The sequence below is a fragment of the Phoenix dactylifera genome, chromosome 8 (assembly GCF_051530095.1).
Source record: "Phoenix dactylifera cultivar Ajwa chromosome 8, Ajwa_hap1_PhDact_Kaust_v1.1, whole genome shotgun sequence".
NCBI classification, from domain to species: Eukaryota; Viridiplantae; Streptophyta; class Magnoliopsida; order Arecales; family Arecaceae; genus Phoenix; species Phoenix dactylifera.
The window spans coordinates 10,730,247-10,802,335 of NC_143197.1; the positions used below are offsets into that span (position 1 = coordinate 10,730,247).

General features: G+C 38.9%; 3 protein-coding genes and 1 long non-coding RNA gene across 9 annotated transcripts in view; all 4 read left to right on the plus strand.

The window, feature by feature from the left end:
- LOC103716059 (potassium transporter 5-like) overlaps positions 1-2,336 on the plus strand; it is a 7,185-nt gene extending 4,849 nt beyond the window's left edge. The window contains exons 7-8 of the mRNA XM_008803907.6: positions 298-552; positions 1,196-2,336. Of these exons, the coding sequence (XP_008802129.4) occupies positions 298-552; positions 1,196-2,115 (1,175 nt within the window). The 3' untranslated portion in view covers positions 2,116-2,336. The remainder of the gene's footprint in view (positions 1-297; positions 553-1,195) is intronic.
- A 2,829-nt stretch (positions 2,337-5,165) lies between these two features.
- On the plus strand, positions 5,166-36,949 carry LOC148702660 (uncharacterized). 3 transcript variants are annotated; one of them, XR_016396147.1, is made up of 4 exons: positions 35,163-35,556; positions 35,639-35,725; positions 36,107-36,193; positions 36,344-36,949. It is a non-coding gene; the product is annotated as an uncharacterized LOC148702660 (long non-coding RNA). The 3 variants fall into 3 exon arrangements; XR_016396148.1 differs by having other exon boundaries at positions 36,107-36,160; XR_016396149.1 differs by lacking the exons at positions 35,163-35,556; positions 35,639-35,725; positions 36,107-36,193 and adding exons at positions 5,166-5,361; positions 5,479-5,572.
- LOC149752965 (cullin-1-like) lies at positions 21,237-23,087 on the plus strand. Its single transcript, XM_088702768.2, has 3 exons — positions 21,237-22,541; positions 22,676-22,723; positions 22,812-23,087. The coding sequence occupies exons 1-3, from the start codon at positions 22,371-22,373 to the stop codon at positions 23,070-23,072; spliced, it is 480 nt and encodes a 159-aa protein (XP_088558894.2). The 5' UTR covers positions 21,237-22,370; the 3' UTR covers positions 23,073-23,087.
- A 3,096-nt stretch (positions 36,950-40,045) lies between the features above and the next one.
- LOC103716049 (cullin-1) lies at positions 40,046-57,759 on the plus strand. Of its 4 annotated transcripts, none has more exons than XM_008803897.5 (20): positions 40,046-42,634; positions 42,892-43,076; positions 43,173-43,272; positions 45,714-45,899; positions 46,104-46,151; positions 46,230-46,433; positions 46,512-46,589; positions 46,777-46,866; positions 46,969-47,049; positions 47,138-47,200; positions 54,825-54,860; positions 54,938-55,024; positions 55,098-55,247; positions 55,357-55,412; positions 55,540-55,660; positions 55,741-55,902; positions 56,117-56,260; positions 56,344-56,562; positions 56,647-56,814; positions 57,147-57,759. In XM_008803897.5, exons 2-20 carry the CDS (start codon positions 42,937-42,939, stop codon positions 57,246-57,248), a joined length of 2,235 nt encoding a protein of 744 aa, XP_008802119.1. In that variant the 5' UTR covers positions 40,046-42,634; positions 42,892-42,936; the 3' UTR covers positions 57,249-57,759. The 4 variants fall into 4 exon arrangements, with proteins under 4 accessions (XP_008802119.1, XP_088558897.1, XP_088558895.1 ...); XM_088702771.1 differs by having other exon boundaries at positions 42,409-42,634; positions 42,900-43,076; XM_088702769.1 differs by having other exon boundaries at positions 42,492-42,634; positions 42,892-43,272.
- Positions 57,760-72,089: the final 14,330 nt, after the last annotated feature.

The following is a 72,089-nucleotide window of genomic DNA, read 5'->3' on the forward strand; positions in this document are numbered from 1 at the left end:
ACACCTCGATAAGGGACTCGTACCGACTCGAAATTAAATTTTATATCGATTTTCTTTCGGTACAGTACAGTGCACTCCATACTGGACAGTACGGAGCGATACAGCAGATCATGAACAAGATGTATAAATATTTGTCTTAGATTCTTTGTTATTTTTATTCTTAAATATTATATTTTGGACTACAAATGTTTCATAGCCTGAATACTTTGGAACGACAACCATGTGCCTATGATTACAAAAGCTTCAAGAGTTTGCGGCGTTTATTAATTTTATGGGTGGTGATCAATTTGTGTTTAGGTGGACTCTACTGGCCTATGTTTGTGGTGGCAATCCTAGCTGCTGTCATCGCCAGCCAGGCTATGATCTCCGGCACCTTCTCTATCATCCAACAATCCCTCTCACTTGGCTGCTTTCCACGTGTGAAAGTAGTCCACACCTCAGCTAAGCACGAGGGGCAGGTGTACATCCCTGAAATAAACTATATTCTCATGCTTGCATGCGTTGCAGTGACCGCCAGCTTCAAAACCACTGAAAAGATCGGCAATGCCTATGGTATAACTCATCTTCCTCTTCCAAATCATAAACATCTGCATTTATTGTTCCTTTTATTACTTATCTTTTCCATTATACAAAGAGAACTTACTCATCTCTGTTTTTCTCCTTGTTAGTGTGTTTCCAATTTTTATCCAACACATTTTATACGCATAGTAACGATGTTGATCCATTGGGAAAAAAAAGGTTTTTGAAAAATTCTTGAGATTTTCCTTGATCCCATAATTTTCTCAATTATTTCTGCTCAACAAATTAATCAAGACTTGTTTAGTTGAAAGTGTTGATGTATTATCCATGACTAATTCAAAAAACCTTTACGAAGTTTTTTTTTTCCGGTAGTGGTCTTATATGTTAGTTTTTATTTGATTTTTCTGAACAATTGGTGATTTCTTTATTTCTTTTTCTTGAATCTTTACCTCAAGCCAAATTGTCCTTAAAAACCAGACTAGTGATTTTGTTTTTCCTCAGAATTTAATAGTTAATAAACGAAGTCCTTATTGGCCTTAGAAGAATATTGATAGTACCCTCAAATAAACTTTAAATCATATCCAACTTCTTTGGTTTAATATTTAGGCATTTGATTGACTAGATTTTTACATCTTAATATCTTGATGCTGAACTCTTTTTGCTACATGACATGCAGGAATTGCTGTTGTCTTCGTCATGACCCTTACTTCAGCTCTGCTAACACTCATCATGATAATGATTTGGAAGACTCACATCATCCTCATAATTCTATACGTAATTGTGATAGGATCGGTTGAGCTCGTCTACTTGAGTTCGGTGCTATACAAATTCGATCAAGGTGGTTACCTGCCATTGGCCTTCGCTGCCTTCTTAATCACAACAATGCTCGTGTGGAACTACGTCTACCGGAAAAGATATATGTATGAATTATCTCACAAGGTTCCGAGCGAGAAGGTGGAGGAGATAGTTTTGAATTCTGGTGTTCGGCGCATCCCGGGAATTGCCTTCTTCTACTCAGAGCTTGTGCAAGGGGTTCCTCCAATATTTGAGCATTATGTTGCAAATGTGCCCGCTTTGCACTCTGTTCTTGTCTTTGTTTCCATTAAGTCACTACCAATCAGCCGAGTTCCGGCGGAGGAGCGATTTTTATTCCGTCGAATGGGGTCTCATGATTGCTACGTGTTTCGGTGTGTTGCGAGGTATGGCTACAAGGATGCAAGAAGCGAACAAGAGCCCTTTGATGCAACGCTGGTGCAGAGGTTGAAGGAGTTCATGGAGGAATCATGGAAGGCAAGGATACTTGGGAATGGTAGTGATGAAGGTGCAGCAAGAGTGGTGGATGGTGGTGAGAAGAGGGAGACGGAGGAAGTATTGCTGGGTAGGGAGTTGGAACTGGTGGAGAGGGAATGGAGGCATGGAGTCGTCCATTTGTTAGGAGAGAACGAGGTGGTTGCTGCAAAGGGGGCTGGCTTGTGGAAGAGGTTTGTGATAGACTATGCTTATGGCATCTTGAAAAGAAATATAAGGCAGCAAAATGAAGTGTTTACTATTCCTAGGGGGCAGCTACTGAAGGTTGGAATGACCATCGAGCTCTAAAGAGAGGAGTTTTAGATGGAATGTTATATAACAAGTACCCACCCCCATCTCAATGTCTTTTTTCTTTTTTTCTTTTTCTTTTCTTATCAAGGTTAAGTTTTATATCGCAATCCTTGTATTTCAAATAGCAATCTTAGTGATGGTTACTTTCTTTATTGCAATATTTTCTATGTTCACTATAATTTGTAAACCAAAACAGGTAGAATCTTACCTTTTTCTTTTGTCTCAGAGAAGCCATGTAATCACTAGTTGGAGTACGTGTTGCTTATCATAACAACTTGTGATACATAGATTGTATCACAGTTCGCTGGCTAAATAGATGGTCTTTTTTAGAACTAGTGTTCTTTAACATAGGTGGAGATATATCTGAAAGCATGCCCTCAATCTAAAATTTTGATGCTGTTAATTTTAGTAGAAACAAGAAAGCTGCATTGTTGTTGTGGGAAAGGTTATCATACGAAGGTTAAACTCTCGATGTGTTGGAAGCTTTCTAGAGGATGCTCAAGTCTTTGGAAAGATGTTGTAAACTATATTTTTGCTTTCTGGAATAGAGTCCAGCTCCAAATTGGAAATGGTTATGTGATGTGTCCCTCCATTTGGAAATGGTTATGTGATGTATTCCCCTCTCTCTATGCATGTAGCCCAAGTAAGAATGGTATAGTGGCAGATTTTTTTCAATTTGAGAACTATTTTTTGGAGAATCATGTTACCATCTCGCATGATGGTGTAGATCAAATCCCAACACAATCACCTCTCAGCTTTACTTGCCCTAGTCACTCTTAATAGAGAGGAGGGTCAGATTGTATGGCAGTTAAGTAGCAAGGGGAGTTTCACAACTGCCTCCTTATGGTGGTTTCTCAACATTAGGGGGATCAAGTATGGTTTGCTTCTCCACTTTGGGGTCTTTGTCTGCCACTGAAATTAAAATGCCTTCTTTGGCCATGCTGAAAGAAAAAGTTAAACACTCTGATGCCCTTTGTAGGAAGCTTAAGAAAAATCTTGGTGGATGCATCTTATATCAACAATCCTCTGAAATGGTGAACCATCTCTTTGTTGATTGTGTTGTCTTCACCTTATTATGGAAAACAGTCTGCTCTCTGCTTAGTATTCTATACTCTCACTCTTCCTTTGAAGGTTTATGCTTGACTGGAGAAGAAGGAATTTTGAGAAACCTACTCAGCCGTTTACCATCATTATGTTAATTTCAGCTATGGCTTGACCAACCTGGAAAAAACTTAACGCCTGAATCTATTCGAACAAATAATCTTCTATTTAATCTATTGCAGCTGTTGGTTTTCAATTATTCAACAACTGGTCTATACTCTGTAGCAGCAAGACCTGGTCTTTTTCTGCAAATTTCTTTCATTTTTTTTCTGAATTTCAAAGAGGACTCCAACTTTCTCTCTCCTTTCCATTTAATAAGCATAGATATCTAGATATTGAGATTGGATTAATTTAGCCACATGTTATTATCTCTTGAATTGCGGGTCTATAAAGATATTAAAGAGGTAAATGTGGAGTTGTGATAAGATGAAGAGAAGAAAGCAAGAAATATTTAACTCCATGTCAAACCTGTATTTTGTATTTGAGATTATTTAAGAATTTAAATTTTTTATTCAGTGATATATTTCAAATATTTTAACTTGTAATATTTTGGGCAAAAACATATAAAAAATTCAAACGGTGATATTTTGAGAGATGAACGACAAGGGGTTTGAGTTTTTTGACCTATGAATTTGTTTAGCAAGGATATCCTAAAAATAGCTAAAAATCTCAAAAGAAAATTTTTAAATGAGGACATTTGAATAATGAAAGTCTTCATATAATTATTTCCATGCTATATAATTTTTAAGATTCTGGCTACTCTTATAAAAGAATCATTACGGCTACTCTTATTTATTTATTTATTTATGGGAGAAAAAAGAAAAACCTACTTAATACCATAATAAGCTATATCCAAGCATTTGAACGATGCACCACCTGCGAGTCAAATCCAAAATGTTTGCTTGGTGAAGGCAACGCATCAAAGCATGCATGATAAAACCAAAAACTAGGTCGATATATGCACCCATACCTTCAATGTCATATTAGTATCATTCTCCAAATTATAAGAAAACTCTGAAATATTGACTCTCTAAATCATTCTCAAGGAACCAATTTGATTAAATGTGATACATTTTTTTGGAGAATGATTGATAGATTACTAATCTTCTTAATTTACTTTTTTGGTCATTATTTTGTTTTGATCATTAACCTGTTGTTCCTCAAAGGGCCATTTATGTGCCCAAAACTAGTCCAAGTTATGTGAGAGCCTACTCACCTTCCACCAACTTTCCCGCCATTACGGTTTTCCTTGTTTCACTCGAACTATATCACCAACAGGTCGCAATCTCAACCGTGGATCACCAGTGGGCCCCGCCATCCAAATTTTTATATATAAAGGGTCGATCACCGGAAGGGGAGGCCAAACGAAATACTATACCTAAAGCCACTCCCGCTCTCCCGTTCCCCTCGGAAAGGAGGGTTTCGAGAGGAGAGAGAGAGAGAGAGAGAGAGAGAGAGAGGTATAAAAGATTAAAAATCCTAGCCCCCGTTCTCAGAAATTTTCCCCTCTTCTATTCTTGAACTAAAAGATCGTAAAATGACTAGAATAATAGATCGAATGCTAGCTTTCTACCATGCGCCGCTCTGATATAATTTTCTTGTGTGTTAGTTCGTTGATTAATCGTCATATGCTTAGTTCCAGATGCCTGCTTCCTTTTTTTCGTAATTCTACTCGAGAAATAGGGTTTTTTTCTTTCTTTTTTGTTGCTATGATCACTCTGTTGAGATGTTAGTTGTGATTTTTTTTTTAATCATTTTTTCGTTCACTTTTTGAATCTTGGACGTTGGGATAGGGGTTGTTTCAGAGTTTTGAATCTTGATTATTGTAAGGTATGTAGATAAAGATGTGTTTTTTGGGCAATGCAGCATGGTTAAGGGTTTTCCATGGTAATCTTGATGGATAAACCATTGGGTCTCTTGGAATCTGATCCTGACCCACTGCTTTTTTACTTATATCTTTTTTGATAAAAAATACTATGACTTGTTGTGAAGTTTGAGGTGTTGCAAGATGAGCATCAGGAAGATTGCGTTTGAGGAAGGATGGCAGCACCTGGAAGAGGGGATTGCGAAGCTCACGAAGATATTGGAGGGACATGATAGCAGAAGCATACTAACAGCATCTGAAGTTATACATTTTTATGAGTATATTGTCTTCCCTTAAAGAAATTAGTCTTTTTTTCTTTTATGGTTTGAAGTTTTTGATTGTAAGATAGACAAGAAGTGCAACTAATCATGTAAAACATATGACACCTTCTCCAGTTGTGTCTACATGCTGTGCATGCAGAGGCCGGAACCCTGCGAAGAAGTTTATTGTAGGTTCAAGATGTCATTGGACCGAGCTACCTCATCGTTGGTAAGATTGCATTTAATGTTTATTCATATGCTTAGTATGAGATGTGATGTAAGGTGAAAGGTGCACTTGGGGTTCTTAGATTTTCTGTGAAGTGATTGATTAAAACCCTATTTGATTTTGATGAGCTCAAAGCATTAGAGTATATATGTTGTTTACTAATGAATTCAATTGAGTGTTTCAGTGAAAATCTTATCTAAGTGTCTCAAGACTTGGTTCATAATATTTTGGATAAGTTAAGAAGTCAGTAACCAAAGTCTGAGACTCGAGTCGACTCCAGAGTATTACGAGTCGACTCCAAGCGTATCAGGATCACTGGCACGGGCTCGAGTCGACTCCTGACCATTACGAGTCGACTCCAACTGAGAACAGACAGACAAACAGAAAGCATCAACTCAAAATCTGTCAGCGAGTCGACTCCTGAAGTGCGCGAGTCGACTCCGATGTTTACCGAGTCGACTCCGGAGAAGTATAAGTCGACTCCAAGGAGTTACAGGCAGAAAAGTCAGAGAGCAGTTTTCGACCCTGAGATTCGAGTCGACTCCTGTGGAACGCGAGTCGACTCCGATGGTTGGCAGGTCGACTTCAAAGATAGTGAGAGTCGACTCTCAGCAGTACACAAGGCAAAAGTCAGAGAGCGTTTTTCGGACTCTGAGATTCGAGTCGACTCCCGCATTGCACGAGTCGACTCCGAGACACCGCGACCCCAAAGAAGACAGAAGACCAATTTGCTGTCTCTGAGATTCGAGTCGACTCCCAGACAGCTCGAGTCGACTCCAAGGCAGCGCTTCACTAAAAACACAGAAGACTAAGTTTCGGAAACTGAGAGCCGAGTCGACTCCGGAACAGTTCGAGTCGGCTCCAAGACTGGACGAGCCAAAAGACAGTAGATCGAGAGTTCGGGCTCTGAGCGCCGAGTCGACTCCCAGGATTGTCGAGTCGACTCGAGTGGACCAAGTTCAAAAATAGATCCACGGACTCCATGGGATGAGCCGACTCCGAAAATGCCAAGTCAGCTCCAGAAGTTGGCGAGTCGACTCCAGGTCAAGTCGAGTCAACTCCCAGTCGAAGAGGCGACTTTAATTCAAATCCGGAACAGTTGCCGAGTCGACTCCAGAAAAGCATGAGTCGACTCCCGCTACAGCCGAGTCGACTCCTGATCGCACGAGTCGACTCCAACCCACCAACGGACATATTGTCAGGCTGTGCAGAGTGCAGAACGGGCAGAAAAAGGTCTCTAACGGCTAGTTTCCGTGGGGGATGGCTTAAATAGCCACAGAAGACTGTAGCAAGGCAGAGAACAACCATTCCACTCAAAGTAATCAAGCTTTCAATCTCTGCAACCTGGTTTTCAACGGAAAAGAGGGAAGAGCAACATTAACTGCATCCACCTACTTCTTCCCAACATTGAAAGAGATCTCCTCCTGCATTCAAGTCGACCAGACATTCAAGAGGAGACCCGAAGTTCAAGAAGCCCTACTCTACTCCAACTCAAACGTGTTTGAGGGCTTCTAACTTCTCTTTTGTTTATATTGTTATTTATCTGCTTTTGAGAAGCTCTGTTTTTTCTGTTACTCCTTTTTACTTCCATCTTGTCTTTGCTTGGTTCAATCGGGGGATTGAATCAAGGGTATTGAGGTTGGTTGGTGAGCCGAGTGTAAAACCAACGTGTAAGGGTTCGATTGTGATCCCGGAAAAACAATCGGGTTGGTTCTAGTCGGTGAGCCTGGAAAAACCGACCGAGTTCGTTGTGAGCTCGTAAAACAACAAGTTTGGTTGTGAGCTTGGAAAACAACCGGCTGTAATCCAAGGAGTTATAGTGAATTCCCAAGTGAGACTTGGGGAGTGGACGTAGGAGCAAGGGTTAGCTCCGAACCACTATAAAACATTGTGTTTGTGATTGTTTGTCTCTCTCTATCTCTCGCATTTCATTCACCGCACATAGAAACTAATTAATCATCTCGCAAAAGAATTAATTAGTTATCCACAAAAGTTTTAATAGCCAAATTATTTTAAAACCCAATTCACCCCCCCTCTTGGGTTGTCTATCTGGGCAACAAGTGGTATCAGAGCCTAAACTCTTCTACCCTAAGAGTCAAAGATCAAAATGACAACCCCATTTGGATCTTCCCACATTGAGGGTCAGTCCACCCAAAGACCCCCATTCTTTAATGGATCTGACTACTCATATTGAAAGGCTAGGATGAGAATATTCATCCAAGCCCAAGACTATGAGATGTGGACCATTGTAGCAAATGGGCCATACATCCCATCCATTTATGTAGAGGGGGTCACTGTACCCAAACTCGAAAAGGATTGGGATGAACACGACATGAGAAAGGCACAACTCAATTCTAAAGCAATGAATGTGCTTTACTGTGCACTAGATAGGAATGAATTCAATAGAGTCTCTACTTGCAATTCTGCAAAAGAGATTTGGGATAGACTTGAAGTGACCCGTGAGGGCACGAATCAAGTCAAAGAATCCAAAATAAATATATTGGTTCATAAGTATGAACTATTTAAAATGGATTCTAATGAAACAATCATTTGCATGTTCACTAGATTCACTGACATTGTCAATGGCCTAAAAAGCCTTGGCAAAAACTATACTAACAGTGAGCTTGTCAGGAAGATTCTTCGATGTCTACCAAGGTCATGGGAAGCCAAGGTGACGGCAATCCAAGAAGCTAAGGACTTGAACAAGCTTCCACTTGAAGAGCTCCTTGGATCCCTAATGACTCACGAGCTAACCATGAAGCAACACAGCGAAGAAGAGTCCTCACATAAGAAAAAGGTAATAGCTCTTAAATCCACATCATCTAACAAAGATTTGTCCTGCAGTAGCAGCAGTGAAGAAGAAGATCATGAGGGAGATGATGATGAGGCTCTTCTTGTGCGCAAGTTCAGAAAATTCATCAACCACAAGAAGTCCTATCATCAAAGGAGAGGCCCCTCAAATTTCTATCGCAAGGATAAAGGTAAGGAAAGAGAAAATGAGGGGATTGGATGCTATGAGTGCAAGAAGCCGGGACACATCAGAGCTGAGTGTCCCTTACTTAAGAAGGGCAGCAAGTACAAGAAGAAGAAAGCCCTTGTCACCACCTTATCGGACTCCGACGCATCATCTTCATCATCGGATGAGGAACAAGAAGAAAAGGCCAATTTCTGCTTCATGGCCAACGAAAATGAGGTAACATCCGAAACGCATCTAGATTTTACTTTTGATGAACTTTATGATGCATTTAATGAACTAATGATTGAATATAAGGCTATAAATATTAAGAATAAAGAGCTAAAACTAGCTAATCAAACTTACATACATAAATATGATAAACTAGTTAAGGATAAGGACTGTATCACCAAAGAAATTCTAGAACTTAAGACAAGCAACCAACTCTTAATTAAAAAAACTAACACCTTAAGTAAAGATAATGAAAAACTAACTAAGAAAATTTCAGAACTTAAAAATAATAAACAAATCTTAAACGAAAATCTCATAAAAGACTTGAATACTCTAAAAACAGAAAAACAAACTCTAACTAAAGAACTTGGAAAATACAAACCTTTGGTTGAGAAATTTACTTATAGTTCTGAAAAATTAAATATGATACTTAATAGTCAACGTGCAGTATTCAATAGAGCAGGTTTAGGATATAAACCTAAAAATAAGCAAAAACTTCTTAGTAACTTCTTTGTTAAAGCAGGAGAAAGTAAAACTAAGAAAATAACCTGTTTTTGTTGTGGAAAATTAGGACATAAGGCAAATGTGTGTAATTATAGAAAAGAAAAAACAAAAGGAAAAATTAAAAGGGTATGGGTTCCAAAAGGAACCAACATGACTAACCATGAAGGACCCAAGAAAACTTGGGTACCTAAGATTACATGATTTGCTTGTGTAGGAGTGTCTTGCAGCCAAGGTCAACAAAAATTGCTGGTACTTGGATAGTGGCTGCTCAAGACACATGACGGGTGACAAGGATCAATTCTTCACCCTTGAAGCTAAGAAGGGAGGTGCTGTGACTTTTGGAGACAATAACCAAGGTCGCATCATTGGTATAGGTAAAGTTCAAATTACCCCTTCTACTTTTATTGATAATGTTCGATATGTTGATGGTCTTAAGCATAATTTATTAAGCATTAGTCAATTATATGATAGAGGCTATAATGTTATGTTTAAACCATCACTATGCATCATAACAAACCCAAATGATAATAGTTTAGTTTTTAAAGGAATAAGACGTGGGAATGTGTATGTTGTAGATCTTGAGGATCTTGCCAAACACAACCCATGCTTAGTTGTTAATGAAACTAAGGACAATGATGCTAGTTGGTTATGGCACCGTAAGTTAGGTCATGCAAGCATGGACACAATATCTAAACTAGTTAAAAGAGATTCTGTGATAGGTTTGCCAAAACTAAGATTTGAAAAGAATAAAATATGTGAAGCTTGTCAATATGGCAAATAATCTAGGAACTCCTTTAAATCCATAAAATGTGTCTCTACCTCTAGACCTCTAGAATTATTACACATGGACCTATTCGGACCAACTAGAACAACAAGCCTAGGTGGAAATAAATATGGTCTGGTCATTGTAGATGATTATTCTAGATACACTTGGGTTATGTTCTTAGCACATAAAGATCAAGCTTTTTCAGTATTTAAAAAGTTTCATAAGGAAGTAACCAATGCTAGAGATACTACAGTAATAGCTATTAGAAGTGACCATGGTACCGAATTTGAAAATCATTTATTTGATGAATTTTGTAGTAAAAAGGGAATAACTCACAATTTTTCTGCACCTAGGACACCACAACAAAATGGAGTTGTGGAGAGGAAAAATAGAACTCTAGAGGAAATGGCTAGAACTATGTTATGTGAAAGTAACCTCCCTAAGTACTTTTGGGGAGAAGCCATTAATACTTCTTGTCATATATTAAATAGAGTTTTATTGAGACCCATTATAAAGAAAACACCTTATGAACTTTGGAAAAACAGAAAACCAAAGGTAAACTACTTTCATGTTTTTGGATGTAGGTGTTTTGTTCATAATAATGGGAAAGATAATCTAGGAAAATTTGACTCAAAATCTGATGAGGCTATATTCTTGGGGTACTCTACAACTAGCAAAGCCTATAGAGTCTTTAATAAAAGAACCCTAGTTATAGAAGAATCTATACATGTTGTATTTGATGATTCTAGTGACATCTCTTCTAGCAAGAGAGTTAATTTTGATGATGATGCTGAAATTCTTGAAGAAAAGATAGATGAGATGACATTACAAGATGATAATCAAAAATTAATTGAAGGTGCATCATCAAGCCAAGAGGCTATTGTGGATCATGGACTAACTAAAGCTTGGAGGTATGCTCACGGGCATCCTAAGGAATTAATTCTAGATGATCCATCTCAACCTAATAGGACTAGGGCATCCCTTAGGAACGTAAATAATCATCTAGTCTTTGTTTCTCATTTTGAGCCCAAACACATAGAAGAAGCTGAAAAAGATGTAAATTGGATAAATGCAATGCAAGAAGAATTAAACCAATTTACTAGAAACAAAGTATGGAATCTAGTTGAAAGACCTACTGAATATTCAATTATAGATACCAAATGGATTTATAAAAATAAACTTGATGAAAATGGTACTGTAATAAGGAATAAGGCTAGATTAGTAGCCAAGGGTTATAATCAAGAAGAAGGTATAGATTTTGATGAAACCTTTGCTCCGGTAGCTAGACTTGAAGCAATTAGACTTTTACTAGCTTTTGCATGCTCTAAGGACTTTAAGTTATTTCAAATGGATGTAAAAAGTACATTTTTAAATGGGTATATTAATGAGGAGGTATATGTAAAACAACCTCCTGGTTTTGAAAATCATCAATACCCTAATCATGTTTATAAATTGAACAAAGCACTTTATGGTTTAAAACAAGCACCTAGAGCATGGTATGAGAGGCTTAGCAAATTTCTATTAGAACATGAGTTCTCTAGAGGTAATGTAGATACTACATTGTTTCTAAAGAAGAAAAACAAAGATATGTTGTTAGTACAGATTTATGTTGATGATATTATTTTTGGTGCTACTAACAATCGTCTCTGCGAAGAATTTGCTAACTTGATGCAGAGTGAATTTGAGATGAGCATGATGGGAGAGCTGAATTACTTCCTTGGACTTCAAATCAAACAATCTGAAGGAGGCATCTTCATCAATCAAGCCAAATACATCAAGGAGATGCTCAAGAAGTTTGATATGGAGGGAAACAAATCAATCAGCACCCCCATGAGCTCATCATGCAAATTAGACCAAGATGAATCAGGTAAATCTGTAGATCAGAAACTATATAGAGGTATGATAGGTTCTTTATTGTATCTTACTGCAAGTAGACCTGATATCATGTTTAGTGTTTGCATGTGTGCTAGATATCAGGCTAATCCTAAGGAATCACATCTAATTGCAGTAAAGAGAATCTTTAAATACCTAATAGGAACAAAGAATATAGGGTTATGGTATTCTAAAGAATCTAGCCTGAACTTAATAGGTTATACAGATTCAGACTTTGCTGGATGTAAACTTGATAGAAAAAGCACCAGCGGGTCATGTCAATTCCTAGAAGAAAACTTAATATCATGGTTTAGCAAGAAACAAAATTCGGTTGCATTATCTACTGCTGAAGCTGAATATGTTGCAGCCGGGAGTTGTTGTGCTCAAATCTTATGGATCAAACAACAATTAGAAGATTATGGCATTAAACAAGATAAAATACCCATTAATTGTGATAATACAAGTGCCATTAATCTAACTAAAAATCCAATTCAGCATTCAAGAACTAAACATATTGAGATAAGACATCACTTCATAAGAGATCATGTACTGAATGGTGATGTGACACTCCAATTTGTTTGTACTGATGATAAATTAGCTGACATTTTTACAAAACCCCTAAGTGAAGAGAGATTTAGTGTGCTTAGGAGGGGATTAGGAGTGATTGATCCATCCTAGTGGTAGTTTCCACTAGATTCATTGATTTTGATGATTAGATTGTGGTTAAAATAGAGTTTCTTTTCAATGCTCATCAAATCAGATCATAATTTAGTGATTTTCCCTCATTCGGCACGAAAATAGCATGATTTTTAGGTGCGTGCCAAAGTTCGAGACGACTCGAGTAAGTTTCAGAGTCGGCTCGTAAGAGGGAGTCGACTCGCGCTTAGTCGGGAGTCGACTCGAGGTCGATGGCAGCAGAGGTGGAGTCGACTCGCATACAGTCGGGAGTCGACTCGCGCATAAGGAGAGTCGGGGTCAATAGGCGCATAAGGAGAGTCGACTCGCGCATACTTTGGAGTCGACTCGAGGTCGAGTCGACTCGCGACTCAGAGGAGTCGACTCGCAGTCGGGATCCGACTTTTTAACCCTAGCTCCATCGTTTTCAAAACATTTCTATTCTCCGCCGCCACTGTTTACAAGCCCTAGAGCCGACTCCTAGGTCGTCCCCGATCGTCCCCAAGCTTTTTCCGTCGACTTTTCACCGTCTATTAGGGCTTTTCCTCCCATTCTAGGTCACTATGCCTCGTAAAGCCGTCGTCCGGAAGAGGCCCCAACCCGAGGCCGGTCCCGAGAGGCGCTCCAAGGCTCGGCACGATCCCGCGAGGTCACAACCTCCGGCTCGTTCCCCGCCGAGGGCGGTTCCCGCGAGGCCCTGCGCCGGGAAGGCGGTCTCCACCGGGAGATACGTCGATTTCGACTATCTCTCCCGGGAGGGCTTCACCATAGGTGAGAGATTGCGTGTCCAGGGCTTAGAGTATTTCCTTACATTAGATCTCCCCACTTACCCTGGATTAGTTAGAGAGTTTTACGGTACCGTCCATCGGGGAGATGGGGGTATCGAGGGCACGGTAGCCGGTGTCCCTCTGTTCGTTACGGAGGATCTTATTGCCCACATCCTCCACCTTCCACAAGTAGGGGTGGCTCCCACACACCCCGAGGACAGGACTGAGGCCCTTACGGCCATACTAGGATATCCTCCTCAGTCCCCTTTAGACGAGGTATCCGCTAGCTCACTTCCTGTTGAGGTGCGATCCTCCTGAGTATTTTGTCTAGGTCCATTTTCCCGAAGACTGGCCGCTTCGATTTTGTGTCTGAGAGGGACCTCGCCCTTATGTTTTATATTCTTCAGGACACCCATATCAACTTCCCCAAACTCATTTATAGATATCTATGTGAGCCCCTAGATAGACCTAGGCTCACCCTCCCCTACGGTATGATGTTCACTCTGTTGTTTAGGGAGTACGAGATTCCCATTCCTGAGGGGGAACCCTCTAAGGCGTTGCGATGGACTGATCGCATGCGTCCGGGGACCCTACACAGGATGGGGTTTCGGAAGATAGAGGGAACATGGGTTAGGAAGTCATCCACCTCCACACATACCTCCAGACACTCTCCTAGCCCTGAGCCAGATTCTGACTATCCTGACTTTTCCTCCACTTCTGCTCCTACCACCTCAGCCGGACCTTCCTCCTCAGCTCCACCACCTATGGAGGTCCGGATCGCTCCTGAGCAGCTCCTGGAGTTGCGGCAGGAGATTGTTAGAGACCTGCGAGATGAGCTACTTCGGGAGCTCCGAGGTTCAGTGCCAGCTCCCACTCCTGCACCCACATCTTCTGAGTTGGTCCCTTCCTTGACAGCCGTGACTGACATGACGGCCCATGTACGGGAAGAGATCTACAACGTGAGGAGTTTGATTCAGGCTCAGTTCTCCAGTATGAGTGAGGTCACGGGCATCACTCGGAAGATGCGCGATGACATCCGGAAGGACATGAGCACCACTACCCAGGGGGCCGAGCGCTTGTCGAATGTGCTCATCGACAAGCTGGACGCACTGCAGAAGTCGGTCCTCGAGCTCGATACGACACAGAGCAGGGCCATTCAGGCCGTTATCCGACAGCTCGAGAACGTCACCAATGCGGTCCAAGCACTGGTTGAGCGCATGCCTCGGGGAGCCACATCCTCGAGAGGAGGAGATACATCCTCGAGAGGGGGAGCCACATCCTCGAGAGGAGGAGCTACATCCTCGAGGAGACCGTGGCTGCTTTTGTGTTTTATTTTGACATGTACTGTTTTGCTTTACTTATTGTATTCTCAAATGTATTCACATACACATCAATACAATGAGTAGACATCTTATCTTCATTTCTGTGCAATTTGATCTATGATTGATTGTGTGTTCTGCTTACCTCCTTTTTTTTGATACGATGACAAAAAGGGGGAGAAATATTGAATAGATATGTAAATGGAATCAACATAAAAAAAATCAAAATGAGAATCAAAAATTAAAACATAATTTGTTCTTAGTGGATTTGGTACCTCGAGGCTCATTATCTCTCTTTTGGGGCTCCTAATGGAGTAATCTCCAGAATCTATTCAAGGGATATTCGGAGATTAGCTGAATCCAACTCAAGAACAAATTGACAGATTTTTCCTCTAAATACCAAAATTTAAAATTCAAAAACTTCAATATACTAAAAGGAAATTCAGAGAATCAAAACATAGTAGAATGCATATGTTGAGGGAGAGAATCTGAATTTTTAAGAAAGCCAAATCATTAAATATATATAAGCCAAACAATTGATTGCATGATATGAAGGCTTATATAATTCCAAATGAAAGGGGGAGCTTTAACTCCAAAATTTATTGTTTCACACCTTTCAAGCTTGGATATATTAAATTACCAGACATATGAATTCATTTATGGATTTTATTTTCTTGTTTATTGAGCAATTCACTTTACATATACTCAAAGTTTTGTCATCATCAAAAAGGGAGAGATTGTGGAGTGATTGATTAAAACCCTATTTGATTTTGATGAGCTCAAAGCATTAGAGTATATATGTTGTTTACTAATGAATTCAATTGAGTGTTTCAGTGAAAATCTTGTCTAAGTGTCTCAAGACTTGGTTCATAATATTTTGGATAAGTTAAGAAGTCAGTTTGAACCAAAGTCTGAGACTCGAGTCGACTCCAGAGTATTACGAGTCGACTCCAAGCGTATCAGGATCACTGGCACGGGCTCGAGTCGACTCCTGACCATTACGAGTCGACTCCAACTGAGAACAGACAGACAAACAGAAAGCATCAACTCAAAATCTGTCAGCGAGTCGACTCCTGAAGTGCGCGAGTCGACTCCGATGTTTACCGAGTCGACTCCGGAGAAGTATGAGTCGACTCCAAGGAGTTACAGGCAGAAAAGTCAGAGCAGTTTTCGACCCTGAGATTCGAGTCGACTCCTGTGGAACGCGAGTCGACTCCGATGGTTGGCAGGTCGACTCCAAAGATAGTGAGAGTCGACTCTCAGCAGTACACAAGGCAAAAGTCAGAGAGCATTTTTCGGACTCTGAGATTCGAGTCGACTCCCGCATTGCACGAGTCGACTCCGAGACACCGCGACCCCAAAGAAGACAGAAGACCAATTTGCTGTCTCTGAGATTCGAGTCGACTCCAAGGCAGCGCTTCACTAAAAACACAGAAGACTAAGTTTCGGAAACTGAGAGCCGAGTCGACTCCGGAACAGTTCGAGTCGGCTCCAAGACTGGACGAGCCAAAAGACAGTAGATCGAGAGTTCGGGCTCTGAGCGCCGAGTCGACTCCCAGGATTGTCGAGTCGACTCGAGTGGACCAAGTTCAAAAATAGATCCACGGACTCCATAGGATGAGCCGACTCCGAAAATGCCAAGTCAGCTTCAGAAGTTGGCGAGTCGACTCCGGGTCTAGTCGAGTCGACTCCCAGTCGAAGAGGCGACTTTAATTCAAATCCGGAACAGTTGCCGAGTCGACTCCAGAAAAGCATGAGTCGACTCCCGCTACAGCCGAGTCGACTCCTGATCGCACGAGTCGACTCCAACCCACCAACGGACATATTGTCAGGCTGTGCAGAGTGTGCAGAACGGGCAGAAAAAGGTCTCTAACGGCTAGTTTTCGTGGGGGATGGCTTAAATAGCCACAGAAGACTATAGCAAGGCAGAGAACAACCATTCCACTCAAAGTAATCAAGCTTTCAATCTCTGCAACCTGGTTTTCAACGGAAAAGAGGGAAGAGCAACATTAACTGCATCCACCTACTTCTTCCCAACATTGAAAGAGATCTCCTCCTGCATTCAAGTCGACCAGACATTCAAGAGGAGACCCGAAGTTCAAGAAGCCCTACTCTACTCCAACTCAAACGTGTTTGAGGGCTTCTAACTTCTCTTTTGTTTATATTGTTATTTATCTGCTTTTGAGAAGCTCTGTTTTTTCTGTTACTCCTTTTTACTTCCATCTTGTCTTTGCTTGGTTCAATCGGGGGATTGAATCAAGGGTATTGAGGTTGGTTGGTGAGCCGAGTGTAAAACCAACGTGTAAGGGTTCGATTGTGATCCCGGGAAAACAATCGGGTTGGTTCTAGTCGGTGGGCCTGGAAAAACCGACCGAGTTCGTTGTGAGCTCGTAAAACAACAAGTTTGGTTGTGAGCTTGGAAAACAACCGGCTGTAATCCAAGGGGTTATAGTGAATTCTCAAGTGAGACTTGGGGAGTGGACGTAGGAGCAAGGGTTAGCTCCGAACCACTATAAAACATTGTGTTTGTGATTGTTTGTCTCTCTCTATCTCTCGCATTTCATTCACCGCACATAGAAACTAATTAATCATCTCGCAAAAGAATTAATTAGTTATCCACAAAAGTTTTAATAGCCAAATTATTTTAAAACCCAATTCACCCCCCCTCTTGGGTTGTCTATCTGGGCAACATTTTCCAAGGTAGATTTCAGTTTATTCATTGCATTTTGTGGTTACAGATGAAATCAACATGGCAGATAGCTAGGCTTTATACTTGCCATATTTGATAATCCCAGTTTTCTTTCTATTCCTCTTTCTTATCTGTTTAACTCAAAATATAAGTTTAGTAGATTGTTGAAGGGAAAACATATAAAGGAACTTAGTTTAAAGCCACAAAATTAATAATTACTTTAGGACGTGCACTTTGGAACGACTGTTCAAATATATGATGTGTCTAGGGTTTTTATCTCATGCTGAAAAGTTGGTAGCATTTATTGTTTCTTGTTGAAACTTGTTTAGAGGCATTAAATAGAACCTATTTGTATAATTTTTAGTTATGATTTCTGCTTTAACATACAATAGGTTTTGCTTTTGGCTTACATTACTAAGCCAAGCTCAGGGTGGGAGTGGTTGACCTAAACCTAGCCCAAAAGGAACTGTGGTCCATCATGACTTACCACAGTTAATATTCGTCTTCTTCTATAGTACCATACGATAAAATATAGGCTCATATTATATGCATTATCTAATTCAGTTTATAAATAGTCATCTTGCCCTGGTTTATGCTAGTTGACCGATGGGATGCCTTACATTTTCCAATTTTCACTGGCATAATGCTTATTCATGGCACTTGTTGTTAACCTCTATATTATTTCAAAATGCAAGCCTTTCTTTAATTGGCCTAGCATCTCAAAGCTAATTTCTGGGTTGCAGCTCATGTTATTCAACTTGTGTATCTAATTTTAAATCTTCTAGATAACTGTATCAACCATCAAGTCATCAAATTTTGTGTCTCATTTTGTTATGCACACTTTTTGTGTTATGAGCAATTTTAACAAAATCCATATGGTAAAACGGGATACAAATTGGAAACTTTCTTTTAAGACATTCCAATGAAAAGTATAGGCAGGATTTCAAGCATGATAGTTGCATCAAGAATTGAACTAATGCTATGTGGTTTAAGTACGTTTATGTGCTCAACTAGTTTTGCTTTCACCATGTTGTTGACAATTGTTTTCTATAGAAATGTTAGTCAGAATATTACAAGCACATAATAGGAGAAAAATTGTGGACCACTTGACAAAATCACTAGAGTGATCTTTAAAATATGTTTTATGGAGACCGAAGATAGTTTTCTGAAGATAATATGACAGATATAGAACAACATGGTCTCTTTGTTGACAATTGTTTCCTATAGAAATGTTAGTCAGAATATTACAAGCACATAATAGGAGAAAAATTGTAGACCACTTGACAAAATCACTAGAGTGATCTTTAAAATATGTTTTATGGAGACTGAAGATAGTTTTTTGAAGATAATATGACAGATATAGAACAACATGGTCTCTTTGTTGACAATTGTTTCCTATAGAAATGTTAGTCGGAATATTACAAGCACATAATAGGAGAAAAATTGTCGACCACTTGTCAAAATCACTAGAGTGATCTTTAAAATATGTTTTATGGAGACTGAAGATAGTTTTCTGAAGATAATATGACAGATATAGAATAACATGGTCTCTTAAAGCCATCTGACTTGAGTTCAGTCTTGTATATCCCCTTGATATTTTAATCTGTCAAGTTTTGATGTGGAGGAGGGATTTAATTTCTTGGTGTGCATTCATATCTCTCTCTCCCTTTTTTTTTCTTTTGCATAACGATGCAGAGTAATATTTAATGATAGAGCAATAACTGGAAGAAGAATATGGGAGAGTTGGGGTAAATACCGAAAACCTAGATCTTTCAGAAAAATAAAAAGGGTATTCAGAAAATACTGAAAGGACATGAAGTCATGCCTCCTTTTCAATACAAAAATTTGATGGCAGTTTAGCTGGCTTCATTGGGGTCCACATAAAATGACCAAAACAACCCTCTATATCTATCTAGTACTTTTCAATGCTATTCCGCATTTTGGACTAATCCTAGTCCAGCTATGTTCTGGAAGATCTTAACAGATCTGCAAAACAAGTACACAGATCTTACAACTGAACGATTAAAATAGACATCTAATAAGTAAACACAGCACAATTCTTGAAAATATCTTGTCTGTCTGTATAGTTCATCCAAAATGTTTCAAACTTGTAAAATAAGCAAAACAGGACTGCTTATTCAAATTCATGCTGTATTTGGATCTAACTTTGGTAATTAGGCTGTTGGTATAATGATTGATTGATATGAGGAAGTAAATGTTCCGGCCTCTTGAGATCTACAATCTTATAATTATGTCCTGCTGATATGATCTACAATCTTGAAATCCTATGTAAGAAAACTCATCTTACATAATCAGCATGCTGTGCTTGTGGTCCTTTGTCTACTTTCTCTTTCTGCAGAATTGGCCATGATGAAAACTTATGTTTGCTTGCTGCACAGCTCTGAAGTAAATCTTCTGGCCTTTAAAAATTTTAAAACTATATTAAATAAGCATGTTTATCCATTTCTTCATATACATACCATCCTTTAAATTGAGGTTTCGCAATACCGATTACGGTAATTGTACTGGCACCATGTTGGTACAGTATCGGTACGGATCAATTCAGCATATCTATACTTGGCACGCCCCCCATATCAAGTATTGGTTTGGTACCTGTATAGTACGGTATGCCCGGTATGGAACAATATGTGCCAGTACGGTGAACCTTGCTTTAAACTTCCATTTTCAACCTTCTCTACTTAGGTTGTACAAAAATTTAAATCATTGCAGTTGGTGTCTTCTTAACTCTCTCTTTGAGATTTGGATCTTCATACCTTAAGAACAATCTTTGATATTATTTAAGGATAAGCATGGAATGCTTCAACTTCTGGGGGGGAGGCCATCTTTGTTTTTATGTTTAGAAATACCTAGGAAAAGTAAATTTCCAACTTACCCCTTAAGTATGTCTCAGACTTTCAACAAATCTAATTCTTCACTATATGAAATTTCTTCATTTTCTTTAGTGATGTCATCTTGCTGATTCCATGCATTGCACGTTCTTCTCAGTTTCCCTCATTTCCTTGAAATGTTTTCTTTAACTATCATTTGAAATTGACTTCCAACCTCTTCCTCCTTGAAACACTTGATTTGCTCTGGAACTAAAAGGTTGTCGTGTGTTGTCCGGCATTTTGAAGATACCAATTTTCTAGCCGCCATTACCAACAAACTTACTGTGTATAGGAGTTAGACCAATTTGCATTTCATGTTGATTCCAGCCAAAATCACCTTGCAATTTTTATTCTTCTTCATATTTCTCTCTCTATATTTCCTCTCTTGGCATTCAGATGCTGAATATTCCTTGTGGCAGAGGTTTTGCTTGTTGACTGATTGCTTTCGACAAATTTGTTTCTAGGGGATAATTGATATAGTTTGTTCTTGATATTTTGATGTTACACAGTCCTTGTTTCACAATGAGCAAATGTTGAGTCGAGAACATCATCTCGATCCATTTACATTATTAACAAGGAAATAATTTTTTTTTGCTTGCATTGTAGTTGATTGCTACAAATTTTTCATATGTTATTTCAAAACCTACAGATATCGAAAGAGTATCTCTATAACAATTGTCCAGTTGACTTTTTTTGACTTAAATTCATTTAGTTTTATGCATCACCAATCTTGAAACAATACTTTCTAGGATGGTAATCTTGTTGTTGGATTGTTCATGTAAACCACCAAGATGTAGATGCGATTTCATCAGCCAGTGTTGTTGCACTGTTGCACCATAATGTTGATGTACTTGATTCCTCTTTAATTTTTCAACTAGATTGTGTAATGATAGTCTTCTTGTTACCATTTGGCAATTTATTGTTGCCTTGGGTCCTTATTCTTGTTTAAAAGGGTTACAGGGTACTCGTGCATGCCTGCATCAAATACTCTTTATATCTCCACTAGTTTGGGTTCTAAATTTATTCTGCAATAATGTGGAAACATCCTTCCATATCTCCCTAATAGTCAGAACTTACTCCTCATTTTGGAATAGCATTATTCCAATTGGAAACATAGCTGACAACCTTTGAGTTTCAGGTCTGTTACTCTTTGCAGCTAGCTGTTAGAACAGCAGATATTGAGATGAATGCTTGCATGGCACGAGCACAATAATGATTACAAAATCAATTTTATGCTGGAAATTGACTGATATTTTGAAAACTAGACCTACTGTAGCACTTGACATGTTAGTTTTGCAATTTTTTATCCATCTTTTGTTGATCTTATCCACCAGTTCCTTAATTAGGCTCTTAGGATAGTTAGGATTTAGAAATAAGGAATAATTGTGTTTTTGATTGTTAGGCTAATGTTTGTTGATTGATATGTGTGGAATTAAACTTTACTAGTTTGGATTAAGTTAGCTTATCCAATATCACTAAATTCTTAAAAGATGAAATTCCAGTCTCGTCTGAAAATGTAGAACCGTGGATGCGCTTTGGGATGGTGTTGATGTGGTCATCTGACAATGGAGGTGGAACAGGATAACTTGCTAACTGGGATGTTGTTTAATCAGTATAAGTGCGGATTGACAGGAGCATAGTAACAAATTGAAAATCTGTTATAATCTCGCTCAGGACAAATCCTTGAAATTCAGTAATATTATAAAAGATATTTTTGGAAAACATTAGATAGTAGAAAACAAGGAATAAAGAAACAGTCAAACAAAAATATCGGAAACATTCTAATGAACAGGCAAATTTATCATCTCTACTCTATCATAGAGCATTAACAGAAACCATGATATAACTGTAATTTTTGCTAAAACGTTGATAGAAGAATGATTTTTAATGGCAGAAACACCAAGTAACTGGAAAATCTTCAGTGAGTCCAAAAAATTTGTTACTAGGCCTAGGAGACTTTGCAGAAGATTTTGTTAGATATCCATAGGTTTCTTATCCATTATTTTCAATTTTTTTATCTTTCCATGATTTTATTTTTTACCCTGGCCATATACATCTTTGAGAAATTCTGGGTTCAACCCTTAAATTAACCTTGATTATGGTATTTTTCTTCCACCATTAAGTTTTGCCCTCTTTGATGGATAAAGATAATGAGGCTTTGTTGCAAGAGCTTGTTGGAATGTGGTCAAACTACCAAGTTATGGTTAGATTGCAGTCATTCATTTTTAGCTACCTTGAACGTTATTATACCACTCAGGCTGCAGTTCCTCCACTAAAGAATGTTGCTGCTAGTTGCTTCTGCAATCTGGTAATTCTTACACTTTAGGCTTGTTTTTGTTATCTATTATTGACTGTTAGATAAGGATAATGACTTTTGCATTTATTTAGTGAACTTAAATTTACTCATCTATGATCTGCATCATCTACATCATTGACTTTCAGGTCTGTCCAGCATTAAGTCGCAAAATAAGAAATGCTGTAATTTCTATGGTATGCTGCTAGCTGCATTTATGTCTCTAATTTGTGAATATAAGCTATTCCTATTTGGTTATATTGTTGAGTAATTCTTGTATTTCAGATTCGTCAAGAACGTGAAGGACAGAAGATTGATGTTGATCTATTACAAAATTTTATGGGTTTCATAATGGATGCTGGAATGGCAGTTCAAGGTTTTTATAAGGAATTTGAAAAAGGCATTTTTGAATGTACTCAGACTTATCATGCTCAAAAGGCTTCTGAATGGATCTGTGAGGACCCGTGCGGGCGTGTGTTTAGTCCCACATCGGTTATTCGCTGGATAGATCTTGGGTACTTATACAGGATCAAGAAATCCAAATAATACCTTCCGGCTAGCCATTTTGGGTGATGATGAGAGCACAAAAGTGCGACCTACATGTTACTAAAATTAGTGTTATTGTTAACCGATAATGATAAATTCACTGGATTAATATTATATTTGGGTTTAACATAGATTAGTATAAATTAGAGATAAAATGCACATTGAGTACAAATTTGACTTCAAATCGGGTCCGAGTCGGGTTCGGATCCGAGTCGGGTTTGGGTCCGAATCGGGTCCATTTCTTTTGTGCTTTTGGAAAATAATTTTGGGCAAATCTAAATTGGCTATATCATAACTATAAGGTGCTGGGTGACCCATGACTTGAAAGAATTGCACTTGACCTCGAGCCAGAATAGATGACCCGTCTACAAGCCAAATTTCATATCATACTATTTTTTTATATATGACTAATTGGACGGAACTTGGTGTCTTCCAGCTCCCGATTCATCTTCCACTCCAGCCGCCTGCAGTGCATCACCGCCCTTTCCTTTCTCCCGAGATCCAAGCGCGCCTCTCATCCGTGATCCCGGCAAAATCCTCAGCATCCCAACCGCGTGCCAGATCCCGTGCGAAAGAAGGGGAGAAGAAAGAATTCACCAGCCCGCGTCCCCACCTCCCAAAATCCCTTGAAGCAAGCATCCCAGCAAGGAAAATCCCAGCTCTCGATTCGCTTCCGTGATCCAAGCCGCCCGCGCGTCTCCTTCCTCCCGACGATCACGCTCTCAGCTCTTCCATGATCCCGGCGGTCCCGCATCCGTGCCAGCCACCATGCCAGCAAGCCGAGATCCCGTGTTCCAGCCGATCCACACTGGATCCCTTCCACGATCGACTCCTCCCCGTCGATCCCGCTCCCAAACCAGCAACCAAAGAAGGAAGTCCCGCATCCGTGCATCCCAGCTCATCCCACGCGCTTCCTTCCTTCCGCGACTGGTCCACCATCCACCGAAGCCAAGATCGGCTCCTCCTGAGATCTCGCAGCCGGCCATGAAGCATCCCGAAATCCCAGCGCCCGAGCCGGATTCGAAATCCCCCTTCCGTGATTCCATTTCAAGAAACTCTGCGGCTATAAGAGGAGAAGAAGGAGGAGGAGGAGGAGAGCTCGGAGTGGTAGGAGCCGGCTGGTCCAAGGAAGAAGAAGAAGAAAGGAGAGAGCTCGGCTGCTTCGGCTGAGAAGAAAAACAGGGGAGCTCTGTTTTTGGGGAAGAAAAGAATATAAAAAAAATACTTTATGTTCTAACGGGAGGGAGAAGCTCTTTGTTTTATTTTTTTTATGTTATTTGCAAAAGAAAAGAAACATTAGGTTTCCAATCTCCACTTTTATTTGTAATGAATTTTCTTTTTATCAAATCTATCATTTTCCTGTCATGCAAACTTTGTTCTAGATTTAGTTAAATTTCTGTTTTCTTTATGAAATCTTTTAATTTTTCTTTTATGCAATACATGTCTAAGTTTTAATTTAATATTCTACAATTTATTATATGCATTCTAGAATTCTTAATTTTAAGATAACCTTGGAATTAATCCTTGCAGTTCGATTGACGATTTTAATTTATATTCTGTCTTTAAAAATCGACCCCTACTCTGTATCAAATTTCAATTGCAAGTTCTCTTTCTTTTCTTTGTTTATTTTTCGAATAGAAAATATTCTCTAATAGACTAGAGAATCATTCCACATCCCCGAAGTAATGTTTTTCTTTTATTATTCAAAAATCGATTTCAAAATCGAGTGAACGTTCTAATTTTTATGCAACTCCAATCGCCTCCCTGTAGATCGATCTCTTACAACCGCTATTCTTCGAGTAGAAAAGGTAAGAGTAAAATTAAATTTAAACTTTGTTTGTCGGTTCTAACAACGATCTGTTTAGCATATTTTTAGTTAGACAGGAAAGGACGAACAGAATTTTGGCGCCGTTGCCGGGGAGGCAAATCGAGAAGCAAGAACAATCACGAAGATCAAATCAAATTTTGGATGCCCGGAGTGAACGTACTCCGGTAGTAAGTTTTTATTTTTATTTTTATTAATTTTTCTTATTTTGATAATTTCTAGTTAATAATTTCGTAGTTATTAAATTCTGAAATTTGAAATTCGAAATTTAAAATTCAAAAAAAATAAAATTTAAAATAAAAAAATTTCAAAAATTCAAAAAATTTTTAAAATTCAAAATTTGAATTCTGAGATTCGAAATTTGAAGTTTAAAAAGAAAAAAATTTTAATTAAATCAAAAAAAAATATATAAAAAAATTATTATTTTTGCTAGTAATTGACAGGGTGCAATCCTCCGAGATTATCATACCTCTATTGGGACTCCTCACGGAGTAATCTCCAGAGCTTATTCAACGGGCATTCGGAGATTGACTGACGCATAAGAATTGTGTTTAGTTTACATTCAAGTTATTGCTAAAAAAAAAATAATAAAAATAAAAATAAAAAAATTATAAAAATAAATAAATAAAAAAAATTTATTGATTGCTCATTTAATCAATACAACCTAATGACATTGCATAAACTTTAAAAAATATTGATTATTTGCTGCATTTAGTATTAAGCATTTGCATAAAGTAATTAAGGGCAAAACCCATTAAAAAGATAAGGTCGGGAAGTCATTACCTGTCCTTAGCCCAAAAATCACCACCTTGCATACTTATCCTAAGCCAAATTAAATTAAAATCAAATTAGACGTTGGCCTTAGGGTTTTCGAGCTCAATTAGGCTCTTGGAAAGAAGCGGCTGAAAGCCACTCCAGTGAGAATTTAGTAATTGGTGATGTCTAGAAAAGTTTTACAACAGTGAGAACTGTTACGAGTATTGTGGTATCGGTGTATCCCTTCTGGCACCACCACACACCCCGGGACTTTCTTGGTCACTGATTACTGGATTGCTTAACTGGTAAGCTCAAGCTTAATCTGAAAGGGAGATTAGGAGCTGTCTAATCTAGGAGAGAATTTCAGGAACTTCTTAACCTGATACATCTCTGTGCAACTAGATTTAAGAAGCTACTAAACCTCACTTAGTTCTAAGACTAATAGGGTCAAATTGTTGTGTGGTGTTGGTTGTGGTCATCTGTGTCTAGCCCTTTTCTTCTTTTAGGATTTCGTTCATTGTAGGAGTCGAATCTAATTAAGTTGTGGAAAATGTATGCATGGTAGAAGGTCATTAAGGGATAAGTTAACCCCATTTGATCCTGAGATTGAAAGAACTTTTCATCACAACCTGCGAACTGTAAACCAACCGTCGATCTCTACAATGGATGAACATATTAGAACCCTAAATGAATTGTTTGCACCCGCATCCGCTAGTCCCCCTACTTGCATAGTATTACCAATTAATAATGCAGCCCAATTCGAGATTCGGGCTGCAACAATAAACATGTTACCCAAGTTTCATGGGTTCGAGAGTGAACAACCCTACATTCATCTAAACAAATTTTTGACAATCTGTCAAACGTTTAGAAATCAAAATTTAGATGAAGAGGGTATTAAATTAAGGTTATTTCCCATGACTTTAGAGGATCGTGCTGTTGCATGGCTATATTCCCTAGCTTCAAATTCCATCACATCATGGGAACAACTATCTAGGAAGTTCATGGCTAAGTTCTATCCCATGGTAAAAACTGAAAAAATTAAGGATGCAATCAGAACTTTTAGAGGAAAATCTGAGGAGGAATTTTCCCAACTATGGGAAAGATTCCATGATCTTTTGGTCAAGTGCCCCCACCATGGGCTTGACAAGGCTGATCTAGTACATTTCGTTTACAAAGGACTACCTCCGGCACATAGAAACATGATCGAGTCCATGCACAAAGGTAGGTTCATGGACCAAATCCCGGATCAAGCCTATGAATTTCTTGTTGACTTAGCCGAGAACGCCCAAAATTGGAGTAGCTATGGTGAGGAAGTAAATAGAGATGAGTTCGGATCTAGAAAATCGGGTAATTATGAAATGAAAGCAGACCCAGAACTAAAAAATGTCATGTCCAATCTGGTGACTGGAATGAACAACTTAAGCAAAAAGTTTGATGCTTTCACTGTTTCCACTAGTCCGAGTTCATATAAAGAGTTAAATCCCATCATGAAAGTGGATCACGAGTCACATAGTTTATGTATCTTGTGTAATAGTTCTGAGCATCTAGTGGAGTGTTGTCCTAGTTTACCAACATTAAGGCTGAACAGGCAAATGCTCTTAACTCATATAGTGCCTTCAAGAAGCCCACTCCCAATTCATTCAGCCCAGTCTACCACCCTGATAATAGGTTCCACCAAAATTTTTCATACAAGCAAAATGAACCTATTCAGCATCAAGGTGGTCCACCAGGTTTTCAGAAGAATTTTTCCAGGATAGGTCCATCACAAATAAACCAATCATTGGCTCCACCTATTCCTACTTATAGTGCCCCTATCCCTTAGCAAACTACATCATTAGAAGCCATGATGGCTAACATGATGAAGCAGCAACAAGACTTCATCCAACAGCAACAACAGACCAACATAGCTCAAACCCAGACTAATCAATTCTATGCGCAAGCGATTGCAAAACTTGAGGTTAGTCTGAGCCAAATAGCTAACTCTCTAGGGGATAGGAAGAGAGGTGAATTGCCAAGTCAGCCAGTACCTAACCCTGGTAGGCAACAGAATCAAGGGCCGAGAGGCCAGTTTCAGATTGATTCTAATGGAAACCCTACCCATGAAGTCCAGGCAATTACCACTTTACGGTCTGGCAAGCAAGTGGACAACAAAGTCCAACTTCCTGTGCAAGAAAAAGAAGAAAAGCATGAACCAAACCCCACCCAGAAAAAGGCACAAGAACAGGGAACACAAGGAATAGAGGAGAAACCAATAGAAACTTACACACCTAAGGCTCCCTTTCCTAGTAGACTACAAGACTCAAAGAAAAAATCTCAGTACGATGAAATCATGGAGGTCTTTAAAAATATTCAAATAAATTTACCCTTCCTAGATGCCATCAGACAGATCCCCTCCTATACAAAATTCTTAAAAGACCAAACCACGGTGTAAAGGAAAACCAGTATTCCTAGGCAAGCTGTGATGGCGGCACAAGCCTCATCTCTTATTCAACAACAGATTGCCCCAAAATACAAGGACCCTGGTTGCCCCACTGTTGAAATTAAAATAGGAGAAACCATCATTCGGAGAGCCCTATTAGACTTAGGAGCAAGTGTGAACCTATTACCCTATTCTATCTACACCGAACTAGGTTTGGGGGAATTAAAGTCCACAAATATTACCTTGTCATTAGCAGATAGGACTGTGAAGTATTCCAAAGGAATTGTGGAGGATGTGATTGTAAAAGTTAATGAATTCTACTACCCTGCGGATTTTGTAGTCCTTGAAACTGAACCAGTAAAAAATCCAGAAAGTCACATCCCGGTGATCCTAGGTAGACCATTTTTGGCCACTTCAAATGCTGTGATTAGTTGCCGAAATGGAATAATGACTCTAGCCTTTGGAAACATGACTGTCCAGCTCAATGTTTTTCATAGTAGTAGTCAGTCAACTGAGATGGACGATTTGGAAGAAATTCACATGATTGAGAATATAATTAGCAGTTCTTTTGAAGAGTCGAGTTATTCTGACCCATTAGAAAGATGTTTGGCTAATTTTGGTCAAGATTGCGAGTTAAGTCAAGAGGATAATGCATTGTTAGATTCCATTCCTGTGATGGATACTAGCAGATGGGCCACCAAGTTTGAATCATTGCCTATTTCGGAATCTCAGCTAGTGTCATCCAATGTCAAACCTCCACAACTATAACTCAAAGACCTTCCCGAAAACTTGAAGTATGCATTTCTTGGAGAAAACAAGACCATACCTGTTATAATTGCATCGAATCTAACTAAAGAACATGAAGAGAAGCTGTTAAGTATCCTTACGAAGAATCAGGAAGCTATCGGTTGGTCTATAGCTGATATTAAGGGGATTAGTCCTTCTGTGGTCCAACATAAAATCCATCTAGAAGAAGATGCAAAAATTTCTAGAGAACCACAAAGGCGACTTAATCCAATCATGAAGGACGTAGTTCGAGCCGAGGTCATCAAGCTTTTAGATGCAGGGATTATATACCCTATTTCTGATAGTCAATGGGTAAGCCCAGTTCAAGTCGTACCTAAAAAGTCTGGCATCACTGTGGTGAAAAATGATCACAATGAGTTAGTCCCTACTCGAGTCCAAACGGGATGGCGAGTATGCATCGACTATAGGAAGCTTAATGCCATGACTAGGAAAGACCACTTTCCTCTACCCTTCATCGATCAAATGCTAGAACGGCTAACTGGCCACTCCCATTACTGTTTTCTCGATGGTTATTCTGGATATAACCAAGTCCCTATCGCACGTGAGGATCAAGAGAAAACCACATTCACCTGTCCTTATGGCACTTTTGCCTATCGTCGCATGCCTTTTGGGCTATGCAATGCACCAGCTACATTCCAACGGTGTATGATGAGTATTTTCTCCGACATGGTGGAGAAATTTTTAGAAGTTTTCATGGATGATTTTTCTGTATTTGGATCCAATTTTGAGGAATGTATACACCACTTGACACTTGTTGTAGAACGCTGTAAACAGAAAAACTTAGTTTTTAACTGGGAGAAGTGTCATTTCATTGTAGAATCATATATTGTTTTAGGACACATTGTGTCACAAAGGGGAATTGAGGTGGATAAGGCCAAAGTAGAATTAATTGCTAAATTGCCACCTCCCAAAACTGTTAGGAAAGTCAGATCCTTTTTAGGGCATGCGGGTTTTTACCGCCGCTTTATCAAGGATTTCAGTAAATTGTCGAAACCCTTATGCGATTTGTTGGCGAAAGATGCTACTTTTAATTTTTCGCCAATTTGTATAACTGCTTTCGAAAGACTAAAGTCTGAACTAACTTCAGCACCCATCATAAGGAGTCCTGATTGGAGTCGTCCTTTTGAAATCATGTGTGATGCATCCGATTATGCCATAGGTGCTGTCTTAGGTCAGCAAGTAGAGAAGCTTCCCCATGTTATTCATTATGCAAGCAAAACTCTAAATGACGCCCAACTCAACTATTCCACCACTGAAAAAGAATTGTTGGCAGTTGTTTTTGCTCTAGATAAATTCCGCCCCTACCTGATAGGATCTAAGGTTCTTATTTATTCTGATCATGCCGCCCTTAAGTACCTTCTCACAAAGAAGGATGCTAAGGCAAGGCTCATTCGTTGGATCCTATTGCTCCAGGAATTTGATCTCGAAATTCGAGACAAAAAGGGATCTGAAAATGTAGTAGCTGACCACTTGTCCAGACTAATTGTTGAGTCATCTGCAGAATCATTACCTGTGTTCGAGACCTTCCCTGATGAACAATTAATGATAATTTCCCATACCAATGTTCCATGGTATGCTGATGTAGTCAACTATCTAGTTACTGAACGAATGCCCCGTTCATGGACCAAACAAGAGAAATTTCGCTTCCTAGCTCGTGTAAAATGGTATTTTTGGGATGAACCATACTTGTTCAAATACTGTCCTGATCAAATCATCAGACGATGCATCCCTGAACACGATCAAAGGAATGTCCTTTTCTTTTGTCATGACCATGCTTGTGGTGGTCATTTTAGTGGGAAGAAAACTGCTGCAAAAGTTTTGCAGTGCGGATTTTATTGGCCCACACTTTTTCCAGATGCGCATGACTATTGTAAATCTTGCGATCGATGTCAACGATTATGAAAACTTTCGAGAAAGAATGAGATGCTCCTGAACCCTATCTTAATTATAGAAATTTTCGATGTTTGGGGTATTGATTTTATGGGTCCTTTTCCTATGTCGTTTGGGCATCAGTACATTCTTGTGGCAGTTGACTATGTATCAAAATGGATTGAGGCTATCGCGTGTAAGACCAATGATCACAAAGTGGTGATCAAGTTCCTTAAAAAATCTATCTTTGCTCGTTTTGGCACCCCTCGTGCTATCATTAGTGATGGGGGGAAACATTTTTGTAATAAAATTTTTAAAGCCCTTATGAGAAAGTACAACATTAATCACAAGGTCAGTACACCATATCATCCACAAACAAGTGGACAAGTCGAAATTTCCAATCGGGAGATCAAGACCATCCTTGAAAAAACTGTTCATACATCTCGGAAGGATTGATCTCTTAGGCTAACAGATGCACTGTGGGCATATCGGACGGCTTACAAAACACCAATTGGAATGTCTCCATATAGAACTGTCTATGGCAAGGCCTGCCATTTACCTGTTGAGTTAGAGCACAAGGCCTATTGGGCTATTAAACATTTAAATTTCGATCTTGACAAAGCAGGAGAACATAGGAAGCTTCAACTCGATGAGCTTGAAGAAATTAGAAACGATGCTTACGAGTGTGCCAAAAGATACAAAGATCGCATGAAGATCATGCATGATAAAATGATCATTCGTAAGGAATTTCACCAAGGACAAAAAGTCCTTCTATATGATTCTCGATTACATCTATTCCCTGAAAAACTTAAATCTCGCTGGACTGGCCCATACACAGTAGAGAAAGTGCACCCGCATGGTGCAGTAGTAATATGCAATACCAAGGATGGTAGGTTCTTTCAAGTCAATGGACATCGTTTAAAACCATACCTTGAGTATCTAAGTCCAGAAGTTGAGGAGACACTTCTGACCGACCCTGTTTATCATGAATGAATTAGAATTGTCTGGCTGAAGACATAAAACTTAGCGCTCTTGGGAGGCAACCCAACATATAAATATCTTCTATAAAAAAAAATACTAACATGCAGGTTTGGGAGATTTTGCCCCAATTTTCAATTTACCCACCCATATCAGGTAACCTCTCCTCTGTCCTCTTACTGCATTAAATTTTCTTTAACATTGAGGACAATGTTAGATTTAGGTTTGGGGGTATTTTTACGCATTTGAATTTGAAATTTTATTAAAAAAAAAAGTTTTTAGTTAAAATTTTTGAAAAAAAAAATATATATATATATATATATATATATATACAACACACAAGGTATATAAAATCTAAGAGCCCAATGACTAGTTGGAAGTAGTGCAAAGTGAGTTCTTTTTATTAAGTTCCTTTTAGTGAGTTGTAAGCTAATTAGTGCTTTGAATTTCACAACACATCTGACCTGCATTTTCTAAGGTATAGGTTTGACATTGTGTTGAGAATATGGTAGCAACCTCGAATCCTGATGAACCATCTTTTTCTGATCCAAAAAAAAAAAAGATGGTGGATTTAGTCAGGTACATCGAAAAGGGCTACCTATTGTCAAAGGTCAGCGGGCTTGTGATGAGGAACCCGAGCATAGGTCCGTAGGGGAGTCTTGATGCCCGACACCTCATGCCAACTGGTGTGAGAATTGTCGACTAATTGCTCGCTACATGGAGGAATCATCACAAGAGTAAAAGTGCACAATATATACATTATCATTTCTCTTTAATGCAAAAAAAAGAATCAAAAAAATCAAAAAAATTAGTGTAAAAATGAAAAAAAAAATGTATATTGACCTTAAGAAAGACAATAGTGTGAAAGCCGTCGTTGTAAAAATTCGAGTAAACTGGAATATTACAGATAAAGCCCATGAGGTATTAAAGTAAACATCCACAACTCTCGAAATCCTGCAGAAAAGATGATTTTGAATCAGCAAATAGGTCTTGTCCAACCAATTCTTGAAAACTACTAATATTTGCGATATTTTGGAGATCCAAAACCTTAGCTTGTGCATGGTCCAAACTTCACTGAGCACTCAAGTATAAATAAGTCTTACAACTTCCTAACGGAAAACTTAATAACTTCAACTTAAATTGCATACTAACCTAGAAATTGGGCTACTTAGTAATTAAAACCTTGTGTGATTTTGAAATTCTTATCAGTTATGTACTTGAAATAAGACTTTCATTTCACAAACCAAATTTTATTTTGGGAAGTTTGTGGGTAACTTCACTGCAAACCCTCACGAGACAACACTCGTCCACTAGGGTAACCTAGGGGTTTAACGGCTTGTTGCACATGCTAAGTGCAATCGTAATGCTCTACGAAAGTGAGTATTTATCTTAGGATATTTATATAATAAATAACACTTTTGCTCTCTCATTTTATCATTTTCGCACTGAATTGCTAAAGACTAGCAATAAGCTAGTTGGGGGTTGTGATGAGAGCACAAAAGTGCGACCTACATGTTACTAAAATTAGTGTTGTTGTTAACCGATAATGATAAATTCACTGGATTAATATTATATTTGGGTTTAACATAGATTAGTATAAATTAGAGATAAAATGCACATTGAGTACAAATTTGACTTCAAATCGGGTCCGAGTCGGGTTCGGATCCGAGTCGGGTTTGGGTCCGAATCGGGTCCATTTCTTTTGTGCTTTTGGAAAATAATTTTGGGCAAATCTAAATTGGCTATATCATAACTATAAGGTGCTGGGTGACCCATGACTTGAAAGAATTGCACTTGACCTCGAGCCAGAATAGATGACCCGTCTACAAGCCAAATTTCATATCATACTATTTTTTTATATATGACTAATTGGACGGAACTTGGTGTCTTCCAGCTCCCGATTCATCTTCCACTCCAGCCGCATGCAGTGCATCACCGCCCTTTCCTTTCTCCCGAGATCCAAGCGCGCCTCTCATCCGTGATCCCGGCAAAATCCTCAGCATCCCAACCGCGTGCCAGATCCCGTGCGAAAGAAGGGGAGAAGAAAGAATTCACCAGCCCGCATCCCCACCTCCCGGAATCCCTTGAAGCAAGCATCCCAGCAAGGAAAATCCCAGCTCCCGATTCGCTTCCGTGATCCAAGCCGCCCGCGCGTCTCCTTCCTCCCGACGATCACGCTCTCAGCTCTTCCATGATCCCGGCGGTCCCGCATCCGTGCCAGCCACCATGCCAGCAAGCCGAGATCCCGTGTTCCAGCCGATCCACACTGGATCCCTTCCATGATCGACTCCTCCCCGTCGATCCCGCTCCCAAACCAGCAACCAAAGAAGGAAGTCCCGCATCCGTGCCAGCAACGCCCGGAATCCCAAGCGTCTGAATCCAATCTCCGGCGATCCCGCACCGCGTCTTCACCGCGTCTCCACCGCATCCATGTCAGCGGCCATCGTCCCGGATCCACGCATCCCAGCTCATCCCACGCGCTTCCTTCCTTCTGCGACTGGTCCACCATCTACCGAGGCCAAGATCGGCTCCTTCCGAGATCTCGCAGCCGGCCGTGAAGCATCCCAAAATCCCAGCGCCCGAGCCGGATTCGAAATCCCCCTTCCGTGATTCCATTTCAAGAAACTCTGCGGCTATAAGAGGAGAAGAAGGAGGAGAAGGAGGAGAGCTCGGAGTGGTAGGAGCCGGCTGGTCCAAGGAAGAAGAAGAAGAAAGGAGAGAGCTCGGCTGCTTCGGCTGAGAAGAAAAACAGGGGAGCTCTGTTTTTGGGGAAGAAAAGAATATAAAAAAAAATACTTTATGTTCTAACGGGAGGGAGAAGCTCTTTGTTTTATTTTTTTTATGTTATTTGCAAAAGAAAAGAAACATTAGGTTTCCAATCTCCACTTTTATTTGTAATGAATTTTCTTTTTATCAAATCTATCATTTCCTTGTCATGCAAACTTTGTTCTAGGTTTAGTTAAATTTCTGTTTTCTTTATGAAATCTTTTAATTTTTCTTTTATGCAATACATGTCTAAGTTTTAATTTAATATTCTACAATTTATTATATGCATTCTAGAATTCTTAATTTTAAGATAACCTTGGAATTAATCCTTGCAGTTCGATTGACGATTTTAATTTATATTCTGTCTTTAGAAATCGACCCCTACTCTGCATCAAATTTCAATTGCAAGTTCTCTTTCTTTTCTTTGTTTATTTTTCGAATAGAAAATATTCTTTAATAGACTAGAGAATCATTCCACATCTCCGAAGTAATGTTTTTCTTTTATTATTCAAAAATCGATTTCAAAACCGAGTGAACGTTCTAATTTTTATGCAACTCCAATCGCCTCCCTGTGGATCGATCTCTTACAACAGCTATTCTTCGAGTAGGAAAGGTAAGAGTAAAATTAAATTTAAACTTTGTTTGTCGGTTCTAACAACGATCTGTTTAGCATATTTTTAGTTAGACAGGAAAGGACGAACAGGTGAGGTCCTGGGTTGTTACAAATGGTATCAGAGCGGACTCGACCCATAACCTATGTGGACTAGGGGACACTGCAGCACCGATCCATTGGGGCTGACCACGAGCCAATTGTGGTGTTTGTAATTAGATTTGAATAGAAATGATCCCTTAGCCCGACGAGGACGTCAGGGCTTGAACGGGGGGAGTATGTGAGGACCCGTGCGGGCGTATGTTTAGTCTCACATCGGTTATTCGCTGGGTAGATCTTGGGTACTTATACAGGATCAAGGAACCCAAATAATAACTTCCGACTAGCCATTTTGGATGAGGTCCTAGATTGTTACAGGATCATGGAGTGCACCCTAGAAGATTACTTGCTAAAGGTAATTTTGATGTCATATTTGCCGGAAAAGAATTTAAATTTGACCATTCAGGTGAATCAGCATGAACTTCGGCAATCTTCAGGTTGGAGAGTGCTTGAACAGGGAAAGTGAGAGACTTTCACGTTATTTGATTTTTAGCAGTTCCTTTACCACACAGACTTCATTGAAGGTATGTGGAACAATTCCCTTTACTAGGAGTGGTCGAGTCTCTGTTAGCCTAAACTCTACATGGAAGCCTGCACACCATGATTGTTATCAAATGCAGGTGGAATACCCATCAAAATCATAATTTGCCTATATTACTTTTGGCAACTAGATTTTTCATCTACTGACCCCTGTGCTATATATGAAAATTCATCATGTGGTCCCATGGGATCAAGAAGGCTGGCTTGTCTAGATATATGGCTAGGTGAAGTCATAATAGAAAATGACGACAGACACTGTTTCATCTAATTTTGAGGAATCTTTTGAGGCTTTGGTATGTGATGTAGCGTAGAAAGTTGAGCATATTTTGTATAAATTCTAAACCAACTTTTTGGTTTTCCTGCAGGCTATTGAGCCGCAGTTTTTGAACGTGTATGAATACCATTTAAAAGAAAAACATGTAAATACCCATCTCTCGCTTCAGGCATACATGGTGTGTCTCGCAATGGCAGATGTTTGAATATATATTTTGAATTTATATATATAAGCATGTCAACATTATCTTTTCATTGGCAGCATTTAACTTATGCTGGACTAACAGTCTAACAGGATCAATTCTTCCTCTTGATTATCTGTTTGGCAGGATGTATATCAGGAGCTATTGCCCAGGTGTTCCAGCTTGAGTCTCAGTGATGGAAACGTGGGTGCAGATCCAGGCATGGATATGGAGTAGAAAGAGCCTTAAAACGGCATGCTTATTAGCTGATCTCACTTTCTTCCATCGAGAAGGTGAATGACAACTATACAGTCTGCAGATCTTACTATGACTTTGCATATGAAAAAGGATTTAGTGGAAGCTTAAGCTGAAGTAACCGGTCTCTTGGACTTTGTTTGGTTAGATTATGTGGTCAGACAAGCATTGTGAAGTTCCCTTACCAGTGACTGTATTGAAGTCGCTACCTTTTGTTGGTACGTTCGCTTCAATCCTTCTCTTTATAGCAAGTGAGAATGCCCTCATAAGTCTTGTTTGGTGAATTGTGTATCAGAGATCTCCCCATGTTACTTTGACATAGTATATCAGAGCTTAAATCATTGGTGGCCCGGATTTATTTGTTTATGCATGTCCAAATTGACATTAATCAAACAGTATATATTCGACTGGAATTTAATAAAGATAAAATCCGAACAAAGGGTAGAAATTCCTTTCAGTGCACTAGAAGGAAGAATAATTGTTGCGTCATTTTCATATCAATGTAAGCCTAAGATATTGGTAGTTTGTATTTTAGAAAAAAGAGATTCTCTGAACATAGAAAAAGGAGCTATCCTTATTTTGTCAAGTAATGTAGATAAAGAATAGATAAAGAATAAATTGTGTCCTAAATATCATAAATAGAGTGATTCATGGATGGGAACAAGTCCATCTAACAAATGCCGAACATAATAAACAATAAAAATACAAGTAATCATAGAAACATTAGCCATTAGCATAATCTGAAGTCATACTCATGGATATCTCAAGCAAACAACCAAGATTTTTTATATTAATCAAAGCATGTGAGTGCTATAAAGAGTCAAACTGTGCAAGGTTAATGAAAATTAATAACAATACAATATAAAGGATCATGGAGATAAGGAGAAAATGGGGCATGATATTGGATGGTTTAGATGATTGGAATTTATGGGGCAGATCCCATGCTGGAAGGAAAAAAGGCATTATATTGGATAGCTAATATTGTAACAAGTTATTAGCATCTAAAATGTTTACTATTTGATTTCCATATATTATTTACTATTGTTTATAGGAGACATTTTGGAGGCAACTTTTAGGAAACTTAGGTGCCATTTGGCATTGCTTTCACTTTTTTCTATTTTTAAAATTGAAAAATAAAAATTTTATTTCTAATTTTTCTACGTTACAAAAAATATAAATATGTTTAATATAATCAATTATTTTTTAAAAAATAAACATATCAATGATGATGGATATGACACTAGTTGCAATAGAGTAGTGGAGATAATGATGGTATTGGTAGTAGGTATGATGGTGGAATATCGAAGGTGGTGATGGTGATTGTGGTGGTGTGGGGGAGGTGAGGCAGTGGTGGTGATGGATGGCAAAGGTACCAAAGATGTGGAGGAGATGACAGCTATAGCGATGGTGGTATGGTGGAGACGGTGATAGTAATAATAGTAATAGCATTACTAATGGCAAAGGTGGAAATGATGATAGTGATGGTATGATGGTGGTGGTGGGGCGATGAGGATAGGATAATAGCTAAGGCGGCAGTGGTGGTGGCGGCTGCAATGATGGCTAAAGTGGTGGTGGTAAAAACATAAGTTTCTTATTTTTAGAAGTACTGAAAAAAAGAATTTCTTACTTTCTTTTTTCATCTTGACTAAAAAAGTCATTAGGTTATTTTTACTCCAAGTGTACTTGAGTTTAATCTAAATTAACGTAAGCCTAGCATAACCACTAAGGATAATACCTTTTCCCTCCTTAGTAATAGGGGAACCATGATATTTGGATCATATTTGGGCATTTATAATCTAATGAGTATGCACCATAAAGAGTGGACTGAATTAATATGGAGACAAGCTGAGGTTGACCAAAACTCAGCTTTTAAAAAGGGTCTTTAAGTTGTGACTATGTAGTCTTTTTCTTTTCCCATCTAGTTGGTGTAACCACCAAATTGGCTTGTTGATATCGTTAATTGACCCAACCCATTAAACATAAAGTTTTATTTAAATTAATTATAATTATATTAATAATAATTATTATAGAAAATTAAATGCTTTGTTCTATCTCCTTTGAATCAGTTTGCCAAATAAAAGGCCTTCATCTTAATGTTTCAAGCATCTAAACGATAGATAGAAGAGAGAGAAGAAATCAACATCTTATAGAGTATAGGATAGAAAGGCTTAATAGGCAATGTTATTTTTTTTGATACATATTGTAACAACCCAAGACCTCATCCAAAATAGTTAGTTGGAAGGTATTTTTTGGGTTTCTTAGTCCTGTATAACTACCCAAATTTTTTTGGGCAAATAACTGATGTGGGACTAAACACACGCCCGCACGGGCCTTCATATTTCTCTTGTTCAAGCTTTGACATTCTCGTCAAGCTAAGGATTCAAATCCGTTCAAATCTAATCATAACCACCCCAATAGGCTCGTAATCGGCTTCCATAAACCCATGCTGCAGAGTCCCTTAGTCCACATAGGCTATGGATCGAGTTTGCTGTGATACCATTTGTAACAATCCAAAATCTTATCCAAAATGGCTAGCCAAGAAGTATTTTTTGGCTTCTTTAGTTCCGTATAAGTACGCAAGATTTTCTTGGTAAATAACCAATATGGAACTAAACACACGTTCGCTTGGATTCTCACACATATCAAAGTCTGAAACATCACATTTGAATACTTATAAAATTCTATAGTTGCCACTTTGAAATATTGGTGGATAGCAGAACTCTTCCAACACTGAGTTTCATTTTCATGTTTGAAATAATATTCTTTCTTTTATTAATTGGTCAAGGATGCAAGAATTGTAATAACTTTACGAAATATTTTTTTATCTTTAAATTAATTAAGAATTTTGAATGAGAAACATATTTATTAAAAAAGCCTAGTAAACAACATCTTCTTGATTTATTTATTTATTTGGTGTAGAATGATAAGAATTAGCACATTAAGAAAGTATAGCCCATAGAGCCCTCCAGCTCCCTTATAAAGCTATAGTGGTCATCCCAGATGAAGTTGTCTCCCATCCTAGCAGCATGACTAGCTATAGAATCTACTATATAATTTCCTTCTCGATATGCATGTGAAGCCTTGAAGAAAGACAACATGCAAGATTATTGCCAAATATCCATTGGAGGTAGGTGGGGCTCCCTAGACCTAGGGTTTGATTTGGAGTCGCACTTTACCCAAGATGCTTAGATCTAATTAATTGGATAAAGTCGATAGCTAAGCATCTAGTTTAATAATGCGGAAGGACAGGCTATAGGCACACCCCCACCAACCTCCAATAAGGTAGTACTAAAAGGAGATTTGTTTTCTTATGCATCCATAGTGTTGATGCATGCATGGTAAATGAAAGAAAAATAGAAAGTATGAGAGAGAGGAGGGAGGGATTTAGGGGCTCGATGATACTTTGAAACTATTTTCTTCCTTGATGAGTGGCTAGTGGTGGATTAGACTTTAAGACTCATAGTATGGAGAGAAGGAGAAAGCAGGAAAGGATTTGGAGAGGCTCAAAAGAGGTAGAGTTTTCTTAGAATTTTTCAATTTTTAACCTAATTCTAAGTGTTTTTTTTTCTATTTTTTTATAAATTTCTTCTATAGATTTCTTGTCATTTTTAGGGAAGGAGAGGGGGCAACTATAGGGAGAGGTGAGCGATCTCAGAAGTAGGATTTAGTAGGAGTGATTTTGACCTAAATCTAAGGATTAAGCGAGGGGACTTGAGTGGATCATATGAGTAATTTGATTTGAAGGAGATTTGTGAGGTGGCATAAATTTGGAGATGGAGGAGAGTATGTTTCCTTGGATTATATTTTTTTAGAGTGCTAGGATTGTGAAAGTAGATCTAATCTTGTCAAATGCTCACTAACACTCGTCATTCCAAACTATGGATATTTTTTTCTTTAAATAGTTTAAATATTCACTTACAAATAGATGTCAACTGCGCAATAAATTTGCTAATATACTAGATCCTTTCTAAGAAGCTTACAATCTTTTTCTTTATCTATTGTGGTGGCATATTGATGATCACCTTATTTTTGTTGGATCAACTTCAATACCTTGATGGCTAACAATGAACCTGTCCTAAATTAGTGCGGAACATGCATTGGTTTAGTTGAGTTGGAGCTTATACATGTGAAGTTGCTTGAAGTGCTTTTCAAGGTGCATAAAATATTTCTTGGTTATTCTAGACTTGGTGATCATGTTATCTACATGGACCATAATCTCCTTGTGCATCATATCATGGAAAAGTGCGATCATTACTCTTTGATAAGTGGTTCTGCATTTTTCAACCCAAAAGCATAACTCTAAAGCAAAAGACAATCTAGGAACTAGTGAATAAAGTCTTCTTCATATCTTTCTTTGGCATTTCTAATCTGATTGTAGCTAGAGAATTCATCCATAAAAGACTATCTCATGATCGGTTGTAGTATGAACAAGAATGTCTATCACAGAGAGAGAAAAATCTATCTTTGGGGTTAACTTTATCACATCTTTGTAGTCTGCATGCATTCTAATTATCCCATTCTTCTTAGGTATGGAGACTATATTGGCTAGCCGCTTGGAATAATTAATGACTTTCACAAATCCAATATATACTGCTTATTCACCTTTTTCTTTTTCTATTGGGCAATTTCTAATCCCATGATTCTTAATTTTTGTTCAACTGGCCTAGCTCTAGGCTTGATTGGAAAATGATGGACCACCATATTTGTGTCTAATCCTAGCATGTTAGGACATGACCAAGCAAAGACGTCAATATTGGTTCGCAAGAACTCTAATAAGATTTTGTTGTATTTTAGGAAAGAGTGAGGTTCCGATCTGAGTCATCTTCGAGTCACCAGGAGTTCTATGGTTCATAGTTTCTATGGCTTCATGAGTAGACAATTGTCTTTTCCCATCATTCTAAGACTTCTAGGAGTTCAGCTCTGAGTTCTCATGCTCATCTGCTTCTTTTATACAATAAGCTCGAATTCTATCTCAAGATAGAAGTTTCATAATTCAAGCTCGAGACTAGGTTCTTCATCTTATAAGGTGTGATGTGCACAAAAAGAAAAGGTTTTTTTAAAAAACATTTTTAAATTTCATAGTTTTGTTAATAAAATTACAAATCAGAGGGGCAAAACATATTTTTACAATTTTATAATTTAAAAAATTTATGGATATTTAGAAATCAAAAATTAATACAGCTTTTCTTGAAGAAGGGCCGAGATTCAGTTTTTCTTGAAGAAAGGCCGAGATCAAGAGGCACCTTCCAAATCCTACACGCCCAGAGTAGTTCCGCAAAATCAAGGTTCAAATCTTAAGTTTGTCGTCCAATGGAGTTGCATCATGACCATTTTTTTGTTATAATAGTCATCATATAACATAAATGCTTTACATCACATATCATATTTCAAATATTTATAAAAGTAAAATATTTTAATTTTTCAAGGCAAAATAAAATTTTTTATTTAGTCATCAATTAGAATCATCTTCTTTATTAACTTTATAGCAATTTGGATAAACAACCATCCATTATTAGCCATCATAAATTTTATGATTTTATAATTTTATTTTATAGCAAATAAATATTATTATAAGCATCATGGCAATTAATAATAATTTTGGTTCGATTATGTTATTATAAGCCAATCATGCTATTTCGTTAATAAAGAGCCCCAGTTATAATTGTGGATGAAAAAGATATGCCATCTTAACTCTAATAGATTGGTTGTAAAGGCTACACTATAATTGAGCCAATATACAATCTTAACTCTTTTCGATTTTTTTTCTTAAACAGAATTACTGAATTACAACTTATACATTAATAACCCATCTTAAATGAGGGCAATGGTATCAAATAGATATTAGTTTGGGCCACGCGCATGGTCCTTCAATTAAGACCGTCCAATCAGTGGACCCATCTCGGCCCATCATCAAACCCTCCATTCTAAATCACACAATCCAGATCATAAAACTTCGTGTGAGTTCCGTAAATCCAAATTTTCTAAATGACCAATCTAATTTTCCGTTGTTCTCCGAGATCTCTCCTTTTTATGATCGTCATCAGCACCAGCGTCGACCTTGCGCGCCCTCCTCTCTCGTCCTCTCCTCCATCCCCTCCTATTTCTAGTGTTGGGGTTAGGTTTCTGCGTCGCCGGGTTTCGCTCCAATCCGTCTCCTCCTTCCTCTGCCATCTCCGAAATCAGGTATATGCCTTGGATTTCTATCCATTCTGCTCTCAATTTCTTCTTCTCCTTTGGTTTCAATTATTTGTTCGGGCATGACTTGGAATTCGGTTTCTGGATCGATGTCTCGGGTTTTTTTTCATGTTTCTGTTCGGATCAACACTCGGAATTAGGGTTAGGGTTTGATTTCGGGCTGTTTTAATGCTGCCCTAGGCGTTGATTTGGGTCTGGGAATCGAATATATCTCATATGTAAGTGGATTATTGGGGTTGTCTCAGCTGTGTAGGGCTCGGCCCGGGGAGGAGGGCTCGTAGTCGGAAAGTATGGCGATGCATGAAAGAAAGACTATAGATTTGGAGCAGGGTTGGGATTTCATGCAGAAGGGCATAACAAAGTTGAAGAACATCTTAGAAGGGATCCCTGAGACGCAATTCAGCTCGGAGGACTATATGATGCTCTACACGTATCCTTCCTCTGCTTTTATTAATGCTGCTTCGAGGCTTGGTCATTTTACTTTATTTTGGTTTCGATGCGTTTGTTGCCTTAACTGTTGGACCAGAACCATCTATAATATGTGCACTCAGAAACCACCCCATGATTACTCGCAGCAGCTGTATGACAAATACCGGGAGTCATTCGAAGAGTATATCAATTTGACGGTGAGGACAATTTCTTTCTCATATGCATGTATATATAAGACTCAGCATTTATAGAAATGATGAAATACAAATGATGATTCGTTATTGTCTGTATGTTTTTCTTTTCTCTTGCTTTTTAATCTGATAAGTTATGAATGAGCCATCAATAAATGTTTCTTATTTTGATTTTTTTAATTCCATTTCCAAATCTGAATTGCTGGCATGTTTTGATGGAAATTAATATTAGAGTTTCTAATATGAAGTATTGGTGTATTTCTTTTTCCTGTGCTTTTGGTGATTTAGCTGCTAATGTTTACAATGTCAGTTTATGCCCTAGTTTAGGTTAAGCCTGTCTAGGCTACACTATTCTTAGTTGTCGTGGATTGTTTCCTATCTGGTTTTGATATCTGAGACTACCATTGACCTGGTTTTTTGGTTGCCATTATATACTTTAAGCTGTCAATGATCACACATAGTTGTGCTAAAAAGGGCATTATGCAATGAGTTAGTATACAAACTTGATGCAGAACATGCTGGTGTAAGCTGCTTGGGTCACGAAGTACATGTTACTTTTTTTCCTTTTAAATTGGAAAAGAGTTGGTAGGCATAACCCATTTTCAGTAAGATTAGTAAATTTTGTTATTGGAATCTTTTTTTTTTTTGTATAGGTCAATATCTTGGTCCATATATTAATTTGTAATGGTAATGTGGCTTCGACATGGGACAAGGCTATCAACTGTTAGGTGTCCAAGTGTCTTACGTAAGGATTTTCAAAAAATAAGACACAGAAACATGTCTATATCATATAGGTATATATATGAGTGTGGAAATATGTATTGATGTATGCACATAATGAATAATGAGCAATGTTTCTTATGTTAATAAAATTTGATAAAATGGCTGGTAATTATTATGTTAAACTTGATAACTTACATAGAATAGTGCCAAAAGTACACACATAAGGACAATGACATTATGATTTGATGGTGGTGTCAAGGAGTGTTTTAAAGTGTTTCAAGAAGTGATGTGAAGTGTCCCTATGTCCAAGTGACCAACATGTTAAAAACTTAAAATTTGAAGTGCCAGTAACCAAGATTTGCCATCTCGGTACCAGATCGCTTACTAGTACCATCATGGTACAATGTTGATACACCCAATATAGGGGTCGGTTCAACATAATGACACTCAGTACGCTTTCTGTACTACATACCAGTTTGGTATTGGTACGGTATAGTCAGTACGCACCGGCATCGATCTATACAGGTTGGTAACACTGCTGAAGGGTATTACCATAATGAATGATATTGGAGCATCTTAATGAATGGATGATTAGAAGTTTTATGAGAAATTTTACAATTTGTATACCATGTGGCCAATGTTTCATGTTTTGTGAATTTGTCTTATATGTGAATTATGTGAAGAAACTTTAATAATGTTGAAACTTAAAATGAGTTTTCTGTGACTTGATTTACCAATATACCCTCTTTAAGTATGCAATGCTATTTTCTCTCATATTGGAAAGGTTCAGGAATAGTTGAGAGAATTCATATATCTTTAATTGATTTCTCAAAGCTTAAATCACAGTATCATGTTGATGGTAAGAAAGGATGATGTAAGACAAATTTGAGGAAGAAAGTGGGGAATGGCTCATAGCTTCGCACATCTGAGTTGTGCATGGGAAATAACTGGAATGAGGGACTCAGATGCCAATCAGCGCACATGATATGGCACGGCACCATACGTATCATGCCTGTGCCTTATTGACATTGCAGTTAAAGAAAAAGACATGGGGCATTGACATGGTACTGGCTTTAGTCTACATTGTGCAGCCATGCTAGCATGTGCCAAGCACTGCATGGGACATACTGTACCATTGCCTTGCCAGCATGACACTGGTACTCAATGCATCAATGTATGGTTTGAGTAATTGTTTACAGATAATTGTTAAAATACTGTAGGATTCAGTATCTGACTTGTAATTTTTTTTGATAGGTTTGGAGTATTTTGGGTAATTTGGTCAGTTTCTCCACTATATATATATACGCACACACACACATATATAAATACACATACATATATATACACACATATATAAATACACATACATATATATACACACGTATATAAATACATATATATAAATACATATACATACATATATATATATATATATATATATGTTTTAGTTTGTGTCTGTATCATACTAATGAAGGGTTGTTCTTTTCCAATAAAGGTGAATCGATTGTCGTTCATGAGTGCACCGGCAAATTAGTCTTTAAACCATAAAAATCAGGATGGGATCGAACTCTGATTGTCATTTCTTTTATTTTTAATATGCAGGCCTTTCCCCATTCCTAAGGCTCATTAGTTAGATCTTTTATTTTTCGAAGTAATCAGTTATCTATTTACTAACATTGTCAATGTGTCATCCTTTTACAATCAACTTTTCTGTTCTCACTCAGGTATTGCCATCTTTAACAGAGAAGCATGATGAATTTATGTTGAGGGAACTAGTGAAAAGATGGTCGAATCACAAAGTTATGGTTAGATGGCTTTCACGTTTTTTTCACTATCTTGATCGCTATTTCATTGCTCGGAGGTCGCTTCCTTCACTTAATGAAGTTGGACTTACTTGCTTCCGCAATCTGGTACATTATCATCGTAGCTTTTTGTCATAATTTTTGTGTTTGAAGATCAAATTGCAGATGCCTATTAAATTAGGCATACAATTTGTGTATAGTCTATAGTCATCAATGACGATTTTTACTTTGTCAAGCTTTCTTTGATTGAAATCTGGAAGGTTGTTATGCTTCTTGGAATCACTTTTGATTGGCGTTGTCTTTCGATTTCAGGTCTATAGTGAGATTAATGGCAAAGTGAGAGATGCTGTGATCTCTTTGGTATGTGGATATGGTATTTCCCAGCATGTATTGGATTCCTGCTTTTTATTATGTTAGACTTGTCAACTTCTTTAACAGATTGATCAAGAGCGGGAAGGGGAGCAGATAGATAGAGCCTTGTTGAAGAATGTCCTGGATATTTTTGTTGAAATTGGGTTAGGGAGCATGGAGTGTTATGAAAATGACTTTGAAGCTGCCATGCTCAAGGACACTGCTGCATATTATTCTCGGAAGGCTTCAAACTGGATTTTAGAGGATTCATGTCCAGATTACATGTTAAAGGTTTAATGAAATTTGGTTCAATAAATTCATGCAGTTTGTCTTTGAGCGTGATTGCTGAGACTTTCTGGTTATTTTTAGGCTGAGGAATGCTTAAAACGAGAGAAAGATAGAGTTTCTCATTACTTGCATTCAAGCAGTGAACAGAAGTTGTTGGAGGTTGGTTCGTGCTTTGCTTGTAATTTGTGATGTGTCATTATAATTTCAAACCTTTGGTAATTGGTCTTATAATGACGCCTTGTGTCCCATTATATGTCTGAGTTTTCAAAACTAGAATGATGTATGACATTAAAATCAAATTCTTAAATTTAACTTGTTGTGGTTGTCTTGATTGTTATGTTGGTAGAAAGTGCAACATGAGCTACTCTTTGTATATGCAAGCCAACTTCTTGAAAAGGAACACTCTGGATGCCACGCCTTGCTTCGGGATGACAAGGTTTATGCTCAGGACACACATAACTTCTGTTCTTTGGCATGAAGTTACTGTTTTTTACTGTTATCTGACAACCAAGATTTCTTTTCATTATATGCTAATTAGGTGGATGATCTATCAAGGATGTATAGACTGTTCTGCAGAATTCCTCGTGGACTAGACCCTGTTTCTCAGATTTTTAAACAGGTTAGGAAAGTCCTACAATATGCTCCATCAACTATTTAATTGGGAGCTTATCTGACCTTTTTGTTTCACTTGATTTTCATTGATTCAGCATATTACTGCTGAAGGCACAGCATTGGTAAAACAGGCAGAAGATGCTGCAAGTAATAAGAAGGTGAAAATTGTTCCATTAAATCCATTTCTCACTGTACCAAGTCTTTTTTGTTCTCAAAACAAACTTTTTTCATGTTCTGGTAAATTCCATAACATGCTTTTGCAAACATATTGCAATAGCATGCTTTATTCAGAGATCACATACTAGGATATTTAGAAAATTACTCTTGGATAGTGGAGACTAATTTAAGCATAAAATTCTCGCACTATGTTACCAGGGTCATAAGTGGATACTTCTTTTGCTGATGGATTATGGGAATTTTCAATATCTTTTTCATTCCGTACTCATACCAAATCTCTGAAATCTATAGGTAACTTCCATAGTTTACATAAAGATTTTGGACAGAGCTTGCTAATCTCTTTAATAGTAAACTTACACATTGTAACTAAGACCCTAATCCCGTTTCTTTGCCCCAGTTTATTTTGATGGGCGGTCTTGTAACTACCTAGGATCTCATCCAAAAAGCTATCTGGAAGGTATTAGATCTACCTAGTGTATAACAGTTGTGAGACTAAACACACACTCATGGATCCTCACATACTTTCTCCATTTAAGCCCTGATATCCTCGTCGGGCTAAGAGTTCAAATCTAATATCACAAATCCAATCACAAAAGGTATGCACTATAGTGTCCCTTGGTCCACATGGGTCTTGGGCTGGGTCCGCTCTAATATCATTTATAAACAACTAGACCTCATCCAAAAAAGTTAGTTGGAATGTATTATTTGGCTTGCTCGATCTTGTATAAATACTCAATATCCCCCCAACACGTAATTGATGTAGGACCGTGCACACGCAAGCACGGGTCCTCACATCAAAATACTAGTATAAGAAAAATTAGATAGAATGGCCAAGGATCACCAAAATACTAGTCATTGTACTAGGCATTGCTTACAAACCAATGTCAACATTGTAGGTCATTAGATGCTGGCTCGGGATCATTACACTGTGCTCACAAACCAATGTCGATGTCATTATCCTTCTTTTTGAATCCATTTTTTGCAAATTTGATGACTGCATTTTATAGACTACCTCATCCATTACTCTAAATTACATATTTAGACATATTAATGACTTTGTAGTTTAATTTTACTTAATGCATGTAATAATTTATAAAATAATATAAAAAATATCCATGTCCTAAAAAATATGTCCCAATTACTAACGCACAAGTCCATATTTTTCATTAATTTAATTGAATTAATAATTTTTAAGTTACTAAACACATAAAAACTTATATAGTAATACCAAAAATGCTTGAATTACTTTGGAAGTATTTCTAAATTATCTATACTGAATATTAATTTTTAACATTTTCTATTTTTAAGTTTTTTTAATTAAATTTTAATTAGAAATTAATATTATATTATAGAATATCTAAAAAAATAATTTTAATCTGGATTAAAATAGAATCCTTGTAGGAGTACTACATGTATTTTATTTTGGCTCACAGGTATGTCTTAATTGCCACTTTTCAAATTTATTTGAATTTGGGCTGAGATTCGGGTTGCTATAACCAAATTTAAACAAAATTATTGTCCAAAAATGTATAGCAATTAGCAAGTAACACGCACACCGCCAAATATGTTACCATTATTTTAATTTTCCAATATTATTTTTTATTTTTTAAAGTAAACAATATTTATTTAATCTAGAAAATTATATGATTAAGATAAAACATGATATCTTTTTCAATATATAGATTGCCCTTACATCTACAACATATCATGAAATCATGCCAAGATAAATAAAATTTGACATGGTCTCCCCTTTTTTAACTTTTGGCCTATTTTAGGCTTAAAAGGAAAAAAATCAGGAGTGAAGAGTGGGAAGTAGATTTTACCTTTTCCTTTGATCTGAGCTTTCGATCTGCAAAGTCCCTCCTCCCCTTTCTTTCCTCGCTCCCCCACACTCCCAAGCTTTCTGAAGTTGAAAAGTAGAGGCAAAAGTGGGCGAGAAGACCCGTTCTCCTCTCCCTCTTCAACTATTAACTTGGAACCAACAGATGCTGGTCCACACTGAGTTGAATTGAGCGGAATTGAGTGGTGCCATTTGGTTCGAATCGTTCAGATCAGATCCTACCGTGTCTCAAACTGACCTCCTTACAAACCTAGTTTTGCACTGATTTAGTATAGTATGCCCTGAATTGGGCGGCTCATGTTAGTTTTGAGAACCTTGATTAGTAGTGAATACTGAATGAGATGGCATACATCTTTCCAAGGGGTGATTGATGTTAGCTTGTGAATGCTTTTGAGAGAACCATCCGTCGAAGGAGAGTGATGTTTTCGTTTTGGTTAGAAATCAACCTCATGAACTTGTTTTGTCATTTGATGAGACATGATCAGAATAAATTGCTTTCATGTCTAAATTGGTTGTTATGCATGTGCTCTTTAGAGGACCCCAATAATGCTATTTATTGTTAATAGGTTATTTATAGTGTTGCTTTTGCTGATAAATAAAATTGTTTCTAGATCTTCCTACCTTTGCACATGTATTCAGCCTTATCATATTTGCTTTTTTAAGGGAGATGCGTGGTAGTGGTGGTTGTTGGGGGTGGTTTGCTTATGTTTAGCTGTTTTCACATCTTCAAGGTCAAAAGAGGACTCTGCATGTTGCTTAAGTTGACTTAGGCTACATTACTTAATTCTTGTTATATATGATCAAAATGTTTTTTCAAATAATGTGCTATGAAGTTTGGTTCAAGACAGTTAACATAAATAGACACACACAAAAAAAATCATGCTAATCACAGTTTGCATTGTGAAGATGCACTATCCTTTCATTATTTTTTCAAAAATTTGTCTAAAGATAAAATAGATAGTTGGTTTATCTGTCGAAAAGGTTGTTACCATCTAGGTTATAACTCCTACACCTGAACTTGGTATTGTCAAGAATCAGGTTAGGATGGTACTCGGTGGTTGCCATCTTGACACTTGGAACAGGTTGGGATCTTGGTGATTCCTTAGGATGTTTTTTTTTTAATTTTTTTTCAGTTTCTTTGTTTCTTATTTCATATGGTTTTTATTGATTTAGAGAAAGCCTATAATAGAGTTCTTAGAGAAGTTTTATGGTGAGTGTTGGCAAAGAAAGGAGTTTCTATTAGTTGTATTAATGTGATTAGGGATACATATAATGGAGCTGTTACTAGTGTGAGAACCATCGGTAGTAATACTAGTGAGTTTTCAGTCACAATAGATTTGCACCAAAGATCTGCTCTAAGTCTTTACCTTTTTTTACGCTAGTAATGAATGAGCTTTCTAAGCATATTCAGGATGATATTCTTTGGTGCGTGCTATTTGCAGATGATATAATCTTAAACTCTTAATGGATGAAAATAAGGTTGGAGTTAATTATAAGTTGGAATTATGAAGGAGTACATTGGAATCTAAAGATTTGAGGATAAGTAGAGCAAAGACGGTACATATGGAATGGAGTTTTAGTAAAATTAGAAATAGAGGTGAAGGTAGAGTGAAAATTGAGGATCATAAAGTTTTTAAGAGTGATTGTTTTCAGTATTTAGGATTGACTGTTCATAAGGGAAAATTACAGAGGATGTTAACGTAGGATTAAAGTAGGGAGGCTAAAATGGAGATAGTATGTGATCGTAGGATATCTACTAAGTTGGTGAAAAAGTTTTATAGGACAACTATACTTCTAAGTTATAACAATGTTTTATGATACAAAATATTGAGCAGTTAGAGAACAACATGTGCACAAGATGAGTATGGCCGACATAAGTATGTTAAGATGGATATATGGTAGGTAATATAAGAAAAGATAGAATAAGAAATGAAGTAATTTGTACAAAGTTAGATGTAGCATCAATTTAGGACAAATTAAGAAAAGAACGACTTAGATGGTTTGGACATGTACAATATAGGCCGATGGATGTACCAGTACGAAGGAGTATTTGATACATATAGAAGAAAAGAGAGGTAGAGGTAGACTAAAAATCATACAGGATGTAGTAAGGAAGTACTTGATATCGCTACATCTATCAGCATGGTTCTAAACAAATCAAAATAGAGGAAGAGGATTCATGTAGCCAACCCCAATTGGCCTAGGACTAAGGCTTAGTTGAGTTGAAACTTTGTTTCTTATTGTTGTTTGCTTTTTCTAATTATTTCTTAGAGGGTTTTTGGTATTTGTTTGTCATAATTTAGGATGAGGGATGGATTTTAGAAGGTTTTAGTATTTGTTGTCATAATTTAGGATCAGGGATGGATTTTAAGCCCATGATTTGGGTTTGTGATGCTAGTGCCACAGTTGGCAATGATTTGGTATTTATGGTGCCCATGTTCAAGCTCTTTCTCCTTCCTCTCTTTCTCCTTTCTCTTGTCATGCCTTGTACTTAGAGGATGGATTGGCATCGGGTGGCCTTTATCCCGGGGGCTAAGACCAAATACCAAACCACCCCCTCAAAAGCATCATTAAATATGATTATGATTAATCAAACCCTAGAAAGCCTCTAAGCAACACTAAAACAACAAACGAGAGAAAAATTGACATCCCGATGAATTATTGGGATGCTGGGCCATCCTAAGTGTCAATAAAGTCAGGTGTCAATTGTCACGGTCGGCCTTCTTGTCAAACTAGTTGGTACAAACTGCCTGGTTCCGCCGAGTTTGGGGTTGTTCAACCCCTTACCACCCTAATTATTAGGGAGAGGTAGAGAAGGCTGCCCATGCCTTCTCAGCTTCTCTTCTTCCAGATGAAAAATCCTGGCTAAAAGGAGAGGGAAGTGGAAGTTCTTGCCAGATTTGAGACTAGGTCCCGCAAAATCAGGTATAATCCTCTCCATTCTTCCTGCTGCTCTCTTTTTTTCCTTTTCCCTTGTCTAAAATAGGCAAACAATTTGGGAAAATTAGGGGGAATGATGCTAAAAATTTGGCATGATTTCATGCAATACTATAGGTCGAAGAATGATTTGTGCATTGAGGATGAAATCATAATTTTTTTGTTGTTCCTGTAATTTTTTGGATTAAAAATATATTTCTGGAATAAATATAAGAATAAATAGAATATTGTTCAAAAATTTGTGAAATTTGGGGTATGCATTCTGTAGTTCAAATCAGTATATATTTTGTATTGGTGCATATTTTATAGTTCAAATTAATTTGATATCTGTATTTTCAAGATCGAATATATGTCTATGTTAATTATATTACAATTGTATTCATTCATTGATCATATGGTCTATCTGACATAAAATAGCATCAAAACAATATTGTTCTAACAACCAGAAATATTAAAATAATTCTCTGAAAAATTTAAAAAGCGAAAAAGAGTGTCCGGGTACTAAACCAGTATGCTAGAGCATACCGAGTATCAATATCTTATGAACCGGTACCGTATCGTACTGGTTAGTGAGTGGTATGACACATAGTATTGGTTCACCAAACCTTGGTTCTCGTAATCATTCCATATGGCCTGGTAATTCACTAATTTCATAATGTTGAATAAATAGGCTGAGTAACACCTGAAGGAATTATGGTGTACAAAAATGTTTAAAGGTATATTTTTAAATATAAATAAAGAACATATTTGCATTATTAGCTGTTGCTGTTCAATTTGTATGTCAGCACTGGATTTGTGCTTCTTAGTTGTTGGGGATCTGCAGACCCTGCTGACGTAGAATGTTCTCAGTCTTGTTGAAGACCCTCTTTGTAATAATTAGTTGACTTGTGTGAACTAGGGCTTGCCCTGGTGGTAACACCCCTCTCAAGCAACTCTAACTTTCTGGTTCTATTTCTGGGTGGTGCATGTTAGTCAACTTTAAAGACTACGTAATAGCACGTATTTTGTAGGATAGTGGCTAATTACGGGTATTGATCCACAGGGATTGGCGAACAGTTGTTTTCTTAAAAATATGTAAAGAAGAGTTTGTGAAGAAGATTAAACTACAGTAATCTAATAAGAAGTGCAATTTGAAAATAATATGATTAGAAGAACCTAGCGCAAGGAATTCACCACTAATATAGCAACAATGACTAATTATATTTTACTTCGTTCTTGGATTAACATGCAAATTGGCTACAAGCCTAATAAGCATTCAAATAGAAATCCATAAAAGTAATTTAGGAATAATCCATCTTCAGTTGGTATGAGATGTCTATCCTAATCTAAGGTGGCAGCACACCGCATCTTCCTTAATTATGGACTATCTTTTATTTACTTAGTGATTATGAAGAACAGTTGTATAAACATCATACTTAAAATCACAGAATTTAAATATGAGATAAAAAGATATTCTTAAGATCAAAGAAGTTCATACAACTCCAAGAATAGAAATTAAAAATACAAAACCGTTGTTGCCTTTGTTAGGGCTTCATCCTACCCTAGTGAAGAGATCAGCCCTCCATGTAGATGTGGACAACAGCAGCGCAGAGGGATTCTTCCATCAAGACTGGCTTCTCCTTCTTTCTTCCTCCTCTCTCTGACGTCCCCTTCTTGCTTCTGCGCCCCTCAGTTTATAGGGGGCTGGCCCGGTGTGGAAAGAAATCAACTGATTTTTTGAGAGAAAAATCAGCATAGTATTTTTTGGAGATCATGGCTTGATTTGGACAAAAAATCAGAAGAGTCTACGCCTAATTTGGCTACTAGTATTCTGAGGAAGGGGGGGGGGGGGGGGGGGTGGCTCCCTCGTCCTTCACAAAAGGAGAATAATTAATACAATGTATCCATGAAGCAGAGTTTGATTTGGAATAGAATCACCCTAGAATCCGCCCTTGATTTCATGTCTCTGATTGCAGTCCACTTTTGACCTAGTCAACGTCCGAATTTTGAAATCTTCGTGAGATACACTTTTGTTCCTTTTTAAGTTAGCTTTCCAATGGATCCAATTTCATCTTAATCAGAGATGTATGTCAAAAGTTACGAGCAGAATACCAATACTTGCACAAGCTGATAATTTTCAAATCTGGTCGTTACATTTTTAGAGATGGGATCTCACCTCCACCCTTTCTTAATTTGATCATGCACGCCTCCAAGATTCCATGATGAGAAGGGAGTCTTAGACTTGGTCCTCCTTTCACCTTGAATTTGTTCTTAGCCTAAGATGGAATGGGTTCGATTCGACCTGCATACATTAGACTCGACTAATATGACAAAAAAATCAATCAAACTCGAATCACTTCTGATAATTTATTAAAATACAATGGTGAAGGGGAACACATCTTTTTATGGTTAAGTTTACAAAATATGTGCATGAAAATAATGATAAGTGCAATGAGAAAGGGGTTAATTTATGCATTATTTAGCACTTATCAGTGCATCCTGAAAATCTGGACCTGGGTAGTTATAGTTCTGCTGGGTTTTCCACCCCTTCTCTCTCTCTCTCTCTCTCTCTCAGGAAAAAGATAATCAGTCAACTGGTAGCATTTCATATTTCATGCAGGTCATTTACTCTTTGTTATCAGATTATAGCCTTTTCACTTCTTTTTATTTTATGCTTGATTGCTTGATATACTTTGTCTGTAGTAACCATATTTTAGCAGCATCTTTTGAATCAAATGGGTCAATTTGCTCATCATCTTCTAGCCATTTATGTATCTTTCCTAGTCTTGCATATCATCATCAAATTTCTGATTGTAATGTGTGATTGATTAGTGATATGTTTTCTACAGGCAGAAAAAAAAGATGTAGTTGGTTTGCAAGAGCAGGTAGATTCCATATCTTGTACATTACCTGGATCAGATAACTTAGTCGAATGTACTGAAGTTTTTATTTTGATCTTCAGGTTTTTGTGAGAAAAGTTATTGAGCTGCATGACAAGTACTTGGCATACGTGACTGACTGCTTCCAGAATCATTCCCTTTTTCATAAGGTTGAGCCGTAAAATGATTGTTGTTTGAGCTACAATTTCATGTTTGTTATCTAATATTTCTATTTCTTGGCAGGCATTAAAAGAAGCCTTTGAGGTTTTCTGTAACAAGGGTGTTGCAGGAAGCTCAAGTGCTGAACTTCTGGCTACATTTTGTGATAATATTCTTAAAAAAGGTGGAAGTGAGAAACTGAGTGATGAAGCTATTGAGGAGACACTTGAGAAGGCAACTTCTTCCCTTTTTACGGCTGGATACTTTTTCCTGTTTTTAATAACTAAGGCCTATTGATCTTAGAGACTGGCTCTTATTAAAGAATTGATAAATTTTTTCTCAGGTTGTGAAGTTACTCGCATATATAAGTGACAAGGACCTTTTTGCTGAATTTTATAGGTAGAAGATTCTTGCCTAGCCTATTATCTTATGTTTTAAGCTAGTTGATATGCACTTTTGTTTAATTGGTGTTTCAACCTCCATACTGCTTAATTTTGTTAATAGTTCTGTTATAAAATATTTTCAGGAAAAAGCTTGCCCGAAGGCTGCTTTTTGACAAAAGTGCTAATGATGACCATGAGAGGAGTATCTTAACAAAGCTGAAGCAGCAATGTGGTGGGCAGTTCACCTCAAAGATGGAGGGCATGGTCAGTTGCTTTCAGTATGTTGCATTAGTACCTTATGACTATAAATATGTTTTCTGATTTTTTTTTCATTTTTTTAAAAGGTTACTGATTTAACACTTGCAAGAGAAAACCAATCGAGCTTTGAAGAGTATCTTAACAGTAATCCTCAGGCGAATCCTGGAATTGACTTAACGGTTACCGTTCTAACTACTGGATTCTGGCCAAGTTACAAATCCTTCGACCTCAATCTTCCTGCTGAGATGGTAAGAAACATAATATGTTTTTCATTGTTTTTTTTTCCTTTTCCTATACATTATGGTTAAGTGGGTAATGCTTTGGTTTTGTGATGCCAGTACCAGCAACCAACCTCATTTTGTTAGGAAGTTTATAATAAAATTTGATGGAATTTTTTGTTCTTTCCCCATTGAGATAAGGCTTTTCAATGCTGATTTTATTGTTGTGGTGGATGCTGTATAGGTTAAGTGCGTAGAGGTTTTCAAAGAATTTTATCAGACAAAAACCAAACATCGGAAGCTTACATGGATATATTCATTGGGTACCTGCAATATCAATGGAAAGTTTGAACCTAAAACCATGGAGCTGATTGTGACAACTTATCAGGTCTCCTCTAAATCCTTTGTGCTGTCGTATAATTGAATATCTGATTGATATAGAATGTTCTTACATGCCTCTCCGCTTTACAGGCCTCAGCTTTGCTGCTTTTTAATGCATCTGATAGACTGAGTTATTCTGAAATCATGTCACAATTGAACTTGACGGATGATGATGTAATCAGATTGCTCCACTCACTTTCCTGTGCTAAATACAAAATTCTTAACAAGGAGCCAAATACCAAAACTATTTCTCCAACTGACTATTTTGAGTTCAATTCCAAGTTCACGGATAAAATGAGAAGGATCAAGGTAAAGTTGATATTTGTTACATTGCTGCTGTTTATTTCATTTGCCTTACTCTGTTGCTTGAGATGAGATGGCTTGTATCTGCAGATACCGCTCCCGCCAGTGGATGAGAAGAAGAAGGTAGTTGAAGATGTTGACAAAGATAGAAGATATGCAATTGATGCCTCAATAGTTCGCATAATGAAGAGTCGTAAAGCGTTGGGTCATCAGCAGTTAGTGATGGAATGTGTTGAGCAGCTTAATCGCATGTTTAAGGTATCTTCTTTTTGCCGACATGTTTCGATAACTGTCTTCAAGAGTACGGTCGAATCTCATTAAGATATAGATGCCTTTCGCAATGTGGAATGTGTTCTCATGATTATGATCCTTCATTATGAACGATACCTTTTGTTTTGACTTTTAGATTCACTAAATCAATTTAATTGATAAACGATGAATGAGGACTTAAATGACAATTATTTAAAGGTGAAACCTGATTGCTGTAGTAATCGGGTAATCATACTTTGTCTTGATAGATAGCAGGGCGGTTCCTCTTTTGATGGTTCTTAATCTTGTGATCGTTAATATTTGACTTGGTCTGTGTGCAGCCTGACTTCAGGGCAATAAAGAAAAGAATAGAAGATTTGATTACCAGGGATTATCTAGAGAGAGACAAGGACAACCCCAACTTGTACAGATACTTGGCCTGAGTGAATTTCTACTCTTGATGGAAGCTTTCTTGTCTGCCTTTTTGTTGAGGTAGCTGCCGACAATAATCTGTGGGATACTCGAAGGAGAAAATGCGGTGAAAGGTTTCTTGTTATCCTGCTTGAGAGGTTGGGCATAATTCTCAGATCCATGAGCCTTTCTAACTTGTACATTTGCCTTGAAGCCATGTTACTCCCTAGGATCTTAAGGTGGCAAGGGAAGCAGCAATCTGATAGTCCAAATGCAGTTTTCTTGTTGCTGCATCTTAATATACTTGTAGGCTTGTTTCTTCCCAGACCTTCCTCTTCTACATTTTAGTATGTCCTGGTAATATACTGTATTTTATTTTGGTAGTTTATTTGTTTCCTGTGTCTATATGGCTTGAGTATATATTAACCAGGTCTATAATCATTATTACTATTCATTCTTTTTTAACCATGGCAGATTTAAAAAATTCACCGTGCTTTAGATTTGATGAATGAAATTTGGCATCAAATGATTCCAAATTCTGTATAGCTAGAGTGATTTGCTTGATGCCATTTTTCTGTGCGAGCATGCCTGTATGAAATATCAATTATTCTGGGAAGCTTGGAGGATGCATGCTGCCGCGTTTGACTCACCTGGAGGCACTTATAGAAGTACTAAACTGCTAATTTATGTTAGTTATAATTGATATTATTAAACTTACATAGGCTTCCCAAATGTTTAATCAAAAGAGTCCGTTTCCTCCAAAATTCTCTCTGACCTTGTAACTAGCTTCTCATGAAGGTTTTTGCAATTGGCCCTAACATTTCCTATGTTCAAGAAGTGGAAAGTTTCAAGTCCAATCAAGTTTTTGAATCCGATTGGATGGATGTACAGAAAATGATACAACCAACCATTCTGGCTTGTAGAGCGACTTCATCCTTGGTTTGTTCGGAGCGTAGGGCTAGCATTCTGGCTGAATTTTTTGAATGATGCACTGACTTTCAAAATCATGGGCTTTTTCTCGGGTTTTCTGGGAGGGTCAAAGAAAGAGGGAAGAGACAACAAAACGAAATATCATCTAATGAAACTTATTCCAGCTGCATCGGCTATCACCAGCAGACTTATTTCTTGAGGTAGAGATGATCTTGAACAAAACTCTGTGCTGCCCAGTTACACTCGAATCTGCCAGACCATCGGTCGGTTGCCTGCCTTTAGAACATGGGATATGAAGGAAAAGTCCAATGATGCTGGACATTGTAGGATATCTGAGAGCAGGGATGCATTGAGATTATGTGTGTTGAGGAAATTCTCTAATGCTTTTTAATCCATTTGATGACGGAAATTCCAACCAGAGGATTGGCGAGGATGTTTGGCCCATCTGGCGCTCCTTAGTTGGTCTTCTGATGTTTTCCTCTAGGTTTGCTTTGAATTCCATGGGAGCTCAGTATAAGGAGGTCCTAGAAGAGTCCGAGGTGTCTCCATATAGTCAGTTTCATTATCGAACTGTCGATGACCTCGAAGGTCTTAGGTCGAGGCCCAGGTGTTCCTTAGGTGTCCCTTAGGTCGGGGTCCCTGGCATCCTTGGGATGCCCCCTAGGTCGGGGCCCAGGTGCTCTTGAGGTGTCCCTTAGGTCAAGACCCAAGCATTCTCGAAGTGTCTCTTACGTCAGGGCCTAGGCATTCTCGGGGTGTCCTGAGTCGAATACGCTTGTTGTAATTGCCCGATCTGAAAGATAGAAACACAACAAGAAGGCTTTTATTAGGAATAAATTTAGAATACAATAGACCTTACTGGTGATAGGCACAAAAGTTGTTGGAACTCTAAGTCCGTGGGATCAGAGTGCCGTCGAAGTACTCCAGCCTATATGTTTTCGGTCGCATTGCTTCAGTTACTCAGTATAGGTCCTCCTAGTTTGGGCTCAGCTTCTTAAGTTTTTTTAGTCGTGATGCTTCAATCTTTCTCAAGACGAGGTCGCTAGGTCGGAAAAGCTTGCTCTTGACCCTTGAGTTATACTACCGAGCTGCTCTCCATTGGTATACCACCATGCAGAATTTAGCTCGTTTCCTGGTCTCTTCCAGCTGATTAAGGTTAGCTCGGAGCCGATCTGAATTTGTTTTGTCGTTAAAGCTTTCCATTCGAAGTGATGGAAGTTCGATCTTCAATGGGATCACTGCCTCCGTTCCGAAAGCGAGGTTGAAAGGCATCTCTCGGGTGGGAATCCGATGTATGGTTCAGTACGCCCATAAGATATTGGACAACTCTTCAGCCCACAGTCCTTTTAATCGATCCAGCCTTGCCTTCAACGCTAGTAGTATCGTCCGATTGGTCACCTCAGCCTCTCCATTGGTACGTTGGTGTTTTACCGAAGTGAACCAGTGCTTGATCCCGAGCTAGGTGTAGAACTCTTCGAATCGGGCATTGTCGAACTGACGCTCATTGTCTATAACGATCACTCGAAAAAGTGCGAAGTTGCAAATTATGGCCTTTCAAACAAAGTCTCGAGCTTTCACCCCAGTAATCTGGGCCAATGGCTCAACTTTCGCTCATTTAGTGAAGTAGTCCACCGCCACAAAGAGGAGCTTACATTGCCCGGTTGCCACTGAAAAGAGTTCGAAAATGTCGATCCCCCACTATGCAAATAGCCAATGGGCGCTGATCGATGCCAGTGGTACAACTAGTCATTGTTGGATGCTTGCATGGCATTGACATCGGTCACATCTCTTCATGATGTTGGTCGCATCCTTTTGTAGGGTCGGCCAGTAGTATCCTTGCTCCATGATCTTGTAGGCCAAGGATCTGCCTCCAGGTGATTGCCACAGATGCCCTCATTGTTGGCGCTGTGCGGAAGCGTGTGGATCCCTGATAACCACTAACCTAGGGCATCCCCTAGGGCGTCAGGCCGCGTGAAGAAAGAAGGAAGAAGAGATGAAGAACCACAATCACAAACTAGGATTTTCGTGGAGAATAAGAGGAAGAGAAGAGAGAACGTGGGAGAAAGTTTTCTGGCGACTCTTATTTCTCTAGAAAATAATACAAGTAATAACCCTAAAACTGATTACATCAAGTCTTTATATAGGCTCTCAATTTTAGTCTAATCCCAAGCTAACTCAATCTCCCCCTAAGCCACATTAGAAAGCACTCAACCCAAGTCCATGACTTAAATAATCTCTCCCCTTGAGTCTAAACCTAGCCCAAGAATGACTTAGACCCTTAGGAACATAAATCACGAAGTTCCTAAGCTAGTCAAAGACCAAAAATTTCCGTCATTGACTTAATGGCACACTTGGCATGATGCTGGAGTCGACCCTTGCAGATCAGGGGTCGACCCCTCAAAGACAGAGGTCGACCCTCTCCTAAGACGACAGAGAACAGCTCTTTGTCATCTCCCTATGACTTCCTGGGGTCTGACTGTTAGGGGTTGCCCCACCTGAGCCCGACAGAGAAGTGCTCTCTGTTGTCTTCCTGTGACTTCTTAAGGTCGACCCTTTCTTCACGAGGGTCAACCCCACCTGAGACCAACAGAGAAGTTCTCTCTGTCGTCTTCCTGTGACTTCTTAGGGTCGACCCTTCCTTTCCTAGGGTCCACCCCAGCTCTTCATGGGTCGACCCCAGCTTTCCATGAGCCGACCCCAGCCTTGCAGAAACTGAATTTTGAGCTGGTTTTCCTTTGGATGCACCACACATGAGCCTACAATCTCCACCTTGGCGCTCCAAAGCCTCTGCAAGCTTCTTCTGGTCCATCAATCCCATCAGTGCCACACACCTAAGGAAGCCATCCCTTGGAAGAGTTTTGGTCAGTGCATCTGCCAGGTTCTCCTTCGTATGAACTTTGGCTAGCTCCACTTCACGTTCTTCCACCAACTCCCTAGTCCTATGCTACCTGATGTCAATATGTTTGGTCCTCGCATGATAGACTGAGTTCTAAACCAAATATAATGCACTCTGGCTATCACAATGCACCATGACAGTCTCCTGTGCAAATTTCATTTCCAATGCCAATCCTTTCTACCATAGAGCTTTCTTGGCAGCTTCTGTGATGCCAATATACTCCACTTCCGTTGTAGACAATGTCGTGATTGGTTGCAAGCTTAATCTCCATGACACTGGACCTCCGTTCAAACAAAACACATAACCTGTGGTAGAACGCCATGTGTCCGTGTCTCCTCCATAATCAGCATCCACAAAATCAATCATCCGACTCTGGTTCTCCTTGGTCATGCTGGAATTCTTCTCCTTGCTACATTTCTGTCCATAGCAAATACCAACTCTAACTATGCCCACCAAGTATCTGAAAACACCTTTCAGTGCTTTCCAATGCTCCTTGCCAGGGTTAGCCACGAACCAGCTGACCTGGCTAACTGCATGTGCAAGATCTGGTCTATAGCAAACCATGGCATACATCACACTTCCAACTTCTGAAGCATGTGGAATGCTCTTCATCTTCTCAGCTTCCACCTCAGTCTGTGGTGACATTGTCTTTGAAAGACTGACATGACCGGCTATTGGTAATGCCGCCGATTTCGCTCTATCCATGCCATATCTCCGCAATACATTTGCTGACCCAAAGATTGATTTTGATGATCACAAAACTTTGAAGTATAATTACTAATGTTTGTGTTGCAAGAAGAAAGATAATTTGTTTTGCAAGGAACATAGCAAGTTGGAAAAATACAAGAAGGCCTCAAAAGCTCTCAAGAAAAGTTGGAAGAAAGCCACACTTTATTGGCTCAAGGTTCAAGTTCAAAGGATTCAAGTTGGAGGAGCAAATTCAAAGGAGAATTCAAAAGAACAGTCTTCGAGTCAACTCCCAGAAAGTTCGAATCGACTCCGACACAAGCATAGAATATCGGCACACCTTCGAGCCGTCTCCACCAAGCGTGAGTCGACTCTCTCAGAAAGACAGAAAGAGGTATTTTTGGTCGCAAAGTGCGAGTCGACTCGAGTCAAGCGCGAGTCGTCTCCTATCCCGCGGACGAAGTGCGAGTCGCCTCTTCACTAGTACGGGACGTCTCTCTCAGACAAAAACAGAAAGCTTGTTTTCGGCGGACAAAGACGTGAGACGACTCCCGAACTATGTGAGCCAACTCCAACGAGAATCGACCGATAATCTGTTAGAGGGATCCCGAGCCAAAGCCGACTCCAGAATCATGCGAGACGTCTCCCACTTGAGCCGTGTCGACTCTTGGACGGGCGAGATGACTCCACTACGACTGGGATGCATAACGGCTAGTTTTTCTCAACTCCAACGGCTCTATTTTTATCTCTAATGGCTAGATCTTTGTTCCCCCGCCATCCAAAGCTATAAAATCAAGGGGAGAGCAAGGGGAAAAGGAGAGAAGTGGGAGAGAACACATAGGGAAGAGATTTCAAAGAGATTTTAAGAGAAACCTCCCAAAAGCACAAAAAGGCCATTCAAAGAAAAATAGAGAGAAGAAAAGTATCTGAGTGAATCCCAAAGCTTCCTCTCCAACTGTGTGCTGCCTCAGTGATCCTCTAGCTCATGCAAATTCAGAAGAGGATCAAGTAAAGGAGTAGCCGAGTTTCTTTCATCTGCAAACCTTGTTTGAGGGCTTTTTCTCTTTACTCTATTTGTTTATATTGTTATATCTGCTTATTTGAGAAGCTTGTACTTGTTTTAAATTCCTATTCTAATATCTTGTAACTTGATTCAATCAAGAGATTGAATTAAGAGGTTAAGGGTTGTTGGTGAGCCGGTGAAAACCAACGTTGTAGGTTGTAGTTGGTAATTCAGGAAAAACTAACTGGGTTAGATTGTAAGCCCGGAAAAACAATCGGTTTGGTTTTAGTCAGTGAGCCTGAAAAAACCGACCGAGTTCGTTATGATCTCGTGAAAACAACAAGTTAGGTTGTGAGCTTGTAAAACAACCGGCTGTAATCTGAGGGATTATAGTGAAATTTTCAAGAGGTCTTGGGGAGTAGATGTAGGTGCTGGGGTGCACCGAACCACTATACATCTTTGCATTTGTGATGCCTTATCTCTTATGCTTAATGCCTTACATTCATATTTAATTGTGCAATATCTCTAGCTTTGTTTCCCACTGCTTTACTTATAATTGCCTAGAGCTTAAGTAAGATAACATCTTATCATTCTGCTGCATTCAATTCAAAGTTAATTAGGGAACATAATTTTTAGAAAACCCAATTCACCCTCCACTCTTGGGCTGTCACCTTGGGCAACAACCTTTCTGATGTAACCTTCCTGAGATAAATGCAACACCTTCTTGGTTCTATCTCCGAAAATCTCCTTGCCTAGAATCTTCGTGGCTGGACCCAAATCCTTCATCTTAAATTTTCGAGATAAGGCTACCTTCAAGTCTTTCACAATTCCTCTACTCTTACAAGCAATCAGCATGTCATCTACATACAAGAGTAGATATAATCTAGACTCATCCTCAAGAGTCTTCACATAGACACAAGGGTCATACTCACATCCGGTCATGCCAATGCTCCTCACATACGTATCGAACTGCAAGTACCATTGCCTTGATGATTGCTTCAACCCGTAGAGTGACCTCTACAACAAACAGATCTTTCCTTCTAATCCTGGCTCACCGAACCCCTTTGGCTGCTCCATATAAATCTTCTCCTCCAAATTTCCATGGAGAAAGGCTGTTTTAACATCCATTTGCTCCAACTCCAAATCCTGGATGGCAACAATGTTCAACAGCATCCGAATAGAAGTATGTCGAACAATTGGGAAGAATACTTCATTATAATCAATGCCCTCCTTCTGGGAGTATCCCTTAGCCACTAACCTAGCTTTGTATCTGATGCCTTCTCTATCTGAAAGTCCTTCCTTTCATTGGAACACCCACTTGCATCCAATGGGCTTCTTTCCACTTGGCAACTGCACCAACCGCCAAGTCTGATTTTTCTGGAGAGACTACATTTCCTCTGCCATAGCTTGGACCTACCTATCGCTATCCTGACGTGCCAATACCTCCTCGTAGGTCTCCAAATCTCCATTAACAGCAACCAATGCATAAGACATGGTTTCTCCAAAACCATACCTCTCCGGCTGCCTCCCAATCTGCTTAGGCTTGTGCAGTGCGACTCCGATGCTTCTGCTGGGATCTTGTTCTTCCCTTTGCACATCTCATCTTCGAGTTAGCATCTCACTCCTCTCCACATGTGGAGGCACCTCTGACTGGTGCTCCACCTGAATTTCATGTCCTTCTGGTGCATCTGCAAAAGGTAAAACTAAATAAGAAGTTTGTTGTCCAACCCTGTTCGGTTGGTTCTCCCCCTGCTCTTCTTCCACCCTTTGCATCTTTAGGACTGAATTCTCATCAAAGACCACATCCCTACTGATAGTGGTCTTCTTCTCCAAGGGATCCCATAGCCGATAATCCTTGACTCCACGCGGATATCCTATGAATACCATCTTTCGTGACTTGGCATCCAACTTGCTCCACTCACTGGGATCAATGTGCACAAATGTCGAGCACCCAAATACTCTGAGATGACCAACCTCCACCTTTTTTCCAGACTATAACTCCTCTGAAATCCTCCCATCTAGCTTTGTATGAGGAGATCGGTTCACCAAGTAGCAGGCTGTGTCTACTGTATCTACCCAAAACACCTTGGGAAGCCCTGCCTGCAATCTCATACATCTAGCTTTCTCCATGAGAGTCATGTTCATCCTTTCGGCCATCCCATTCTGTTGAGGAGTCTTTCTTACTGAAAATTGCCTCTTGATCCCACAATCTTCGCAAAATTTTAGAAACTCCTTGTGAATTCGCCACCATTGTCGGACCGCACACACTTCACGCAACAACCCTTCTCCTTCTTTACCTCTGCCCTCCAGACTTTGAACTTAGAGAAGACCTCTGACTTTTTTCTCAAGAAGTACACCCAAACTCTCCTTGAAAAGTCATCAATAAGGGTTAGAAAATATCTTGCCCCATTTCTGGCTGAGACCGAGGCCGGTCCCCAAACATCCGTGTACACAAGCTCCAGGGGACCACCGATGCGTATAGTACTGGTAGCAAACTTCACCCTGTGTTGCTTTCCTAACTGGCAAGGCTCACACACCTTTGGAACTCCTTCATTCAGATATGATATCAGTCCATCTTTGCTCAGCATCTTCATACCATGATCTTCCATGTGGCCAAGGCGGTAATGCCACAACAGGTATACTTCCTGCTAGCCCTGTGCCACTGCTGCTATTTCGGATCCCCCACATACCACGGACCCTTCCATCCTGTACAAATTATTCTCTAACCTTCTCCCCTTCATCACAACCATGGCTCCTTTGGATATATTCAAAATACCACTCCTGGAACGGCAACTAAAGTTGTAACCGTTCTTCTCCAAGTAGCCAAGTGACACTAGATTCTTTTTCAGATCCGGGACGTGCTTTACATTAGTAAGAGTTCGCACCATCCCATCAAACATCCTCACCTTGATGGTCCCAATGCTGGCCACCTTGCAAGAATGATCATCTCCTAATGTCACACTCCCCTCATCGATTTTGGTGTATGTAGCAAACCAAGACCGATTTGGTATGTAGTGATGAGAGCAGGCTAAATCTATTATCAAGATATCTATGTTGTTCTTGTGATCATCCGAAACTACCAAAAGGTCATCCTCCACCTTGAGATCAGCCACGACACTGACTGAATCCTTGCCATTCTTCTCTCCCTAAAGCTTCTTCCAAAGCGGACAATTCCGCTTCAAGTGTCCTACTTCATTGCACTTGCAACATCTGAACTCTTTCTTGCCTTTCCTGGACTTTGATTGTCCCCTTTGCTTGCTCTGTTCCTTCCCTCTCCCAGGCCTCTCTCCGACAGTAAGACCTTCCTGAGGAACTCCATCCTTTGTCAATCTTTTCCTTTGCTTATTGGACCTTCGCATAGAAATTATATCTTCATAATTCAGCATCTCCTTTCCATACAACAAAGTAGTAACCAAAGGATCATAAGAACCTGGTAGCGAGTAAAGCAAGAGTAGAGATTTATCCTTCTCTTCCATCTTCACCCCAAGGGTCTGCAAGTCATTGCAAATCTGGTCAAACCTCTGAATATGAAGAACAATATCTTCACCTTCATGCATCTGAAGGTTGTATAATTATTTCTTCAAAATCAGTTTGTTACACATATTCTTCCCCATATACATGGTATGCAACTTTGTCCATAATCCCTTGGGTGTCTTCTCCTCTAGGACGCTGTACAAGGCTGAATCCGCCAAGCATCCTCTGATGGCAGCGCAAGCCCTTTTCTCCAAAGAAAACCATTCCTTATCTGTCATACCCTCCGGCCTGTCCTCCAAGGCCGAATTCAAATAGTTCTGCACCAAGAGATCCTCCATCCGGACCTTCCACATAGAGAAGCTTTCCTTCTCATTAAACTTCTCAAACTCCACCTTCATGCTATTGTTCATGGTTGGCCAAACCACAATCACAAATAAACACAAATCTGATTTGAGAAATTACCTTGAAGGGAGATGAGCAGACTGCTTTCCTCTTGATGTCTTTCCTTCGTTTCTTCTTTTCCACGCCAAAACTTCGCTCTGATACCAATTGTTGGCACTGTGCAGAAGCGTGTGGGTCCCTAATAACCGCTAACCTAGGGCATCAGGCTACGTAGAGAAAGAAGGAAGAAGAGATGAAAAACCACAATCACAAACTAGGATTTTCGTGAGAAGAAGAGGTAGAGAAGAGAGAACGTGGGAGAAAATTTTCTGGTGGCTCTTATTTCTCTAGAAAATAATACAAGTGATAACCCTAAAACTGATTACATCAAGTCTTTATATAGGCTCTTAATTTTAGTCTAATCCCAAGCCAACTCAATCTCCCCCTAAGCCACATTAGAAAGCACTCAACCCAAGTCCATGACTTACATGCTCTCTCCTCTTGAGTCTAAACCTAGCCCAAGAATGACTTAAACCCTTAGGAACATAAATCACTAAGTTCCTAAGCCAGTCAAAGACAAAAAAATTTCGTCATTGACTGAATGGCATGCCTGGCACGACGCTGGAGTCGACCCCTGCAGATCAGGGGTCGACCCCTATACTTCAGGGGTTGACCCCTGTCTTCTGCAGGGGGCGACCCCTATACTTTAGGGGGTCAACCCCCTCCTGAGATGACAGAGAACAGCACTCTGTCGTCTCCCTGTGACTTTATGGGGTCGACCCCTGACTGTTAGGGGTCGACCCCACCTGAGACCGACAGAGAAGTTCTCTGTGTCGTCTCCCTGTGACTTCTTGGGGTCGACCCAGAGTCGACCCCAGCTTTGCAGAAACTAAAATTTGAGCTGGTTTTTCTTTGGATGCGCCACACATGAGCCTACACTCATGCACTTCTCGAAGTGCATAATCTACCTCAGTTGGATGGAGGCATTTGAGGAGTGAAAATCAAAATGATCTCCGATATATCTTGTTGTCGGGGAGAGCATAGTGGGAGGCTTGTTGCTTTATTCAGTAGGCTCCAGCCCAAACCGCAGGCAATCTCCCATCCTTCAAAATGTTGACGAGAGGATCTATCTAACTCAGCTCGACAACAATGTTCATCACGACCTCGGGCTCGTCGATGCTCAACTTCTTCTAAACTTCAAGGTACGTAGCTTTAGTCAAGTTGGCAATCTCTGAGGTGGCCAGTTTTGACAGTCTGTCGGCTCTTGCATTCTCCATTCGGAGGATCTGTTGTATGTCAAAGCTAGGAATGCCTGAGGTGATGTCCTTTACTTTTTTGTAGATATTTGATCATCGATGGCTCTCGAGCCTCAAATTTTTCTCGAACTTGGTCGACGACCAATTGTGAGTCGCTGAAGATTTTTAGCTGCTGATGAGCACTTCATATTTAATCTCATTATTTAAGGCTAAAAACTCGAATCGCAAAGCGTACTCCATGATTACTCTATCTAGGCTGGTAAGTATGAGCGTAGCCCCATTGCCCTCCGGGCCCGATGATCCATCCACATATAAGATCCACAGTCGCTCTGTAGTCTTTTCTTAAGGAGCTCAGTAGGATCTTTACCAAAAATGGTGCACTCTACCAGAAAGTTTGCCAACACCTGTGCCTTGATAGATGGCAAGGTCGGTACTCCAGGTCGAATTCTCCAAGCTCCACCACCCACTTCACTAGCTGACTTGCATTTTCGGGCTTTTGCAAAATCTGCCTCACTGGCTGGTTGGTCAGGATTATGACTGAATAGGCATAAAAATATGGCCAGAGCTTTCGATTTGAGATGATGAGAGCGTAGACCATCTTTTTCAACTTAGAGTATCTTGTTTCGACATCTTGTAGGATCCGACTTGTGCAGTACATTAGTTTTTGACATCTTTCATCTTCCCATACTAGGACCAAACTCACAGCAGAAGGACAAACGACTAAGTACAAGTGAAGCATTTCTTTGACCTATGGTTTTGTAAAGAGTGGCAACAAGCTAAGGTACTCTTTTAGTCGGTCGAAGACCTCTTAACACTCCTCAGTCCATTGGAAGTTCTTTGGATACTTCAAAGACTTAAAGAATGGGAGGTAGGCTCTGCTGATCTAGAGACAAATCTTGCAAGTGCGGCGATCCGACCAGTTAGGTGTTGGACTTCTTTGACATTCTTCAGTGGCTGCATCTCTCGCACTGCTCGAATTTTCTTTGGATTTGTCTCAATACCTCGCCGCGTCATCATAAAGCTCAGGAATTTTTTCGAGGTAACTTCGAAGGCATACTTTATTAGGTTGCGCTTTATCTGGTATCTCCTTAGAGTCGCGACAGTTTCCTTTAGGCTGGCTATATGCTGCTCCGCTGCTCGGTGCTACGATTTTAATCTTGCTCTTTTTAAAAGGAAAATTAAATGTAGAATACCCCAAGTATAGGGTGTAGCAAAGTAATATTCTCGGTGAGTCCGAGATCGAATCCACAGGGATTTGACAGTGAACAAAAACTAAAGGCTAAATAATATTCAGATTGATAAAAATATAACTAAGGCATTAGGATTCAGCCTAGCACTTAATCATGCTTTTCTTAAAATCATCTATTAATCATAATAAAATAGATTTAGTTTTATGGGCAGTATTACAGTAATTCTATTTTAAACTACAGAAATTTCTAAGTATCTGTTATACCCGAGGGAAATAACAAATCAAAAAAAAATATATAAGTTTGAAATAATTCTTATAAATCTACTGCACCATAAATCAAATCAAAAACATTAAAATCCCATTGATGATTAAAGAAAATACATGAAGAAAATGCTAGGCTTTTCCCTAGCCTTAGCTAAAAGAGATTTAGTTATCCATATGAGATGCAAGCAATTTTATAAAAGGGATTAGCATAGAATAAATAAAATAAACATAAACCCTTTTTTTTTTTCTTCTATTAGGAAACAGAGTACTCTGTTTCCTTTCTTCTTCTCCCGTGGCCTCTCCTCCTCTATTGCCCGGCTGGGAAGATGCAAATGAAGACTTCCTGGTTCCGTGGCCTTCCTTCTTTCTTGCTCGACTGGATTAAAAGCTTGGAGTCGAATGGAACCTGGCTGCTTCTCCTCTTCTTCCGTCGGCCCTCCCGTGGCCTCTCCTCCTCTTCTTCCGTCGGCCCTGTAGGAATGAATCCCCTCCTTCCTCCCCCGGATCGCTCAGACTTGGATGGATCCGGCCGGCTGGTAAGATCCTCTCTTTTCTTCCCCCCTCCCGTCGGCTGGTTCTACCTCCACCAGATGGCCTTTGCTCCTCTCTCTTGAGTTCCTTTTATAGACACCTTCAGCAGTGTGGCTGGGAAGACCGAAGGATGCGTTGTGGACGCTTAGGAACTGGGAGCGGAAGAGACATGGCTTGGGACTCCTCGGCTGGGAACGTTGCAGAATTTGAGCAACTGTAGACATTGATGTTAGATTTGAATGCAAGACTTCGTGGCTTGGAAATGATCCGTGGTTGCTTGAGATACGGGATGAAGGAAGTCGAATCGCTAAGGATTTGTCTGCTGGAACGCGTGGATGAGCTGGGAGGAAACAGGGGAAACGTCTTGGTTTCATGCTGCCATGGACGTTCACGGATGCGTGCTCGAGCGGATGGGGGATTGCTGAAGTGGAATGCAAACGGTTTGGCTTCTTTCCTTTGCTGCCGTTGATGTTTTGAGTATAGATGAATGATGGGAAGAAAGGAATGCAGCTGAATATTCTTGAAACAGGGGAATCCGAAACCATGAATGAGATATGGCTTGAATTGAAGAGCCGGTTTGGCTTAGGTCCTGTAGGTTTGATTTAGGTTCCATGGGTTTGATTTAGGTTCCATGGATTTGATTTAGGTTCCATGGAGGAGATGCCATGATGCTTGGAAAGCCACATGGATGGTTTTGATGATGCTAGGAAGCTCCACGATGCGGGCATTTGTGCTGGCTGAAACATGTGGTTACAGTGATATGGATTGCATGCGGATGACTGGCGACGTGAGGCTCAGATGAGACGCTAAGGATTTGTTGAGCTCGAACTACCGGGCATTAGGCTAAAATCCAGCATTATAGGGTTTTTTGAATTATATGCACTCAGACACAGATAAAGCATTAATTAATTAATTTTATTAATAAAGATTAGCTATAATACTAATTAAGATAACATGAAAATTTTACTTTTGTACTCTCATCACACCCCCCAACTAGCTTATTGCTAGTCTCTAGCAATTTAGTGTGAAAATAATAAAATGAGGGTGCAAAAGTATTATTTATTAATATATATATATATCAATATGCATGAATTAAAATAAAGACTCTCTTTCGTAGAGCATTACGATTGCACTTAGCACGTGCAACAAGCCGTTAAACCCCTAGGTTACCCTAGTGGACGAGTGTTGTCTCGTGAGGGTTTGCAGTGATGTTACCCACAAACATCGTTTAGAAGATACTTTAAAACATAGCAACTCTTAAGGCAAATGTAAATGTGACGTCTCAGAATACCTATACCTCCACCACAATTGGGTACCCTTTGAGTTCTAGGTGCACTACTCAAATTCACAAATGTTAACTACCATTTGTTAGCTTCCGACCCACTAAATTTTCCGAATATCACATGTTATTTGTCCAGAATGGTTCGCATATAAAAATGAAGCTATCAATCCCAACTAGACATCCCAGGTATACAGAATTCTAAAACAATGGAGTCAAACCAGTCATCCACAAGTCACTTGGTTTTAATTTAACTAACCCACTCATGTTTATTTCAATAAATTTTTTCTTTTTTTTTTCTTTTTTTTCACACAGTGACTACAACAATCTAACTCCATTAGGCTCTAGTAAGGTCCATATAACGAGCTTTGGGTCAATGACTCTTGATCCAGTTGGCTCAAGGCATTAGGTGAAACACCCCTCAGACTTAATTACTCGAACCAGACTACGCCACGAGGTCAGACTAGTCACTTATTTCAGTCATTTTCACCTTTTAACGCGAACACTCGCTGCTTTGTAGGCAAGAGGCCCGGTTACTCAGTGAAGACAAACTGTATTATTTCTCTCTTTTTTTTTTCTTTTTTTTTTTTATGTAACGTGACTGTATTGTGACTATAGGTCAACCAAGGTCAGAACATAAGGTACCCAGGTGATCTAGCCGGGAATTTCAAACTCTATCTTTATGTGAAAACCAAAACATGAACTTTAGGATAAGGACACTCGTACTTCTCTTGCGAATAAGGTCAACAAACAAATAGGTAACACAAGTGAACTCCTGAGGCCTTCCTATTGTCATTGAATACTTATGTGGGGATCTAGTAATAGGTCTCTGATAAGTCATAATGCGCTCCTTGCCTTAATAGCTACACATATTTAATTCTTTGAAAAAAAAAATTAAAGTGGTAATTAAATGAAACAAAATATATGTTTGTTATTATTATTACTATTATTATTATTATTATATATATATATTATTATTATTA

What these genes read in the sequence shown, in the direction of transcription:
- LOC149752965 (XM_088702768.2), top strand. Translation starts at nt 22,371, where the DNA reads ATGGATAAAGATAATGAGGCTTTGTTGCAAGAGCTTGTTGGAATGTGG. An exon ending in CTAGTTGCTTCTGCAATCTG is followed by an intron (nt 22,542 to 22,675) that starts GTAATTCTTACA and finishes ATTGACTTTCAG; the next exon opens with GTCTGTCCAGCATTAAGTCG. An exon ending in GAAATGCTGTAATTTCTATG is followed by an intron (nt 22,724 to 22,811) that starts GTATGCTGCTAG and finishes CTTGTATTTCAG; the next exon opens with ATTCGTCAAGAACGTGAAGG.
- LOC103716049 (XM_088702769.1), top strand. Translation starts at nt 42,937, where the DNA reads ATGGCGATGCATGAAAGAAAGACTATAGATTTGGAGCAGGGTTGGGAT. An exon ending in TTACTTGCTTCCGCAATCTG is followed by an intron (nt 45,900 to 46,103) that starts GTACATTATCAT and finishes TTTCGATTTCAG; the next exon opens with GTCTATAGTGAGATTAATGG. An exon ending in AGCTTAATCGCATGTTTAAG is followed by an intron (nt 56,815 to 57,146) that starts GTATCTTCTTTT and finishes GTCTGTGTGCAG; the next exon opens with CCTGACTTCAGGGCAATAAA.